We start from the raw sequence: 72,089 nt of genomic DNA, 5'->3' as shown, positions 1-72,089 counted from the left end.
CCATGGAACTAACCACCTTCAGAACTAAATACAAAACTAAGTGCAGGACTACACAAGAAAATTAATTGACCCAGCTACATTGCTCAGGAGTGTGAAAAATCCACACCCCTGAGTGACCTAGTTAAGCTAAATTCCTGTATAGACAGCACTATATATAGCCATCCCGGCCTCTATTTACTACCCTACAGAGACAGGAGAACCCCTCCCATCACTGTAGTATGTGCCTACACTGAAGCACAACAGCGGTGCGTGCAGCTGCAGCACTCCTGTGCCACTGCAGCATTTTAAGTGTAGACGTGGTCTAATTTCTTTGATGTAGCTTTCACTCAAGTCAAAACATCCAGTCACTCCCTCATATATACCATAAGTAGAAACAGGCAAACAAACAAAAATATAAACTAGTAAATATTTGTTTTACAGTTTGGGGTGAAGAGATATAATGCTATTGATATTTATTATTAAATACTTTGGAGGCACTCTGATACTATAGTGATGGGGCTCAAATAAGAACTTAGGTAAATAGCAGAGCTCCAGAAATTGAACATCCATGGTTTCCTTGCCTCTGTGTGAGGTTTTACTACGCAGAGGATGATATACCCTGTAAAGTTTCATTTTGCAGAAATCGTTAGAGCTGGTTGAAATTTTCCATAGAAACTGTTTTTGATGGAAAATTGGGGTTTCAACTAAACACATTTTTTGTGAAAAGTGTCTGCTATCCACAGAAAATTTTGACTCTTAGTTGAAAATCCAGACACCAAAAATGATAGATTTTTTTTTTTTTTTTGCCAAAAACTGAAAAAAAATTATTTTCAGATGCTGCCATGATGCCTCAAGGGAATTGTAGAACTGGTGTCTCATGCCCCTTTCCCCTTTTGGACTAGGTTCCTCTGCTGAACTAAATCTTTCATAAAAAAACGACAGTCTTGTAGCACCTTAAAAACTAACAAATTTCTGAAGGCATAAGCTTTCGTGGGCTGCAACCCACTTCGTCAGATGCATGAAATGGAAATCACAGATATGAGGTATACATAAATATCTGGTTTGGCCAATGTACATGGCAGAGGGGCATTCTCTGGACTGTCACTACGCAAAAGAATAAATGGACACAAATCAGACATAAAAAATGGTAACATGCATAAACCAGTAGGAGAGCACTTCAATCTCCCAGGACACTCTGTAGCTGACTTGAAAGTTGCCATACTTCTACAAAAAAACTTCAAAAACAGACTTTAGTGAGAAACTGCAGAGCTGGAACTCATGTGCAAACTTGATACAATCAGACTGGGTCTGAATAGGGACTTGGAATGGTTCTCTCATTACAAGAAGTAATTGTCACTGTTCACACATTCTCACCTTCTGATCAATGGTTGTGAATAGGCCTCATCTACTCTAAACTGAATTGACTTTGTTAGCACTTGCCCTCCCCATTGTTGTTTCTTACCCTTGGATGTATATGTATATACTTCCTATCTGTGATTTCCATTTCATGCATCTGACGAATTGGGTTGCAGCCCACGAAAGCTTATGCCCGTAGAAATTTGTTAGTCTTTAAGGTGCTACAGGACTCTCGTTGTTTTTGCTGTATACAGACTAATGGCTACCCCTCTGGAATAAATCTTTCATGCTGCACTGCAAGCGTGGAGACTGTGGGCTATCATGGGAGGTTTTACATAGCCACCTTTCTGACATAAACCTTACTCTAGAGAGTTATGGGAAATTCAGATGATCAGTCTGCAATCACAATTGCACAGTCTGTCCAGTACTCCTCTTTGGGTAGTACAATTCTTGATGAAATGATCAGGCAGATGAAAAAATGGGTTGCAGAAAATAATTATGATGGTCACATAGATATGATTAAGCCCATGGTTCCAGTCAATAACTCTGCCTTTCCCAGAAAACTGCACCTTGTTTTCTCAGCGAATTATTCTGAAAGCTCATGTGATGATAATCATTTATGTAGGGAGCTGAGGAGGGAGATTGCAAGAACTGACCTGAAGATTTAGAAAGTAAAAGTGATTCAGGTTTGGTTAATTTTAACATTTAGATGAAGGTTTGAATTGGTAATTTTATCAGAATTGGTTTGTCCATTAATCACTCCATCATCATGGTAAATGCATACCTTTAATGCTCAAAGTTTATAAGCAAGGAAATGAAAATGATTATTAATTATAGTTCTTTGGGCAAACAATAAAAGCATTGGGTGAAATCCTGGCTCCATTGAAGTGACTGGGAAATATGTTATTGATTTCAGTGGGGCCAGCATTTCATCTATTACTGTTGGTCTTTGACTTAAAGAAAAGAGTCTCCTCCAACTATATGAAAAATAGTATATGGCCTCCTTTGAGGATGAATGTTGTATGAGTTCAGGGCAAAGACAACTTGATCACCACTGATACAGCTTTATTTCTATTCTCTATACAGGTAAGTATTAATCTGGGATACAATTAAAATATCTAGCACACTGCATGCTGATGGGTTGATTTGATAGCATAACAAAATAAAGACACCCTTGCAGGGAGATAGACTTGATGAGTTGATGGGTCATATCCTTCTCTACCTTAAATAATTCTGTCATTTTCCATCTACATATGTCCAAAGATAGAATGTGGCTCTTGAGTCATGTCTTCTTGCTTAAACAAGTTTTTACTACTGTTAGCCCCCAAGATCCCATTCAGCAAAAGGAAAGTGAGCTGGACTGCATTCTATTTGCACATATTCTCTATTATTATGATGATGAAAGAGGCAGCAATGACACAATTTGATTTTCAGAAATAAAGGCAGTTGCTCCAGTTTTACTAAACACAGAATTTAGCTTCATATGTTTAATCATAAGTGGCACTTCTGACATTACCACTGGCAAACTCCATCTTCCTTAAGAAAGTGACACAATTTGGAAGACTGATAGTATGATAGTAGGAGGCCAGTAGTAACCAGTATCCATCATGCTTTAGTCATTGGAAGAAAAACGTCATACCTAATTTTTTCTACAAAACACCTCACAATATGGTAAGTATCAGTAATTAAATGCAGGTGCAAAATTCCAGGCATAACTAATAATGCCCACAACTTCACCTATTCAGACCCCAGTTCAGCAACATACTTAAGCGTGTGCTTAACTTTAATCACACTATTTGTCCCATAGAGCTCAATATAGAGCTACTCTTGCATAAAGTTAATAAGCACTTACTCTACCTTGATGTTTCTGGCTTCAGAACCTTAACTATGGATCACTCATGCAGATAGATGCCACTCAAAGTAAGGACGTCAGAATCTGGCCTTAAACGAGTTGTATACATTAAGTGCAATTGCTAGTATAATTTGCTTTACTCTCTGTTTTGTACTTGCATGGACAATTCTGGAAACAAAGTTCAGGTTCAGCTAAAAATCAGGGCTGTCATATCTAATAGTTAAACAAAATGTGTAATTTTTTAAAACACTGAAGGTATTTTAATGCTTATTGTTCCAGACAAAGTAAAATATAAAGTTAGTAGCAACCTCTTATCTGCTACCACAAAGGGATATTTTTTCACCTTCTAGTACCAATTCTTGCTCTGTAGCTAAGGTAGCATTTTGGCTAAGCCTTCTGCATCTCTATTTAATAATGATGTTAATGGTCTGTGCAAACCAACTGCAGTGAGGCTTTACCAGGTTTTATGAGGATGGCAGTAATTGCTAACAATGTTGATTCAGGAAGATTTTATAATTTAAGATAATAATTAGGCATATCTAGCAATGATTCCAATAACAAATAAACCTTTTAATACAAACGTATATGAATCCTGTTAGATCTGGCACTTTTAACTCTCCTGCACCTGTTCTGAAACATTAAATAACTTATCCTTCATATAATCATTTTCTGGTGATGATCTTTTTCCTGGAGTTTGTTAAGGTTGCTGCATAACCACTGAAATATGCACATTGTTGGAACGACACAAATCTTTGTAGAATTTACAGGAATTGTCCTTGTAGCATCTTCCTTGCATATAAACTACGCCACCATCCTGTGACTCTTATTTCCTTGATTGTACATTTTGTCCTGATTTGGGTATTAAGTATTCAGCTGGCCTGGTGCTCAGGAGGCATTTGAGCTGTATTAGTCATATAGTCTCTCTGCAATTTCCAGAGACCGTGACAGGACTTTGTAAATCTATCTAAGCCTCAAAATCTTTCCATTATGTCTTATTTGCAACCAGAAGTACATGAAGCTGAATCTTCCCTAACAATTATTTTTAAAGTATTTAAAATCACTAGGTGTGATGTGTGTGGCATCAGACATGTAATTAAAAAATAAACAAGCATATAAAAAAGCACCTAAAAAGATTTAAATAAAATAATTAAATTTGTTGTTCTCCAAACTGTGATCTGGAATCAACTTTTCTTGATGAGATCTCCCTAATTGCTTCAGTTCAGTGCAAGACACTGTAGTATATGCCTTGGGTGAAATTCTGCTTCTCAGTTACCCAGTAACTCCAAGGCGATGCAGTCTTCTCTTGGTAACTCTGATGAAGAGGGGGAAGTGTGTTCTTGTGATTATAGACACTTCTGCCCCCAGCCTGTCTCTGCTCCCAACCACCCCCCGCCACCTCCACCTCTGCTTCTATCTGTCTCCTGACCCTTCTCCTATCCACTGCCCCTGCCCCTGCCTGCTCCCTTTCAGTAGCTAATATGTTTGTAAAGGAATATAAAGGGGTTTATTATTATTTATTAAATACCAGATTGGGCAAGAACTGCTAGGACATTGGCTATTGGATGAAGGTGTGCTATATAGTAAACTGACTCACTCACTGCTGGTTCCTCTTTCTCCATCTGTAAATGATCTGACATGCTTAGGGATAACTTGGAACCAGCTAACCTAAAGAAATGAAAATAGGAACTACCATGTTGAAGTCTAGGGCCAGTGGAGAGAGTTTTAGCACGCTCCTCTTCTGTCTGCTGTTATTGATCTTTTGTTGTATGGGAATCAGGCCGTGAATATGACTTATGAAGGTGGCAAACATTTTGAACTTTCTTATATTGGCCTGGGATTCAGCCTTCATTGGAACTGAAAGGGCAATTGTTCTGGGGATATGTGTGATTCAAGACAATTTGTTCACAAATTGAAGGAGAGGCGAGTTGTAGAAGCAATAGGGGAAAGTGAGGAGAAAATAAACAAACACTCAAACCAAAACGCCTGTGTTTATTTTGGATAACATTCACGGCTTCAACATATTTTAAATGTATTATAATACCATAGAAGCCTATAGGGTGATGGATACCAGTAAGAATTCTTCTAATAGAACAAGGGATTATATATATATCCTTAAATATGTCTTCTTAACTATTTATAAATTGTGTTAAATCTCTAATCTTGTGAAAATTTGGGATAAAAGGTCTTCTCCAAAGCCCATAAAAGGGTTGATTTCAATGGCTTTGGATCAGACACAAAAATGTAGGGCTTCATAATTGTGGCCATGTTACACACCATGGGAGAACCATTGGAACACGATAATTAAACTTGTGTTCTGTTTTGCACTTAAAGAGGAAGGCCATCCTGGTTTTTGACAAGAAATAAAAGAGTAGATCTGTCCCAATTTTTCAGTACATGATCTCTGAATATAGCGTAGGACTTGTTTTGAGAGCTTAGAGAAAACTGGCTAATTCATTTGAGTTCTAATGTTTGCATTCCGAGTCTCATGGATTTTTGGGAGGCCCTCTAACTTAAACTACAAACTGTAGAAAGCTTGTTTTAAATGTACACAGTGGGCTTTTGGTGGGCTAGCTGGGGCTATGTATTTTGTTATTTAGAATTTATACACCACAGCTGGCCAGCAGGGAACAAGGTTTATGATGACAAGGGTTCTGTGAAGCAGTGGCTGCTGGTTCAGTGAAGACCAGGGGCTCCATGAAACTTCAGGACAATTCTTGTACTAGCTAAACAGTTTCACAGAGAACAGCATCAAAGCAAAACATTAGGAAAACAACAAAACAGAGCAATAGCGACTGTGTGAATGATCCTGTTCTTTCTGAAACTGCAGAGCAGCTCAGGAGCTCCTGCTCTTAGTGAGAAAAAATAATTACCAATGTCAAAAATCCTCGTATAGAAGCAGCTCTTTTTCCTTGTGAAAGGAACCACTGCTGTGTCTGAGGTCCTTTCTTAATTTGTTACCATTATGTGTCACACCAGATTCCTCATGTGCAATGAAGAACATGAAAAAGTTTCATTTTCATCAAGGAAAGCAAAAAGAGTTGGTTTAGCAAAATGTTGATTACTTTAGGGGAGCAGTACAATATTGCCTGGTCTCATATGTCCTCAGTAAGATAACCTCCCCATCCAAAACTGGGGCCTAGCACAGCAGAAAAGAAGTGGGTTTTTTGAGCCCAGCAGCATTACTGTTGTGGTGTAGAGGAAAACTTTTGATAAAGCAGTGGCTGCTTCCACAAAGGAAAGGATCTGCATGAAAGTGGAGACCTGAGCCAGCTGGGCACTTTCACACAAAACAGGATTTTTGTGAAAAAAGCGATCGCTGTTTTAGAACCTTTCTTAATCTAGAATAATTAGGGGAAATTAATACATAAAAACACGGCTGCAGTTGTGTACATAACATACCTAACACAAAATCACCAAAGACAAAGAAAAGTTAATTTTGGATTCTGGATTGGATGGTGGATTTTGTTTTTATATATATATTGTTCCTGACATAAATTGTGGATTAATCCATGTAGTTCCAGGAAATATGGATTTCATACCAGGTGGCCTCAGAGTACACAAGGAATCTTATCCACTTTATTATCCGGAAAACAATCACAGAAATGTAGAGCTACCAGGAACCTTAAGAGGTCATATTGTCCATCCCCCTGTGGTATGACAGGATTACACACCTATGATTGTATTGCCAAAAAGTAGAGAAAAACAAAAGCAAAAAACCTAATGGAATCACCTCTTTTTTATTTTAAATATTCTCCTGTCTTGGCTTTGTCTTTTTTCCTACTTTTCTTTATTTTGTTTTCTTTTCCCAGTCTTCTCTAATCTTGTATGGCCTCCTCACTTTATTTTCTGTCATCTATTCTGGATCTTACCTTTCTTTTCCAGATCTCCTTTCCTCAGCACAATAGCAGGTGGTAAACTTTATGGTCAAGTGATGTGAGGGAGTCCATAAAATGGTCCTGTACAGGGCTGGATTAAGATATAGTGTTGGGCCCCAGTTTTTGAAGTGATGTGATCACATCAGATTCTCAGCTTTCATTTTAAAAAAAGCATTTAGCTCTCAAGGTTGTAAAATAAAGGTTGGAAATGTGAATTGAGTGTAACTGATGCAGTGATGTCTGCCTGAGTCTGCAGACAGCCTGGAATAATAGCTCTGAGAAGTGTGAACTGCCCTCAGCCTCAATGGGTTGTCATGCTGTGTGGAGTGCCTACCCCAGGGCAGACTGTCAAAAACAGAGCGGATATCTCAAACTGATGGTATGTTCTATATTTAGATTTTATCAAACCATTAACAAATGTTAACTGCTGGATCACTATAACAGTCTTACCATGGACTCACAGAGAGTCCCCTTAGACTCCGCAGTCTATCTTGCCACTCAGGCAAACTGGACTTAATTATAAATAATCACTTACGCCAAAAAAAACAACAACCCCACACAATGTTCAGGTTACTTCCAGTTCCAAGAGACAAGACACTTACCCCAGATCATTTGGTATCCTAGATCGTACACCAAAGACAATGCATATAGCCAATCCTGTAATTAATTATATAAAGATTTAGTTACTAGGAAAGAAAAATAAGAGATCCAGAGGGGTAGCTATGTTAGTCTATATATAGCAAAAACAACGAGAGTCCTGTAGCACCTTAAAGACTAACAAATTTCTGCGGGCATTAGCTTTCGTGGGCTGCAACCCACTTCATCAGATGCATGAAATAAGAGAGTTATTTAAAGATTAAAGCAAGCATATGTACAAATGAGTTGCAATCTAAATCCTTAAAGTGACAGAGTTGTACTGATCTGTCAATTCAAAGTCTCTTTTGAGGCAGTCCCAGGAGATAACCTCTGGGGATCTCTGTCTTCAATTTGGTGTCTCTGGCCCTGAGAAAGTTCAAATAACAAAGAAATGGAAAATTTTCCTGTATCTTTATTTTATTTCCTTCATTCAGTCTTCAAGTCCATAGGATGAGCTTTCTTGCGTATAGTATTTCCAAGATGTGATAGGGCCATTAACCAATCCTTTGTATTGCAATGTTCCTTGATGGCCCATCTGATTTTCATAGTTCTTCTGGACAGATGGGGAGAGAAAAACACTTTTCCCATTTGGGTTCACAAGTTTAGAGCAAACATTTTTAGAGTTATACAGCAAAATTTACATATTTCCTTATAGCATGGAATACAGACATTACTAATAAGATTAATGCATGCAACAATTTACAAACGTTTTACAGAATCTAAACATTAAATGCATTCTTATAAGACTAATACTTATTCTGAGCAATAACAACACATGAGTGGACTGGTATGGTCTCCAGTATGAGTTTGTCAGTTCTTTGCTAATGCCTGCAGCCTGTGCAGGAGCTGGCATCTAGCCTGCCAGCATCACAATGTTAACTCCAAGACCCCCTGAGCTTGGGGAGATGGAGGTGGGGTTTGTCAACACTCCATTCAATAGACTGTGTGTATGGCATAAGCAGAAGACTGCAGTGGGCCCAGACCATTCACCCAAGTGGATCCACCCCAGTTGCAGAGATAAGTATAGGTGGGGGACCCAGACTGCTGCTACCCCTGCCTCTCTTGGGATGAGAGAGAGGACCCTTGTCAATGGGAGTGCTCCTGAATTCCCCACTGATGCTAAGATCTCATATAGCAGCATCTGTAAATAATGCTTCTGTGACAGAGTGCAGGCTCACCTACTCACTGCCTGCACTCTGATCACTTGGCAGCTAATTAGTTCCCCACAAGAAGGATCTAATGGATAATGATCTAATCAGGCTAGTGGGGTAGGTGGGGTAAATATTCACTGGCCCCATCAGCCCAGGGCTGATAAATTAGGCACAGGAAGGAAGTGCAAGGAGGGAGGGACAAATAGGGCTAGCTGAGCCTAGTCATACAGAGTCGGGAGACCTCTGTTCCCCTCAGGTCCTGCTGAGAAGGCCTAAAACTCAGCAAAGATTGTAAATTGGTGGGACCACAGGGGACTGTGATGGTATTGGTGAAGGGAAATAGAAATAGAATGTCACTAAGAGCACACCTGCTGGAGTCCGTGTGGTTTCTGCAGGGAAGAGGATGGGGGCAGAGGCAGGCCCGTTACAGCTTGCTATGTTTTGTTGGTTAGAAGACTCCATCCCATCCTGACAAACCATAACCTAGCCTCAATTTTTCATGTCTTCGTTACCTCTCACCTGGACTACAGCAATGCGACATACCTGGGCATGAAACTTGAGCACTTAGGAAATTTCAGCCAGTACAGAATGCTGTAGTGCATCTCCTCAGCAATAATGGCTACCACGAGCACGAGACCTCTCCTTAGTTCCCTATACTGAACTTCCCACCGAACATTGAATCAAGATTTGGGTCTCGCTCCATAACTTCAAGGGGCTCAAAGCCCTGGGCTGAGGGCGTCTAAAACATTGATTAAAGACGATTGTAGTTGACAACTTTGCTCCTGTAGGACAGGGACCCTCTACAATGAGGGTAAAGCTCATCTGTACAGCAGATAGAGTAGTCACTCAATGCAGTGCTGGAAGGTGCTCAGATACTACAACAAGGAGTGTGGTATAAGAACCTATATAGAATGGTGGGAGGAGCTTCTGCCATTCCTTGGAGGAGAGAAAGGGACTCCATTTTGCTGCTACTATCCCTGCCTCTTTGGGAGAAAAGCAGGGGAGGGCCCTACCACCACCACTCCAAGTGGGGGCAAGAGCCATGCCATGGTGGCAGTGCCATTCTGTGGTATGTCTAGGTTCCCAGACTGATTTAATCCAGCCCTGGTACAGCTATGTAATATTTACAGGTTTATAGAACTGTTCCACAGTGTTCTCTGATTGAGCAAACAGGGCCAATATTTTACTTTAAGCCAGAAAATAACACACAGTAAAAAAAAAAAAAAAAAAAAAAAACAGTTTATCCTAAAAAATAAACTACAGTGAAAAAGGACGACTTGATGATGGAGATTCAGCTTGAAACTCTGATTTTTTCAGAATTTAAATCAAACTCTCACCATCACTTTTGCATATTTTACTGTCTGCATCCATTACCATGTACGGTACTTTGGCCATGGCTGCCCATTTCTTGTAGCTGCCAACTGTGATACTGTCCTTTTCTTTGCCTACAGCATGTGGGAGTTTTCTTGAGATGTCACCTCCACTGCATACACAGATCAAAGCTGCATGCCCTTTCTCACCAGTCATGGCCTCACCACAGGCCTGTGGATGAAGAATGTTAGCTTCTGCCTGAGCTGTTGTGCAGCCTCTGATGATGCTGATGATAAGAAAGGCAACAGCTGCTCTGTCTAAGATTGCAAGGATTGTATGGGGTGGTTACAGCTTCAGTATTCCTCATACCACAACTCCAACACAGTAAACATCGTGGCCAGCGTGACAAGTGACGACAACAATCCCTTGCCATAAAATGAGGGATCAGATTGGCTGGCAGTGCTGATATTTGTAGAGATTGAGGTACTATCAAAGATGTGACATGTTAGTTCAATCTGTGGTGGGAAGATTCAGATCTATCAGTCTTTTCCAATCCATCAAATTACACAAAATGCAGCTTTTGACATATTTCCTATAGAAAGCGCACAGGCCTCCAACCCAAAGTAAGGGGTAGTCAAGAGTGTGTGTACATTGGGTGGCAGAGGACATGATACTTGCCAGGCTACAGCAGAGTATTTGTCCATCCAGTGTCCCTCTTCTGACAGTGGCCTCCTCCCTGATGTTTCAGAGATGAAAGATGCTAAATAAATGCTAAGCATCTTTATTTTCCCACAACAGACTTAATCAACTTGTCAATGCTTCTTACTGGCTCATACATCCTTTTTGAGGCCTGCAGGTGATCCCTTTTAGCCCTAACACACGAGGGTTGATGTCTCCTGTGAAACCTGGGTCTAACTTTCTACCTACTGTGGCTGTTTGGTTTACTTCTTAAAATTCTACTAAAGTAATTGGACCAAATCTTGTTCCTGCTGAAGCCAACAGCAAAGCTCCAACTGACTTCAGTAGGACAGGATTTGTCTCTGCCTGTTAATTCTTATAACAGTGAATTAATAGTGAAAGTCTTCCTGCACAGCTGTGCCAATGGCTTTTTAGCCTCAAGTGCAACACATTGTACTGGTTCAGTCTAGGGCCTCCACTGAGCAGCAGTGATATGTGGGCTAGCCAGCTGTCCATGAGGGCCTTGGTGGGTAAGGACTCGCTGCAAGATTGACCCCCCCACACCCAACATCCCTTATACCACCCCATAACAAAGCTCCAGCCCGGCATAGGTATCAACCCCTGTGAAAAGCCTATGCCTGAGTAGAGTCCCACAGAATTCCCCACAGGTGGAAGGGTATGGACAATTTGATCCTTTTGCAGGATCAGGACCTAATTCTTCATTATTAGTGTTTACCTCCTTCCAATATTTACAAGTATTATCATAGGCATCATGCAAACAATTCTGGGTGTAGCACTTACTATCAGAAGTAGTCTTATTGAAGTCATCAAGCAGGACCATTCGCAGTAGATGTCATAAACCCAGTAATGTTTGCACTTACTTGGCACTTAAACAAGTGGACGGATTTAGCTCTTTTAATCTTTCCTCATAAATCAGTCTCTCCAGCCCCATAATCACTTCGGTTGCTCTATTCAATTTATCAATTTCTTTCTGATACAGAGGTGCCCAAACTGAATTTACTATCTCAGATGCAACCTACATGATTAGAAAAGAAATAAGGAATAATAGACCATCATCGGTGCAGAGCAAATAATAAAATAACAGAAGTAGAAAATGACCAGAAATTGAATTAGCAGAATGGGTTCCAGTTTTCCCATAGAGTAGATGCACCCTAGAAGGCTTAAACACTGTTTCATACATTCTTTCAAGCCCCAGTAGCAAAACAGAAGATATATGAATATGCTTCGAAGTATCTCACCTGTTTCAGTTAGTCAAAACATACAGAGTGTAAAGGGTGATTCAGATTTTTGGGCTAGATCCTCTGGTGGTGTATATTGGTGCAGCTTCACTGACTTCAATAAGGCTATGCCAATTTACACCAGCTGAGGATCTGGACCGCCAATCTGATTTGCAGTTGTGTGTCAGACCATTTTTGTGTCATGACTTCTGCATTTTATACCTTTCAGACACCTAGTAAAATAGTAGGGTATTTTTTTAATTAATATTATATTTCTTAATTGCAAAACAAGCCTCCTTAGCCAGGAAATCATTTATCTTACAAAACAGATCATTGGGAAATGTGATTTCAGGGTCAGAGCGTACTTACATTTTCAAGAGGCTGCTATGCCACAAATGCAATAAATATAATACTAACTTGCCATAGTGCACTGCATGCTAATTTCCATATTCACTGTGCAAAAACATCATGGGTCAAAATCCTCTCTGATGTAAATCCATAGTAGTCTGTGGATTTATACTAGAGATTAATTTAGCCCTGTGTTAGACTCACTTCAGTTTAAAAGACATCCATTGCATGGGAAAGAATGAGACATTGAAATTATTATTCTGTTTGCTATTCACTCAGAGAATCAACTATAAAAAGATGAATAAAACATTTACTGCGTTCTCTTCAAAATATAAAGATGTACCGTTTTAGTCATGATGTGTCCATGTGCTATTTCGAATAGGTTTTTTTCTACTTACGTGAGAAATAGCCTGTAAACAGAAAATAGGGCTCAGTGCTATAGAAAGGTAAATCAGAAAAGGAATAGATAAGGGGATATTGACCAGATCTCTAGCCCCACTCCAGTTCCTTTGTCCCGCTCCAACAGTGCAAAGTGACTAGAAAGCTGGCCTAAACAATCAGTTGAGGACCCCTTTTATGAAGGGGTAGTATAGAACCAGTGTAGTCAAGTCTTTCTCTGGCACTCCTGCTTGCTCCCCCACATTGCAGAGGGCAGGGAGGAAGCATGGCCAAAACACCCTGCACTCTGGCCATCCTGGGCTGACAGAATAGCCCCTTGGGGAGCTGTATTACTGACACAAATAGAGCAGTCTTGAGGCTGCTCCAACTTGGGCTGGGGACTGAAACAGGATAGAGGAGGTGGTGTGAAAAGTGGCAGAAAGCCATATATGTCCTCACCCCCTACTCTGTCAGTGCAGCAAGTGCAGTTCTGATCACTTGAGGATTCAGCCCTAAATATTTAAATTGTGTATGTGTCATGAGTCATGGAAAAACCGCTTTTATTTCTGTGTCCATGAAATAAACTGCAGAACCAAGGAATAAACTGCATGTATTTAGCAACTTTGACCTTCTCACCTGCACTTTCACCATTCTCCTGAACTTATTCTGACATTTCAAATATCTTAAAGGCTTTCAAACAGCTGCCATTTTAATAAAAAGAACCTGTCACAGAAATGTTTTCTTCTTTCTTCCCGAACAAGAAATATCCTCCTCACATCCCCATATTACACTGGTGTTGGATTTAGGATGGATAAATGTTAGTTCTGAATCAGTGACAGTTTTAATATACAATATCTGGCAGGCTAGAAATGGTTCCCTTGTTTGGCAAGGATTGGGATCCCTTCTTGTTAGTAGTAACAGACATTTGCTTTCCACTCTGGTGGTTCATGACTGAGATAACATAAAAAGCTATTCCACATCATTTTTAGAGGGTCACATTAGTTTATTAGTACTTTCAGCTGCTCCAAGGCCAGCATATCAATTCATAGAGTTTAAGGCCAGAGGTAACTGTTATGATAATCTATTCTAGGCTGACCTCCTGCATAACACAGGCCATAGAATTCAGGAACTATGGTGGCTTGGCTTTGCAAGAGGAGAGATATAAAGAGTACCAATTAAAACATGTCAAATTAAAAAACTTTTTTCCTAAAATGTGCCCTAAACAAAACACAAAGGTTTATTATTACTATTAATTGTTACTATTATAGTGGTAGCCAGAGGTTCCCGTAGATATTTATGTGCTGAGCAAATACTTGTGAAGACATGGTCTCTGCTCGAAAAGTTTACAAGCTACAGTCCTAATCCTGCAACTTGATCATGGGGTGAACCCCTGCACCAGTGTGGCCCCTCAATGACTTAAATGGGATTCTCCCTGGGTGCAGCTACACTAGTCATTGCAATAATGGAGGCCATAGTGTAGACAGAGGGCAGGCATTTATATAACTTCCATCAGAGCTATCACTAGTAGAGCTACATAGGTGGCAAATAATGGTGCAGTGTAGATGCACCTATATTGCTTAGATTAAGACATGCTCCTGGTCTCAATGGCTCTGTCTACATTAGGAAAACTGAGACCCAAAATTCACTACCAGGGCAGCTCCACCAGTGGTAGCACCAGTGGAGGTTGTAATTTACACAGTGCTCAAGTCTTTTTACTAGTGTCATACAATTAGCATCCTGATGCAGTGGATAGTGGTTCCTGATATGTTCACAACACACACACAGATAAATTAGATTAAGAACATAAATACTCTTGCCAGAAGGTTGCAATTAACACTACTTTATTTTCTTAGAAATTCAGAATAACACACAAGAACCCCAAAACAGAGAGAGACAAAGCAGGCTGCTCCCTAAAACAGAGCCACAGTTCAACCAATCTTATTCTAGGCTGGATGTCTGACTGCTGATAGGCCCAGTTCGCAACCTTTGCTAAAGATCTCACCAGCCTGCATACAGGGCCACAGACCTCCTTCTATTCTTAAAACTTGTCTTACTTGCTATTACGACGCAGTCCTCAATACACCACTGTTCCATACAGAGAACTTGCAGATCCCCCAGGACTTGAAGGAGGGCAGGGAAAACTCAGACAGAGCCCTTTGACTATGACAGCTTTGCTTAGGCTTCCCTTAGCTGCTGTCATTGGGATACCCCTCAAGATGTTTTTTTTAATGCATGTGAGTCATAGCATAGTGATAACATCCTCGGGCTGCAATAACTTTCTGTTGTCTGAGGCGGTGAGTACATCCCACTGGCCCTGCTGAGCACTCTCCTCAGCCATAGCTCCCCCCACCAAGAGGGGGATAGTCCCTTCCTCTTCCTCCCTTCCACACTGGAAATAATGGGACAATGATTGGGCCCTGGGTTTCTAGATGGAAATGCTCTTAGTAAGATGGCACTTTCATTTAATCAGAAAGGTGGTGAGTTTGGTGTTCTGAGCATCAACCCCTGCTGGTTAATCAGGAATGGAGCACAATTCAGCTTCCTGGATCAAACTCACATGAGACTAGTATAAAGAGAGGGAGGTCAGATACAAGTGGCTGCATTAAGAAAACAATATTATAACACCAATAACCATAATATTTTTGGCTTTAACCTTTCTAGTAAAAGGCATACAGCAAATATCATGATGAAGTCAAATATTGTGGCACAGTGAATGTTGATCGTCTAATTCCTTGGAGTGTACAGGGAAAACTAAGGTTTTCATGACAGTGAAATTAAACATGGATCTCCAGCTGCCATGTATTTCAGGAATGGACCAGACTATTTTAGCCTGGACCAGATTCTCTGAACCTGCAAGGTCTGAATCTTTTCCCTCAGCTAGATGGAAGCTGGCTGGAGAGCCTGCTTTTGGGATGGAGGTACTCCAAAACAAAGAATAAAAAATATTGTCTAATATGGGAACAAGAGCAGCAAATCTAAGTTGATCACTTTACTGATCACTATCCCAATGTTTACTTAGGATTTCTCAAGAGCCTTAAGTATTGATATTTTTTTTGAGCCACCGAACACAACACTTTAAATGTGTCTGTTTTTGTAGCTCAGAATTGATTCCTTTCCTGAAGAAATTCACAAGGTCTGTAGGGATCAGAGTACTAAGTGGAAGCATACACTTCCAGCACAAAAGATACTGACTAGGAAAAGAGTCTAAATTGATTCAGATCTGCAGGACAACAGAAGTTTTAAAACAATGCCTGATCCGAATATCATAATCACAGCAAATACCAAAAGGTCATGGCCTCCTTGCACATGGAATCCCACAAGGGCCTTTTGGATACTGAAATGGCCCTTTTGCAAGGTTTCATTGATCATTTTTGCCTCATTGTAAGAAAAACTCTTGGCTGTTTTAGCTACCAAACTGTTGCATCTGGTCAACTTCAGTATAAACACCCTGAAGATGCAAATGTACTCACCCCAGAGGTCCCAGATCTTAAATGTCATAAATGTGGAAAAAAGAAGTCTGAGGGATTCACTGTGTATCTGCCATTATGGCTGTAATTGCATGGGCTTGAGGAGTCACTCTCAGTATTGTAAACAAGGATTCTGCTATGACAAGTAATTCCCCACTTTTTTCTCTCTTGTGCCTGGTCCTTCAAAACATCTTGGCAAATCTTGTCAACCTTGATGAATTCTGTGTGAGAGGCTGCAACATGGCAAGGTGAGGATTTTTAATGGAAAGGTTTTATGCAAGGTGGAATATATCTCCTTGATGCATGACAGTAGCCATCTCATTAATGTAGGCTTTGAGACCGGGAGTCCAAGTGTAATTTGTTCAAATCAAATAAAATGTATTAGTCGTGCCAACATTCACATTGCACATTGCTCAATATCAACCAGATCATGTAATCCATCCCTCTCTTGTTTATTAGGACGTTTCTTGTTGCAGGGCAGCCATGGAAATTAGAAGCTACTTTTAATACAAAGAACACAGTCAGGACAGAAATAATATGATTATCAATATCACATGGCTTATGGCAGAGTGGTCTGCAGGTCTTCAGGAGGAAAAGGAAAGTTGCCTCCTGGAATGTACTTCAAAAGAATTTTATTAAGAAATCAAACATTAGCTCCATCATGAACCTGGATTAGTTCCATAAAGGGTCCCAGGTACTCGTAGGGTGGGAGTGCACAGCTTTTGCTATGTCTTTTACAGAGGAATATTTACTTTTGAGAAAATGGCTGTAAGACATAATGGAACTGACCTGGAGACCTTATTAAAACATATTTCAAATATTTAAAGCTGGATGAACTATTTGAATGCACCGGTTTATTCAACAAATTTAGCACTTTTCTTTGTTTCTGGATTGTTCAGCAACAGCTCATTGTTTTGGCAAATGTGTTCCCTCTTTGTAATGTTCATCAATTAAATAGGTATGCTTGGTAACATTGTGACACTACATAATGTGTTTAATATATTTATTTACTTTTATATACCACCTTTTTTCCTAAAGGATCCCAAAGTACTTTATATCTCAGACCTATAAGGCAGCACAGAAAACTGTAAGCTCTGAGGTGGAAGACAGCAGCCAGCATGAGGACAAATACCCACTATACAAAATGCAGAGGACTGGAGGGTCAGCTTTGGAGAAGACACTGGAGAAAAGCTTACAAAAAGGGCCATAAGCATTATAATGTTCATGAAAGCTCAGGGGACTTAGCAGGTCTGTATGTGTCACATATCCTGCATTCCCTTTTGATGTCATGCTCTCTTGCCTAGGTGACATCGCACATAGCTAGAAAGGGGCATCAAAGGGAAATGGAGGTGGGGTGGGTGTCAGCTCTTTAAGTGCCCGGGTGAATGTAGGTTCATAGTTGCTGTGCATGGACACCCTGTCCTGATCCCTTCCCCCCCGGAAGACAAGGTGAGAGCAGCTGCTCGAGAGCCTCATGCTACCCCTCCACCACCCCCATCTGCACCGGGAGCCCCCGGCGCTCTTGCCCCCTCACCCCTACCCCCAGTCCTCTTCCTGCCACGCGGCCTCCTTGCGCCACGAGGCCCCTAGACCCCCGCGGCTGGTGCTCCCAGGACTGCTCCCCCCTCCCCGCGAGACGCAGACAGCCTGAGCCAGCCCGTGCCGCCGTCGCGCCCACATCCCAGCACGGGGCGGGGGGAGGCCTCAGGCCAGGGGCGCAGCCGGCAGCGGCTGCCGGCCCGCCCCTGGGTGGAACATGGTCTCACCCGTGATGACCTCACCCGGCCCGTGGCACCCCAGCGCCGCCGCAGGGGAGGGAGGCGGGTGTCCCCGTCTTTACGTTCCCCTCCGGGACGGCGGCGGCTTTCCCCCTGCGCGGGTGACTCCCAGTCTCTCCCCGCGAAGGCAGGCTCCGCGGGCGGTTCGGGGCCGGTAGAGGAGCCGCGGCGTTGCTGAGCTGCTCGCTCGCTCCCTCCCTCCCTCAGCGCTCGCAGTAGGGTGGGGGCGGGGCCGCCGCGGGCGGAACTCGTCTTCGCAGCTCCAGCCGGCCGCCCGGGCGGGATTAGCGGGACACGCCGGCGTCAAGATGGCGGCCGCCACGGCGGGCTCACGTGCGCTGGTTGGAGGCTCCGCCGGCGCTCCGGAGGCGGAGGAAAGCGGTGAGGGGCGGATGGCTCCTGACCCTGGGGAGGCGAAGGGGAAGGGAGGGGGTTGGGGCGCTGGCCTGGCCGGGCCGGGCCGGACCGGGCGGTGTGTACAGCTCTGGGCTGGGGGGGGGGCCATCTGCCAGCCGCTGCTCCAGGGCCTCCCTCTCCCGGGCTTCCGTTCCTCGCTGCTGCAGGGGTGCCGACTGTTCCCCTTCCAATCCCGGCTTTTTACCTTCCTCCCCGCCCCCGACCCTCCTCTGTTTGGGCTCCTTGGCCCTCCTTCCCGTGCTCTGATCCTCCCAGGACCGCCTCCTCTCCAGGCTCGCTTTCCTCCGTCCTGGGGAGGAGGGTGGGCAGGTGGCCAGGAAGTGATTTACTGGGCTAGGAGCGTTGCTGGATATTTCCATGCAGAGTAACAGTCGTTAATCTTCCCCATGTGGCGCCCTCCAAGCAGTGGGCTGGGAATAGGCATGGCGGGGGTTCCCAAACTTTCAGATGTGGGGGCCTAGCCCTCAATCTTGCTCTTAAGGTGTGCTGGAGTGGCTGGTCCCATGTCACATGGGAGGCGGAAGCGGTGAGGTCCAGAGGGGGAAGCAGGCCGGTCAAAATGTGTCCAGCCTGCGGGCTGTAGTTTGGGGACCTCTAGTCTAGGGTGACTATATGTCCTGATTTTTAGGGAGAGTCCCGATATTTGGGGCATTGTCTTATATGGGTGCCTGTTATTCTCACTCCCATCCCAATTTTTTGCACTTGCTATTTGGTCACCTCTACCTGTAGTGGAGAGGGCCTGTTGTAGCCTGTAACCAAAGCTCAGGGAAGACCACACGTGGCAGATTAGTGACTTCTTTTCACATGTGGTGCTGCACAGAGTGTGGTGTGAGATCGGGAGCTCAACATTTTTTTTTTGGTTGAGTTCACACGAGGGGCTCATCTCTGTAGCGCTTCGTTGTAGACACTACCTATGCCAATGGGAAGGATCCTCCACTACCTGAAGAGGCAGTAGCAAGGATGAATTCTACACTAGAAAAATTAAGTTAGTGTAAGTACAGGTCTAGATAGGATGCAGATAACATCTGAGACATTGTCTACACTTGAATTTACTTCTTCATAATTTGTGTCGCTTAAGAAAGTGAGTAATTCACACCCCGAGCAACATAAATTATACCGACCTAAGCGCCATGCTAGAGTTTCCCCTGCTGACATAGCTACCACTTCTCATGGGAGGTGAAGTAAATAAGCTGATGGCATAGCTTTCTCTTGTTGGCTTAGAGTGTCTTCACCATAAACTCTATAGCGGCTCAGCTGCACCGCTGTAGTGCTTATAGTATAGATGTAACCTGAGAGCCTACATTCAGGCTTGGTGGTTGCCTTCTTCTGCTATGTGGGCTTTTGTGTGGTCCCTCCCTTATCTTTTCTCCACCTAATTTACCTGGCACTCTAGTAATTCTAGCCTTTGCTGATTCCTGGATGTGTAAACTCCTTTGAGAGAACACTTTTCTGCTCTGAGAACTGCAGTACTTGATAGTGTAAGTATTCTGTGTACTGCTGTTTCTTTCCAGAAAGAAAAGAGAGTCGTAATTTTATTTTTATTTTTTATTGTCAATAAAAATACATGAAGTATCTCCATCTACTGTAGGATCTACAGAAATCCTTTTGAGGCAGGACAGAATACAAAGGTGCACAGAAAAAAACCCAGAATAGATTAGCTCAACACCAATTTACTAATATGCCTTAGCAATGTATGTTTAATCCTCTAGTGATTAACCTAATCCTCTAGTGATTATCTTCATCCTCTAGCATGTTGTTGGCACCATAATTTACCTGATTAATTTCTTCTCTTAAAAATAAGGGCAAGGAAAAAAGTTTTCTTCCAATGAAAAATTGTCTTCTGTTAAGTCTGGGAAGAAGCATCATGTAACGAGATAAAGTGTTCTGTAAATGTAAAGGTAGCCCATGTCAGAACCCTACTCCAGGGTGGTCTTGTTTGTTTGAGAAAGAGAGAGATTTTAAGAGAGGCAAAACTAAATCCTGAGAGAGGGTTTAATTCCTGTTTAAAGTCTGTGCATATGTGGTTACAGGATTAGGACCATGGTTTTGAAATTATGCCAGGATAGAGTTCTTGAAATTTAAGAGAGAGCCCTAAGTACCTCTTTCAATAGAATTCAATTGCTAAAACCAAGCACTCCAATTTAATTTTGTTTGAGCTACCTATGCTTTATCCTACATTTTTAAGAGATGTTTCAAGATGCACACAGTTAATAATCATATGCTTGGTTGCTGAAAGCCTTGTTCATAACCCTGTGGTTGTTGAAAACTTTTGTTCAGTATTCAAAACTTGTCTGGTAAGTAAGACTAGCCTCTTTAGTTACTACTGTTGTCACCGGGTTGTGCGCAGAAATTTAACTGACCCCTTTTGGAGGGACAAGTTCTGTGCCCCTGGCGGAGCTCGCTCTTCATGGCCCTCAGCCCCAGCAGGAGTTCCCTCTTCCTTTCTCTGCAGGAGGCTCACTCTTCCTTACCTCCCTCCTGCCTCAGCTCTGTCAGGAGCTCCTCTTTCTTCCCCCCGCCCTGGCCCCAGCAGGAGCTCACTCCGCTCTCCCGTTACCAGGGTCCCGGACAAGAGGAGTTATTCGGGGGGGGGAGCAGGGTGCCCTTGCTTGGCACCCCTCCCCTCTGTGCATATCCCATCTGTAAATTATTTAAAGAAGAAACTTCACTTAAGTTTTCACAGTACCACATGTGATTTTTAGCTATTCCATTCCCTTTGACAATTTACAATTTCTGTAGTAAAGTCTTTGGCTATGCCTCTACTAAGGAGCCTGTGTCGGCATAGCCTGCTAATGTAGATGCTGAAGGAATTTTTATATCAGTGGAGGAACACCTCCTCCCTGAAAGAGGTTAGCTATGTTGACAGAAGCATTCACCCATTGGCATTGCTGCATCTATGCTGGGGGGGAGGGGGTAGAGGCTGGGGGGCATAGCTGTGTTGGTCAGAGGTGTGGGTTTTTTCCACATCCCTGAATGATGTATCTATGCCGATAAAACTTTTAAGTATAGACCAAGCCTGTAACTTCAGGATTCGGAGCAAAGGGAAATGTCACTGAATCAACAATTCCCAAACTTTATTGATTTGTGTACAATCACCTTAAAAATTGTTTTGAAGTGAATGGATAGAACATCAAGCTCTTTTATACATATCACAGTTTGGAAAACCTTGCAGTAGATCATAGCTCTTTGCACATTCCAGATGCTGAGTCAGACCCTCGCTCAGTGGTGCTTTGTATGTCTCTCTTGCGGTGGAACTGGTGTTTATCTGAAGATAACCTTTGTTCTCAAACTAATCTAAGCAGTGTGTAGTGTTTGGAGTTGAGACTCCAGATATCTGTAAATTAAATTACAAATAGGAAGCTGCAAGGGTAGACCCATTGTTGCTTTTATTTTTTCCTGACTTCACAATCAGCTTGGTTCTGCTTCAATTTGGCTGTTCTAAAACTAGTGCTTTTTAAAGCTATAAGCACTGTTGCTAACCCCAACGTAAAAAACATCCTGAGATTTAAAAAACACTAATACATTTTGGGTTTTTTTTATTTGTCTTCTAGTTTCTGAGCCTTTAGGGCATAGTTTCTCAACCTGTGGTATGCGTACCCCTGGGGAAAAATAGATTGAAGGGAGGCGGGCGGCAGCTGCTGATTTCTGGGGAAGCCGAGCGGCAGCAGCCGTTTCTCACCTGGTCCCAGCTCCCAGCTGGGAGGTGCGTGGCAGCCCCCAGCTTCTGGGGAAGGCGGGCAGCAGACCATGCTTCCCACCCAGTCACAGCTCCCAGCTGGGGGACGGGTGGCAGCCCCCAGCTTCTGGGGATGGCAGGCGGCAGTTCCCAGCTGGGAGGCAGGTGGCAGCCGCTACAGTCCTGAGAAGCTGGGCGGCAGCCACCCGCTTCCCACCCAGTCCCAGCTGGGAAGCGAGGGGCAGCTGCTGGCTCTTGGGGGAGGCGGGCAGCAGCCACCCACATCCTGCCAGGTCCCAGCTCCGAGCTGGGAGGTGGGCGGCAGCCCCCGCTTCCCACCCGGTCACAGCTCCCAGCTGGGAGGCAGGCGGTAGCTGCTAGCTTCTGGGGTATGCAGGCAGCAGCCCCCCACTTCCTGCCGGGTCCCAGCTCCCAGGTGGGAGCCCGGTGGCAGCCTCCTGCATCTTGCAAGCTGGGCTTGCAGCCACCTGCACCCTAGCTCCAAGCCGAGGGATAGCCTCCAGCGCCCCAGCTTGAAAACAGGCAGCAGCTGCCTGCCCACATCTCTGGGTCCCAGCTGGCATGGAAGCCTCTTCTGCCCCAGCTCAGATTGGGTGGCAGTCGTCCACCTTCCGGGCTCACAGGCAGATGGCAGCTGCCTGCAACTTGCCCAGGTGGCAGCCCCCCTCCCTGGCTCAAAGCCCAGTGCCCAGAAAACTTGTCAATTTCACTGTTTTAGCTGAGCAATGAAATTGACAGCTATGACAGCTCCAGATTTCACCAGATATCCTCCTTCCCTGTCTCTCTCTCACCCCTTCCTTCTCTCAAATCCACGGCAAAAAATTTGGCACGACACTTTATATTCCTCAGCATTGGCATGCCTCTCAAAGCCTCCTAGCTTCGGCCAACATCACCTCTAGCTCAGGTACATACTTGAGTTGCGCACCCCTGCCCACACTAGATCTGACATCTGTCATATCACGGCCTTATACACTCAGCCCTTCTGCCAACATATGGCTCACATTATTCTGTAAATATAAAATCCCGTGGAAAATTGAGTGTTGGGGTACTTATTAAAATTTCCAGAAGTTAGGAGGTACTTGCTACTTAAAAGTTTGAGAAACACTGCTTTAGAGTACACTTGGATGATGATTTCAAGCTTTTCTTCATAATCAGGAAGGCCAGAAGATTTTTTTAATAATCACTTGAATCCAGGAGCTGGAACTTTCATCAGATCTCACCAGATTTGTGATCAAGTTGCAAGAATTGGCAACATGAAAGCAGTGTGTAGGACTTCTGAGTTTTGTTCATGATACTGCCACTGACTCACTCTGATCTGCGTTAAATACATTTACATCTCTATCTCAGTTTCCCCATCCATAAGTTTAGGAATGATACTAGTCTAGTTTAGATAATGCTAAGAGATCCTCAGATTAAAGGTCCTGTAGACGGGCAAAGTGAGAGCTGTGCTATCACATGAAAGTCTTGTCTACATGAGAAAGTTGCACTGGTTTAATTAAAGGTGTGATTTTAAACTGATTTAGTTGAACCAGTGCAAAAGGCTGCATGGACACTCTTAAATCCAAATAAATCTCAGCATTGGGGTTTGCACTGATTTAACCACATCGGTTTAAAAACCCATTTAAATTAAACTGGTTCAACCTTGTAGTATAGATGAGGTCTAAAACGAAGTAGAATGCTGAATAATTGGCAAATACTGTGTCTTAGTAGGGAATAGATGACAGCTGTATGACCCCCCACTCACGCATGTCCAAAAACCTGTAGGTGACTCAGGGAAGCAAGGTGTGAAGATGCCTTGGTAACATAAGCACAGTGCAGCTTTTAGAAAGTACTAAATGAGATGGGAGGATGACAGAATAAGCTTCAAAGTGACAGTCTTCTATTTTATCATTGCACTAACTGCAGTACTACCCCTAATAATGTTCTCCTTCCTCCTTTAAAGATGGGCCACGTGGGACATACAGCATCTTGACATGGACACAGAACACTAATGGAATTTGTGTTCTGTGGCATAAATAAATACGCTTCTTGAACACTGCAGTTTTATACAATCCAAATGCTGACTATTCGCAATAGTGTTCATATAAGCGTATCAGGACCAGATTATGATATCCTTACTCATGTTGGATATTACCTTGTACCATGAGAAGTTCCACTGAAGAAAGTGAGATTATTCATGGTGTAAGGTATTCAGTGTGTGCAAATTCTGCAGTTTGGTCTGGGATTACTGAAGGGCAGCATGGTTTTGTGCTTAAATTAAGAGACTGGAACTCAAATCTCTTAGGTTCTGTTCATGGCTCCACCTTGTCTTGCCGGATGATCTTGGACAACTAACTTAACTTACCCATTTGCTGGGCTTGTAAAATTCACTAAGCACTTGACCCGGTCCAAGTAAAACACTATCCCTAGGGAGCAGGGTGGCTGATTCTGACTTGGATAAAATAGATAAATTCTTCAAAATGTTTTTTTCCTCCTGCAGCTAGATATTCTGTACAGTTAACTAAATGTGTGAAGGATTTGCTCTGCATCTGACGAAGTGAGCTAAGTCTCACGAAAGCTTATGCCTACAAAAATTAAATTTTAGTCTTTAAAGTGCCACAGAACTCTCGTTTTTGCTGTATACAGACTAACACAGCTACCCCTCTGGAACTTTTATAAAAAAGTGCCCGTACAAAAATTCCAGTTGCAAGCTTTGTGTGTCTTGGTTCTGACTGTTTTCTTCCTTAGGCATGACCCCTTTTATTGTTGTTCAAATGGAGCATTTTGAGAACCGTATACTTGGGGATGTGATTTGATGGTGGCGATTGTAGGTTGGGCAAATGAGATTAGGAAATGGAGGAGGAAGGTGAAAAGAAAATGCATGCTGGGCCTGGTTTTATGATGCTTCTCCTTGCTGTAGCATCTCTCTATTGTGTGGAAGTAAAATTGTGGTGTTATGGAGGTCTTTAGTCTGGAAGACACATGCTGGAGGTGTCATGAAGTCAATAGTAAAATATCATTAGAGTTTCTCAAAATGATAGATAATTTTCTAACACAAAAAGTATTGGACCAAACAATAAGTAACTGTACTTTGGATCTCAGTGGGGGGAATAAATTACTGGACTGGAAATTGGTGGTTTGTTAGGGACCATTCTGATCATATCCAGATTAAATTCAGTAAAGGCAAACAGAAGACCATCTTAATCAACAATAAATATATTTGCTGTTTCAAAAAGGCTAGTTTCCCAAGGCTGAGGAAAATTGAATGAAATTGACTAGGAGGAAAAATGTAGACAGAAAAATGTGAATGAAAATTGGGAATTCTTTAAGAAATTTTTGTATAGTGCTAGTGAGGAGCCGGTGGTCGTGGTACATGTAGGTACGAGTGACAAAGGGAAGGATAGGAGAGAGGTCCTGGAGGCCAAATGTAGGCTGCTAGGTAAGAGATTGAAGTTCAGGACCTCCATGGTAGCATTCACTGAGTGTTTCCAGTTCCACACGCAGGGCCAGTTAGACAGGCAGAACTGCAGGGTCTCAATGTGTGGATGAGATGATGGTATAGGGAGACGGGGTTTGGATTTATTAGGAACTGGGGAACCATTTGGAAAAGAGTGAGCCTATACAGAAAGGATGGGCTCCACCTAAACCAAAATGGAACCGGATTGCTGGCATGTAAAATTAAAAATGTCATAGAGCAGTTTTTAAACAGGACTGGGTGAAAGCCGACAGGTGCAGAGGAGCTAGTGGTTCAGACAGACACATCCTTTAGGGGAGGATCTATTAATGGAGATTCTCTATATCCTAGTAAGGAGAAGTGGGTGAAGATGATAAAATATAGGTAGGATTTGATACGAAACAGTCAGATGAAAGATTCCCATTCAGTTACATCACATAAGAGCAGACAGCTAAAAAGTGACAGTTTGTTTAAGTGCTTATATACAAATGGTAGAAGTCTAAATACTAAGAAGGATGATTTTGAGTGTCTCATATTAAACGAGGATATTGATATAATAGGCACCCCAGAAACTTGGTGGAATGAGGACAATCAATGGGACACAGTAATACTAAGGCACAAAATATATCGGAAGGACAGAATAGGTCTTACGGTGGGGTGGCAATATGTGAAAGAAAGCATAGTGGCAAATGAAGTAAAAATCTTAAATGAACCAAACTCTGCCACAGAATCTCTATGGATAGTAATTCCGTGCTTGAATAATAAGAATATAACAGTAGGGATATACTACTGGCCACCTGACCAGTATAGTGATAGTGACTGTGAAATACTCAGGGAGATTAGAGAGGCTATAAAAAATAAAAAACTCAATAATGTGGAATTTCAACTACCCCATACTGACTGGGTACATGTCACCTTGGGACGGGATGCAGAGAGAAAGTTTCTTGATGCCTTAAATGATTGCTTCTTGGAGCAGCTAGTCCCAGAACCCACAAGAGGAGAGGCAGTTCTTGATTTAGTCCTAAGTGGGGCACAGGATCTGGTCCAAGAGGTGAATATAGCTGATCTGCTTGGTAGTAGTGCCCATAACATAAAAAAATTTAACAGCCCCACGGTGAGGGGGAGAAGAAACACCAAAGCAGCCCACCATGGTAGCATTTAATTTCAGAAAGGCAAACTACACAAAAAATGAGGAAGTTAGTTAAATAGAAATGAAAAGGTGCCATGCCAAAAGAGAAATTCCTGCAAGCTGCATGGAAACACTTTAAAGACACCATAACAGAGGCTCAATTTAAATGTATACCCCAAATTATAAAACATAGTAAGAGGACCAAAAATGTGCCACTGTGGCTAAACAACAACGTAAAAGAAGTAGTTACAGGCAAAAAGGCATCCTTTAAAAAGTGGAAGTTAAATTGTATTGAGGAAAATAAAAAGGAGCATAAACTCAGCAAATGAAGTGTAAAAATATAATTAGGAAGGCCAAAAAGAATTTGAAGGACAGCTAGCCAAAGACTCAAAAAGTAATAGCAAAAAATGTAAGTACATCCGAAGCAGGAAGCCTGCTAAATAACCAGTGGGATCACTGGACAATCGAGATGTTAAATGAGTACCCATGGAAGATAAAGCCATTGCGATGCAAAGAATTCATTTAGTTTCTCTGGTCTTCACAGCTGAGGATGTGAGGGAGATTCCTAAACCTAAGCCATTCTTTTCAGGTGATCAATCTGAGGAACTGTCTCAGATTGAGGTGTCATTAGAGGAGGTTTTGGAACAAATTGATCAATTAAATAGTAATAAGTCACCAAGACCAGATGGTGTCTACCCAAGAGTTCTGAAGGAACTCAAATATGAAATTGCAGAACTACTAACTGTGGTATGTAACCTATCATTTAAGTTGAATTCTGTACCACATGACTGGAGGGTAGCTAATGTGATGCTAATTTTTTTAAAATACTCCAAAGGTGATCCCGGCAATTACAGGCCCGTAAGTTTAACTTCAGTACCAGGAAAATTGGTTGAAACAGAATAAAGAAAGATAAAGACCAGAATATTAGACACATATATGAACATGATTTGTTGGGGAGGAATCCAAATGGCTTTTGTAATGGAAAATCATGTCTTACCAATCTACTAGAATTCTAGCATGTGGACAAGGGTGATTCAGTAGATATAGTATACTTGGATTTTCAGAAAGCCTTTGACAAGATCCCTCACCAAAGCAAACTAAGCTGTTGTGGGATAAGAGGGAAGGTCCTCTCCGGATCAGAAACTAGTTAAAAGGAAACAAAGATTAGGAATAAATGGTCAGTTTTAAGAATGGAGAGAGGTAAATAGTGGTGTCCCCCAGGGGTCTGTACTGGGGCCAGTACTCTTCAACATGTTTATAAATGATCTGGACAAAGGGGTGGCAAAATGTGCAGATGATACAAAACTACTCAAGATAGTTAAGTCCAAAGAAGACTGTGAAGAGTTACAAAGGGATTTCACAAAACTGGGTGGGTGGGCAACAGAATGGGATGAAATTCAGTGTTGATCAATGCAAAGTAATGCACATTGGAATACATATTCCCAACTATATATATAAAATGATGGGGTCTAAATTAGCTGTTAGCACTACAGAAAGAGATTTTGGCGTCATTGTGGATAGTTCTCTGAAAACATCCATTCAACATGCAGCAGCAGTCAAAAAAGATAATAGAATGTTGGGAATCATTAGGAAAGGGATAGATAATAAAACAGAAAATATTATATTGTCTCTTTATAAATCCATGGTATGCGCACATCTTGAATACTCCACTCAGATCTGGTCATCCCATCTCAAAAAGGATATATTGGAATTAGAAAAGGTAGAGAAAAGGGCAACAAAAATGATTAGGGGTATGGAACAGCTTCCATATGAGGAAAGATTAATAAGACTGGGACTTATCAGCTTAGAGAAGAGATGAATAAGGTGGGATATGATAGAGGTCTACAAAATCATGACTGGTATGGAGAAAGTAAATAAGGAAGTGTTATTTACTCATAAGGCAAGAACTACGGGTCACCAAATGAAATTAATAGGCAGCAAGTTTAAAACGAACAAAAGGAAGTGTTTTTTTCACACAACACACAGTCAACCTATAGAACTCTGCCAGAGGATGTTGTGAAGGCCATGACTATAACAGGGTTAAAAAAAAGAACTAGGTAAGTTCCTGGAGGATAGGTCCAGCAATGGCTATTAGCCAGGATGAGTAGGGATGCAGAATGATGCTCTGAAGTGTCCTTAGCTTCTGTTTGTCAGAAGCTGGAGATTGGTGACAGGGGATGGATCACTTGATGATTACCTGTTCTGTTCATTCCCCTTGAAGCACCTGGCATTGGCCACTGTCAGAAGACAGGCTACTGGGCTAGATGGACCATTGGTCTGACCCAGTATGGCCATTCTTATTTTAAACATTATTATGTATCAGGAAAGAGGAGAACTTTGGCCTAAAGCTCATCTTGTGAAGGCAGCGATCAGAAATAAAAAAGCAGTATATTTACAAATGGAAAAGGGGGGAAATTGATAAGTTAGTATTAATAAGAAGTTATGAAGTGAAGAAAATTGTCAGGGAAGCTAAAGACATCAGGGGAAGATCTATGGCTGGCAGGGCAAAGAACAGTAAGGAGTTTTAAAGTATACTACAAACAAAAGAAATCATAGTAATAGTACAGGCTCATTAATAGATGGAGATGATAAATGGAATGTTCAATAAACATTTTTTTATTTAGATAGACACAGGCTGACATACTCATATCCTATGAGGAGAATGAAGTACTTTCCAGTTCATTAGTAATCTAACAAAGGATGATGATAAACATTTTTTAAATCAGCAAGCCTAAAAGAGCTGGCTAAAGGGATTTCTGCCCTGTTGGCATTAACTTTTAGTATATCTTGGAATACCAGGGAAATTCCAGAAGACTGGAAGATTGTTGGTGATGTCCCTATATTCAAAAAAGGCAAGCAGGATGACCCAGCTAATTTTAGGCCAACTAGCCTGACATCAATCCCAGGCAAAATAATGGAAGAGCTGATATGGGATTCAGTGGATAAAAATTATAGCGTGGGAATATAATTAATGCCAGTTAACGTGATTTTATGAAAAATAGATCTTGTCAGACAAACCTTTCATTCTTTGAGGTGATCACAAGTTTGTTTGTTAAAGGTAATTGTGTAGATGTAATATAGTTTAAATTTTGTAAAGTGTTTGATTTAGTACTGCATGACGTACTGATTAAAAAAATTAGTACTATGCAACATCAATAAAGCATATGTTAAATACATTAAGACCTGGCTAATTCAGATCTCAAAGTACTTGTCGATAGGGCATCATCTTTCAATTGGGGAGTTGTAATGCTTTGGGATTCAACTCAGACTAGGAAGGGATTATGTCACTGCCTTACTTGCAGCTTGGATGCCTTAAATGCTATGCTGCTATGGCTCACAGCCCTGACGCCAAGAGCAAACGTGCAAGTCACACCGGGTATGTCTATACAGCAAAGAAAAACCTGTGCCAGCTGACTCGTGCTCATGGGGCTTGGGCTCTGGGGCTGTTCCATTGCTGTGTGAGTTCTGGGCTCGAGCTGCTACCCGAGTTTTAGGATCCTGTGAGGTGGGAGGGTTCCAGAGCTCAGGCTCCAGCCCAAGCCGGGAAGTCTACGCAACAATGAAACAGCCTCGTGAGCCCAAGTCAACTGACATGGGCCAGCTGCATGTTTCTCCTTGCTCTGTAGACATGCCCACCTTAGGTTCTACTGCCAGATTACTTTTTTCAGTGTGACCCCAATACCTTCCCAATCCCAAATTTCTCAATTGTCTGCTGTGTAGCGTCCAGCCCTCTTGCTGACTATTTACAGGCATTAGGTTTGCCGCTTCCTTAAAGAGACATTAACCAGCAGTTTGTTGCCTTAACTGGGATTAACAAATACTCTATTTTAATCAAAGCATTGAATTGGTTCATAGGAAAAGTAAAACAAGTTTATTAAACAAAAGGTCATGGGTTTAAGTGATATCAGGTATAAGGAGCAAGGAGAGAGAGGTAGAAACAAACAAAAGTAAAAATACACTTCTAAAACTAAAACTGAATTTCAGCGAATAACAATCTTTGCCTAAGTAGGGGTCTCACCTATCCTCTGTTCCCAGAGTTTTCAACCCCTTGGTTGAAGGATCCAACGTTCTGTGATTTCAAGAACTCTGGCCTCTTTAGTTGCTCAAGAAATTGATGTCAAAATGGCCTTTTTCCCCTCCTTACGTCTTCCCAAAGTTCACTGACCCTGCTTCAAGAGGCAGGAACGCTTCCTGGCAGAGCAGTCTCCATTCCTCGCTGAGATTGTTAATTAATCATCTTTCCCTTCTTGCTCTCCTCATGGCTTTGTTTGCCTTGCATAACGTCGTTTTTTTTAGTTGGTCTTTGGTTACATCTTGTTTTATTTACATCAGAGACACATTCCTTTGTCAGGAACAGGTGTGGCTTAAGCACATGCACTGCTTACCAAGTACATTTTAAGAATGTATTTGCAGCACATCTCTATCAAATCCTTTACGGGTTTTACTGTACACACATCATGCAAGAATATTAATGATCAGTGAGTTATTAGTAACGTTAAGATTTTGTCATGGTTAGTTTTAGTAAAAGTCACAGACAGGTTATGGGCAGTAAACAAAAATGCACAGAAGCCTGTGACCTGTCTGACTTCTACTAAAAATTACGGGGCAGGGGTGCTGACTGGACAACTGAAGCCTGAGCTAGGGGAAGGGGAGAGGGGGAATGAGAGCCCGAGCCCCTCTGTGGCGGTGGGCTGGGGTAGGGAGGTCCAGCACTTGCTGCCAAAGTAGCTAAGAGGAGCCTTGGCAACTCAGGGTCCCCTGTGCTGCCCTCAGTGGCTGACAGCTTTGGTCCCATCGCCCTGAAGTGGAAAACGTCATGGAGGTCTCTGAAAGTCATGGAATCTGCGACTTCTGTGACATAAACTTATCCTTACTTATTGGTTTTCCAGTGATTTACCCAAAAGGCAACATGTAATATATATCATGACAACAATATGCCGGCTGATGCAGGGGTGCTCTTAAGATCACAGGTGTTTTAGTGGAGTTCTTCAGGGGTTGGTATTTGGCCTGATGCCATTCAACAATTTCATCAATGATCTGGAAGTAAATATAAAATCAATGCTGATAAAATTTGTGGATGACACAAAGATTGGTATATAGTGATCAAGACAGGACAATGATACTAAATTATCTGAATTGCTGGTCAGCTGGGTCCATTATAGTAATGCAGACCCATGCACGGTCATAGATATAGCAACAGTGAATGCAGGCCATACCTACAGAATGGAGGACTATATCCTGTAAAGTAGTGACTAAGGAAAGGATTTAGGGATAGTGGGCAAGCCACTGAACATGAGCTCCCAGGGCGATGCTGTGGGGGAAAAAGAACTAATGTGATCCCATTACACCCATCTATGGATCTAAGGAAGAGTGGGGAGATTGCTTACCTCTGCATATGGCATTGGTGAGACCTGTACTACAATAGTGTGTCCAGTTTTGGTGTCTACATTTTATAAAGGATGCTGTAAAATTGGAGAGCGTGGAGAAAAGAGCCACAAAAATTATTCTAGGGCTGGAGAAAAGGCCTTACAGTAAGAGACTTAAAGAGCACAGTGTGTTTTAGTTTTTTCAGAAGGAATTTTGAGAATTGTCTTGATTTAGTGTGTAAGTAGGACCCAGTACTTTTTCTCCATGAAGGTAAAGGGTTCTTTAATCTAGCAGGGAAAGGCATAACAAGAACCAGTGGCTGGCAGCTGAAGCCAGACAAATTCTAATTGGAAAGAAGGCATGCATTTTTAACCTTGAGGGTGATTAACTGCTGGAACAAGCCATCAAGGGAAGTGGCTTATTCTCAGTAGCTTGTTATCTTCAAACCAAGACTGGATGACACTCTGCAAGTTGTGCTTTAGCCGAACACAAATTATTGGGATCAATACAGGGAGAAGTGGGTGAAATTCAATTGTCTGTGATATACAAGAGGTCAGATGATCAAATTGTCCCTTTTGGCCTTAAACTTTATGAATCTATGAAACAATGCCCTTTGTACAATAGTGAAATATCATCTCAGTTGTACAGATGGAATTGTACAGATGAAGTACAGAGAGGGATCCTTACTCTTACTAGTAGTGCCTTATTCCTCAAATAGTCTCATTGACTTTATTGAGTTGCTACCCAGCATGAGTGAGGGTATGTCTTCACTTCAAATTTGCTGCCGTCAGATTGATCTATCTGGATCGATTGAGTGGTCAGTGAAAACCCGCTCAATCGATCCGGAAGTCAGCACGTTAAAACCACCCCCTCAAGTGGCGCAGCGCAGAAGAGAAGTTACGAAGTCAATGGGAGTTGCGCAAGCTACTCTACATAGCTTGTGTAACTCCCGTTGACTGCTGCCGAATTAGAAGGTAAGTGTAGATCAGGCCTAAGGGGAACAAGTGACTTGCCCAAGGTCACACAGAAAGTCTTTGACAGAGAGGAATAAGTTTAAGTCCTTCTGAGAGAGTGCCTGAAGCAGCTCTTACCAGAGTCAGTGCAAAATGTGGAGGGGTTGGCTACGCTATGCTATGAAAGATCTCTCCTTGTTCCCAGGTCCACCTTCAACTCTGGTGCTTCTGGGGAGAATTTAAACCCATTAAGGGCAGCCCAGGAGGTTGCCAATAGAACTGCTGCCCACATGCTGTCCTTAAAGGAGGCTTCATCAGCCTGCTTTGGTGGTTGAGGGATGCATGTAGGTGGTGGGAGCTGGTAGGTCTTTCTCTCTCCCCCTCTTTTCATATACTACTGCTGTTTGTTTTCAAAATGCATTACTTGGTAAAAAAGAAAGAAGTAGGTGTTTCTCCATTTGTCTCACGGGAGGCCTGAACATCTCTTTGTGCCATAGGGGCTCAATGTTCTGGCAAAGTTTGAGCAAGTATCTTGGATCCTAGAGTCACAAAACATAGCTCTTCAGATTCCTTCTATCTTCATAGGAAATTGTGCTTTGAGGGACTTTTACTTTAATGTGTCTTGTGCGCTAATCTGAATAAGCTTTGTGTATCTGTGGGTGAATGCCGCATAACCATTAGGTTAATGTGCCAGGTTCTATTTATTTAAACACTAGGTGTCAGTGTTGCAATTTTAATATTTTACCAGAAAAGCTTTTTCTCAGAAATCTGCTGCTTTTAATCATCAAAATGTTCATTAATCCCATAATAAATTATTGAAGCTCTCATCACTCCCACCCCAACTTCTTAAATCATCACTCTGAGGAGCAAATGCTTACACAATGTACTTTCTAATAAATTAATTATAGTGATGTATGCCCCGATGGATGTCGCCTTGAAGAATTAGCTGTAACAGGAAATGGTGCATGGTCCTGAACTCTTGTAACATTTCAGCCTTAGAGGAATTCTCTTAGTGGTAGAGTATTATTAGAAGTAGGGAATTTGACATCTTCCCTCTTTCTTCAGGTTCTGAGTGGAGTTCTGAGCTCCTGGAAGACAGCTTCTCTTCAGAGGGTGAAGTGTTAGATGGTGACGGTGACGATGAGGATGAGGCGACAGTCCATGGCAACATGGCCGAAAATGAAGCAGAATCTCAGGCTGGCCCAAGTGCAGGTTGGGCGGATGCCATGGCCAAAGTGCTTAACAAAAAGATTCCCAAAAGTAAATCCACCATACTGGTTAAAAGTAAAGAGCTGGAGAAAGAAAGAGAGAGAGAAAAACAAGAGAAGCTGGAGAAAAAGAAGCAGGTGAGAAAGAGACAAGTCTATGTATCCCTATGCAGTACTGCCACAATAGCTCTTAGAGGGGTACCTGAGCTGGAGCCCCCTTGGAAGAGATGGGGAAGCTGCTGGTAGAGCATTCTCCCTGAGGACTCCACAACTCAGAGCCGTAACTATAGAACATGTTAGTGTCCAGGGTGAGCAAGCATTTTTGTGTCCTCTATGGTTTTTTGGCCTTCATTTTTCCACCCCTGTGGCTTTGTGCCCTGGGTGGCTGCCCTGCTCATGTCACCCTGGTTATGGCCCTACCTCAACTTCAGGATCCAGTCCCTCATTTGATCTGAAATTACCTGAATCTGCTGACCTTCAGGGCATGCGGAAGGCCTGTCTTTTAGCTCACCGGCTTTTGTGTCACAATAAGGTCTGGTGTATGGCAATGGGAGTATTGTGGTTGGATTTTGCTCTCATCTTTGATTAAGTATTTGTTTTAGTGGGGTGAAAAGCATCTGCTGGTTCAGTTTTCTTAAGACTATTTTTAACATATGGCATAGGTATTGTTTGGAGTGTTACAAATGGAAATAAATGTAAAGTTCCAATGTTTTAGTATTATGGAAGCTAGGAATAAAAAAGCTGTCTTGGGCTAAATTGTGCTGTGACTTACACCACCATTTGACTGCTGGGTGTAAATCAGAGTGGAGCTTGACTACCTGTTTTAGTGGATCACGCTGCCAATTCAGTTTCTTTCCTGATGGCTATTTTTTCATGTTCTGTTTATGGTCATTTTAAATATCCCAAGTTGTATGGGGTTTTAAAATTGTCAAGGTGAAAAACAATTATGCAGCTGATAAAGTAAGTTAGCTGTTTTTCCTATGAAGAATTGTGATAAAAATTTAAAATTGATTTATGTTGGTGTTAAAAGTACAGAATGGAAACACTTTAAATGCGTTGGCCTAACAATAATGTTTTAATGGGATGACCTAGTCAGCTGTCTGGTTAGCCTGGGACATATCATGGTGGCTGCAGCCCACCTTTTGAATACAGAGCACAGCAGTAAGGAATCTAGTCAGTTACTGTTCTCGCTGAGTACCTGGTTTTATCCAATAAATATGTGGGGTGCCACAAATTGGTGGTGGGTGTGAGGCTGTAAACTGATTTATTCACCCCTAGATAAACTTGAAAACAATCTGTTTTTTATTAATCCATGCTGATGGAAGCTAGAATAAGGTAATTCTTTTGAACAAAGGCCAGAGCATGGTAAAAAACGCATAAATTCATAGTAGTCCGCCTGGAATTATAAAGATAAGGACTCTGTAATTTCATGAAAGAGTTTTTGTATAAGGCAGACCTAATGTAAGATCGCTGTGACTAGAACATTGTTAAATTGCTTTAAAAATGCTGCTGCTAACTTGTTCCTGAAGCAGGGGTGGGAAATTAAACTTTCCACTATCATAGTGGAAATAAAATCACTATTTATTGTGGGTGATGGCAGAAAATATGATTAGGTTGGATTTTAAAACAGCGAGTTTCAAAAGAAATCTGAAATGTTCTATATTGCAGCTCTTTTCCAGTGGATACAATGTTCTTCCTCTTTGGTCCAAATTATTTTCTTTATAGCTGTCTTCTTGCTGTGTCATTGTTCATGACAAAATATACAGTAAGTATACTGTATGATCAGTGGAGAACATCAAGTAGTGTAGGTCCAAACACCTTTATTGGTAGGCCCTGCATATTTAAGTTACAAGTCGTGATTTTTTGACTACTGTGCTGTTCATACACTGTGTGATGAACAATATGATTTTGGGGGCAGGTGGGGAGAAGGATTCCTCTTTGAGTAATCCTCTACATTTCTCCTACTTGGCCACCCCCTTGCTGAAAAGGGGTGGGCTGAGGTTCCTACCAGGCTCCATTAATCCTTCCAGGTCAGCCAGAAGAGTTTCTGCAGAGTGATTCTCCAGGGTTTTTTAACTCCCATGGGGACAAGAGGCTGTTTGAGAATCAGTTTGGCATCCTTGCAAGTGACAGTGCAGGCAGCACGATCCAGGACCTGTTGTCCAGCCCCATAAAAGTAACATTTTGAAGTTCCCCTGACCCTCAACCAAACTGAGTCCAAATGATTTATCATCTTTGTCGTTTTACAGAATATCTTATCAAAGTATGCTACATTTTAAAGTGCCTAATGTTTTTCATGTAACAATATTTATAACCCAGCTTGATAAAAAGCGGGAGTGGGAAATGATGTGCAGAGTGAAGCCAGATGTTGCCAAAGACAGAGAAACGGAAAGAAATTTTCAGAGAATTGCCACAAGGTAAGAAAATGTTTTTGTGCTTTTTTAATACAGATATAAAAACATGTGTGGGTAATCTGTTTTCAATCAGATTGAACTCTTAAGTGACTGGTGGGAGCCAAGTGATTTATACCCAGATCAGTCTTGTATAGTATCGAGTTCAACAAAAGATTTCAGAAGTCTTATGAAAACATAAGAATTTAGACAAGAGTATAATATGTTAAGTGGTTGCCCAGCATGAGTGCTGTGCCAGAGCACATCATTTTGTTAATTCTGTACTTAAAAATATATAGATCAATCACACTTCTTTTTATTTCTCTTCAGAAGGTTCACCAAATTCATTTTTCTTGTGGTCAGATTACTGTTTCATGTTACCCTCATGCGGTGCCACATGTCTTTGGCATAATGCAGGGCTGATGTGTTCTCTCTATATTTACTTTTATTTTGCTGAGGTCATTCTGAGGCTCCTTCCCCTTCCCATACTGATAGGTCGGAGTGACAGGAGATAGACATTCTGAGGGGGTGGAGCATTGTCCTGTGGCTGACTCCAGCACTTTGTACCACCCTTCAGTAACTTGATGTGACTTTTGAATAACCTGTTAAGAAGTCTGGCTCCAGTTCAGTGTGGTACTTAAGCATGTGAGTAGCCCCATTGATTTCATTTTGACTATACACGTGCTTAAGTACATTGCTGAACTGGAGCCTATAGTGGTAGATGTCTATCTGGTTTGTAGCAGCAGGTGTGAAGAAGAGTTAAATGCTGGAAGTCTGATGTACATTGTGATTACCTACTCTTTAGCTGTGCTAGAACCTTAAGTCACTGTTTTTGAGTGCAGTAGCTGATGGTCATTTTAGCATCTGCACCGCACGGTGTTGTTTTAGTGTGTGTGAGAGGTGTTTCTGTAATGGCAACCTGTAGTAAAATGCAACATCTTCTATCTCTTTAATCCTAGGGGTGTTGTGCAGTTATTTAATGCAGTCCGGAAGCACCAAAAGAATGTTGATGATAAAGTGAAAGAAGCAGGGAATTCTGATAGGAAACGTGCTAAACTGATATCGTCTGTTTCAAAGAAGGACTTCATCAACATGCTCAGAGGGAATGAAGGAACTAAAAAAGAACAAAGTACTGCTGGGAAGACCTTGAAAAGCAAACAGGTAGGTCTGGTCTTGCCGAATTAACACGAGGGGTTCTCTTAGTGTTGTTGTTTATCCCAGTTTTATTTGATGGTGCATAAATACTTCTGCCCTTTAGCACAGTGGTTCTCCAAGTCTCTGATTTTTGCAGACTTAGAAAGAGAGTGAGCATCTCTGGACCCTTCTCTCCTCCCATCCTAATCTTTAGTTCATTCTGGGGAGCTCAAGGAAGGCTTTGGTGATCCACTGATCATAGTGAGTACATTTTGCTTTAGTGATATGTAAAAGTTGGACTCCTATTTGGTACATAATCAGAGACAACAATAGAAACAATTGGGTTTTAATGGCTTTGTGACTTTATTTGAAGGCTGGACACTCCAGCAGTCTCATACAGTGATAAACTTTCCTAGGATAACATGTGACAAAGTGACCTATTCAATTTATGCATTGACACAGGTAGTCTCTTTGTGCTCCCTTGCATTGAAATGATGATTGAACCTGAAATTGAAGGGCTTTGATACAGATGTGAGGATGATTATTATGGAAAGAGATACTATATTAGCAGATAATAATAAGGGTATTTAGAGACTTTAATAAAGATCAGATGTGGGGGGTTTGTTCACTTGTGTGCATGCTAGCCAGGTTATAGAGTTGGTTAGGATATTTCTCTTTCGAAGAGCTGTCAAACAAAATCACATGGTTATTATAAACAGATACAGGAGTAACACAGAGTTTTTGGACCTGTCAACCCTGGAGCCAATCCTGTGAACCCTTCAAGTATCTAAGGTTTAATAACAAGTTGCTCAGACATTTCTCTTGCTCTCTGAAATTTCAGAAACTGCCCCATTTTTAAGCATAATGGTGTTTGTGTTTGAACTTTATGCTTGGTAGTGGGTGGAATACTTCTCTTGGCCCAGATCCACATGAGCTAACTAAGTACTTTTTTGTGCCAAGAAGAAATACTTTAATCAGTTTGGAGACAACAGTTTGTCATATGTTTTTTGTTTGTGTGCATTTAGGGAGCATGTTGAAACACTCCATGGCATGCAGAGCATTTAGAAATTTCACTCAAGTGTAGTATTAAAGAATTTTTAAAACTCTTTGAATAATAAGAGCAATTTAGCTTGGTGCTGATGTTTTATTTTTCTTAAAATCTGCCTACCTTACTTGATTTCAAATGGCAAAAAAAGCTGGTATAACAGCAATATCCACTAGTGCTGCTCTGGTTAATGGTCTGACAGTATTATAACTCAATTGTCAGGGAAGGTTGTAGTTCACCTGCAAAAATATGGCAAGCTGAAATTGGGCCAATAGTTGAACTATCGAGGTTTTTTTTTTTTTCCTATCAAATTGTGGAGGGGCAGTTTACTTCTAGTGACAGAGCCACAATATGTAAGTTTCAAGTGCCTCATACACTAGAATGACAGATTTTGGAGGAATCTGCGTGGGTGTATTCATTTTCAGGTGCTTTGGAAAATCAAATAGTACTCTTTGGATTCTGAATGGTAGCTTGTAATTTTTCTAGTCTTATATCTGATATCTTTTCCAACAAATTTACAAAGTTTAGGACTTCCTGAAGTTGGGCATGGGGCATGAAATTTAGGTTTTTGCAGCTAGGATTTTGGTCCAAATTTGCCCTTTAATATCAGCCATATCTTCCCTGTAGATACCCCAGCTCTTCTCTTTCCACCATTCTCTTTTGTCACCATGGTCCTCCAGCCAGGACTGAACCAAGCCAGAAACTTTGTTCAAGCTGCTCTTAATCAAGGCTTGTTTTCTCTTGATAACATAGCTCTCCATTTATGTACACTCCCATCCTCTACCTTGATGAGTGAGACGGAGGCAGGTATCTAAACCTAGGTTTTCTTCTTAGTATAACGTAAACATTCTGCCACTGAACAGGAATTGTATCTTTTCTCAAATAACATCTTGCTGTTTGGAGTTTGTGGAACTTTTGGGGGATTTTGTGTTGTATATTGAAAAGAATAGGAGATTTTTAGCTTGTGTGTAAGCTCTGAAGCCAGGTTTTGGTAACAAGTTGCTGTGCTTTTCAGCATTGGAGCATATGGTCTTTACTGTATAAGAAATGTGAATGTGTTTATTTCAACAAAAAGAATATAAAAGATGCCAATCCCACGCTTCAGGCATCCTGCCATCAAGTAGAATACAGTCCATAACAGTAAAAACCCCACCCCACTCACATAAAACAGCTGATCAGCAAAAAGAACATAACAGAACAAAATCTCCCTAGTGAAAGTGAACTTTTCTTAAACCAGTGCAGCAAACAGTGCACTCATGAACTGTCATGTCTTGAGGGGATGCTAATTCTTTTCCTCCCCTCCAATATCCCGGTAGCTGATCTTTGGAGAGGCACTGATGGGAACTTCCAGGGACACATAGTATCTGCTCTTTCCTGTGATTTGATTATAAAGGCACCTTTGTTAACGGCTCCGTACTGTGAACATTTTGGAAACGCATAAAAGGCCACCTGTGGAGCTGGGATTTATTACAGCAGTGTAGGGACCCTTCTAATAGGGTGTGCAGTGTTTCTTCATTACCCATTACAACTTGGTACCTTAGTTAGGGGAGAGATTACTTGTACCTTTCCTAGGACTGTGTTTGTTGTATGTGGTCTTGTATACATGTTTTATATCCCTCAGTGTAAAAATGTTTCAGGGTATTTTAACCTAATACAGCTGTGACCCGTCCGTGCCTAGGGTAGCCACTTGAAAATGCCAAGGTCATGGCAGGCTGTAAAGGGAGAGCAGATTCTCCCAACACTGGTGGGTGACACTGAAGTCAGACTTCCCAACCAGCCACAAACAGTGCTTCTGATTCTCCACACTGGTATCGAGAAGCCAAAATAAAAATATACACAGCCCCCTTTACTGCATTTCAGTCTCTGGCTCCCAATCAGCTACTTGGTCCAGTAAAGAGACCAGTTATTTAAAACTCTAGGCTGTTTACCAAAAAGATTTCTCCTGACCCCAAAAGGTCAGCCACAGTACCAGATCAATATAAGTTTGGATCTTACCCAAAATACCACGCTGCCAGCCAATCCTTTAGTAACTAAAACTAACGGTTTATTATAAAAAGAAACACGCTATAAGAGAAGTGCTAAATAATTAAAGCAATCAGACACATACACACACACTTTCAAATCAATTGTGTGTGTGTGTGTGTGTGTGTGTGTGTGTGTGTGTGTGTGTGTAAAATCAGGTTTCTAATAGAATTGTGGAGTTTGCAGGCTTGTATAGTCCCTCTGGTGTACATCCAGTACCTGGATGGGTCTCAGTCCTTTGTTTCACATCTTCAGTTCAGTTAATAGATGAGTTGATCCAGAGGTGGGTGAAGACAAAATGGATGTGGTGCAGCTGCCTTTTATGTTCTTTGGCCTTTGCCATGCTGCTTGTGGAAATTTACAGGAATAAGATGGAGTCCAGGGTCACATGGGTAAGTCCTAGTGACTCATCAGGTATATCCCTGGCTTCTCCCCCTGGGCCCATTGTACCTGTGAATATCTTTAATGGGCCATTAAGCAGGCAAGTGCTGCAGCCATCCTGCCTGGGGTGTCGCCCGGAAACACAGTACAATATGAAATATAGATAAAACATATCCATGACTTCCAATACACACATAACACATGAACATAAACATTATCATCTTACTTAGCACATTATAGCCTTCCTAACGGTACCTGACATGGAATATCTCACATAAATTATTATGTTTCTGACGTATTGATGTTAAAATATAGAATAAATGCCCCCCAATCCAGTCAGTGTCACACCCCCAACGCGAGATTGGTGTAGGAAGGCATAATCAGAGCTCCTGAATACACCTCAAGGGCTCCCCAATCCAGCCAGTGTCACAACAGCTACAAAAGGAGGATCCATAGATGCTGTTAAATATTTGCTCATACCATTTTAAACTGTAGCCCTTTTTGCAGGTTGTGTGCCCAGATGGGAGTAATTTATTTTTCTGAATTGAAGCCAAGGGCTTTACCTTTCATATCATTAACTGTTTATCAAGGTATTTCTTAATCTTCGCTGATCCAGCTAGCTTGTGTAATATTTTTCCCTATGTTTTTTCCAAGGTACTGTGCACAATACTCGTTTCTGGGCAAGATCATCTGATCCCCCAGCTTATCTGAAAGCCATTCTATGTGGGAAAAGAATATAGTTGTTGAAAAGTACTCCAGTTTTTCTTTTGAGCATTTCTTTTACAGTGAGATGTATTTGGTTTTAAAGTCCTACTAGAACAGGTTTTCAGTACAGTGTGCTGCTTCTCTTCCCCCCCCTCCCCAACTTCCTTCCCTCCCGATCCCACCGAAACAATATACTCTACAGTATCTACAATCTTTTAAAAAAATAAATAGTGCCTGTGAAAAGTGCCATGTTGCCTGTTCTGGAGACAGAAATCCTCTGTGAATCCACAGAACAGGTACAACATAGATAGAGGGGCAGTGCAGGGAAGTGTGCACTGCTTTCTAGATGTGTCTCAACTGTACATTGTAATGACAGTCTCTCGGGGGGAAAAGTAACTTGTCTTTAATGCCCATTCAGTCCTTGGCCTCTGAGATTGACCTGAAGGCAGCCGATTAAAGTAATGAAGTGTCTGTGACATCTATGTCATAAAACTGCCAACAGCTCTTGTAAGACTACAGATTCGTTTCTGAGAGGCCCCCAAACCACCAAGGTGATGATGTTGTTAAGGGACCTGGCCTGGATGAGAAGTGATGATCTGGGAGTGAATGGTAATGGGCTACGGAATCCATATAGTTCCTTCTTAGGAAACTTTATCTTGCTTGCCAAGGTCCTTTAGCTAAAAATGTAAGAAACCCGCTTTGTCTCCAAAGGCTTCTTAAAGCTTACTTTTTAAGGGTATATTTCAGAATGTGGTCATTGAGACACTAATGTGGACTGTCGTGCCTAATTTAATGCAGGCTGAATTAAAATAGGGTCCAACCCATCTTTTGTTAAAGTTCAGTGCAAAAACTTCAATGAGATTTGGATCAGATTCTTGTTAAGTAAGCTACATGCCAGGTGTCCTTAACACATTGTTATGAGCTGCTGATATAAGGGATTTATGCATATTGCTGTTGCCAGGACTAGTTGAGGCTTTCAATACTATTTTAGATTAGTAGAGACTTGTAGTCAGTAAGGTACATCAGTAAGGCATGAAAGCAAGGAAATTCAGAGTTAATGTTCCCAGGGCAACCCCAGTTCTGTCCCTTGAACATGTCAGTTACAAAAGAGTTTTTTCTTATATGATTGCTGAAGAAACATTAGAGTATCTTGAACAAATGATTAAACAATCCATTTGTAAGCACCTAGAAGACAATAGGGTTATAAGGAATAGCCAGCATGGATTTGTCAAGAGCAAATCATGTCAAACTAATTTAATTTCATTCTTTGACAGGGTTACTGTCCTAGTGGATGGGGAAAGCAGTAGATGTGAGATATCTTGATTTTAGCAAGGCTTTTGACACAATCCCATATGATATCTCATAAGCAAACTAGAGAAATGTGGTCTAAATGAAATTACTGTAAGGTGAGTGCACAACTGGTTGAAAGACTACTCAAAGAATTATCAATGGTTTGCTGTCATGCCCTCCCAGTTTATCTAGTGGGATCTTGCAGGTCCTAGGTCCAGTCCTATTAAATATTTTCATTAATGACTTGGATAATGAAGTAGAGAGTATGTTTATAAAATTTGCACATGACACCAGGCTGGGAGGGTTTCAAAGCACTTTGGAGGACAAGATTACAATTCAAAATGACCTTGACAAATTAGAGAACTGGTCTGAAATGACCAAGATGGAAATTCAATAAAGACAAGTGCAAAGTACTACCCGTAGGAAGAAAAAGTCAAATGCACAACTACAAAATAGAGAGTAATTGGCTAAGTGATAGTACTGCTGAAAAGGATCTGGGAGTTATAGTGGGTCACAAATTGAATACGAGTCAACAGTACAATACAGTTGCAAACAAGGCTAATGTTCTTCTTCGAGCAGTGTTCCTATGGGTGCTGCACTGTCGATGTGTCTGCGTCCCTGCACTGCTGATCGGAGATATTCGGGAGCAGCATCCATTTGGCCCACATATCCACTGTTTCTCCTCTTGCTGCACCAGGAGGCTAGCCAGTACATGTGGGTTAACCGTCCTCAGTTTCTTCTCAACTGTCCCTGGCTAGAAACAGAGCCTTTAGCTGTCTGTTAACAGTTCGTTAACTCTCCTTTTCATTTGTTAATCTTTAGCTTTAGAAACCTTTAAGCTTTCTTCTGACTTTTTTTTGGCCACAGCCAAATAAAATAAAAAAGAAGAAAAAAAAGACTTTGTTCTTGTGTTGATCCTACTGGGGGGAGACCCCCCCGGACAAGAGTATGCCCAGCTGTCTGGGCTTCAAAAAGTGTCACACTTGCAGCCAGGCAATCCCCCTTAACTTTTGACTTTGAAGGACAGTGGGTAGTGGACAAGCACTCCCGCCAGTTCACACCAAGATCATCTAACACCCATGCTTCATAGCAGCTGTCAGTGTCCAGTACTGTTGATAGGCAAGGGCCATGGGCACCGAATCGTCAACAGAGAGATGTTCTCTCTGCCAGCAGGAGAAATCCAGGAGAGATCCGAGATCCTGCAAGGACAGAGAGTGGCTCTGGAAACACTCTCTGCAACATTGAGCCCAACCTTCCAGTGGGTCAAATGAGGGATGACAGTGAACTTCCTCAATGCTTAACTTTTCCAGATCAATAGGGTCTTCAGTGGCACCATCTTGGACAGTGGGTCGAAGAAATGGTCCAGGAACTCCTCTCATAATTTGAAAAAAGAAGTGGAGGAACAGGAAGTAGACAGAGAGGAGTAACCCCAAGACCACATCATCATCTTTGCAAGCACAGCAACCCCTAAGCAACCCCAGCATTGGTGGCCCTGACATCTAGTAAGATGGTGTGGCAAACCCCAGCATTGGTGGCCCTGACATGTAAGCGGATGGACAAAAAATATTATGTCTCTGCAAAGGAATCAGAGATCCTGTTCACCCATCCGCTACCCAATTCCATTGAGGTGGATGCTGTGAATTCTCATGGTCAACAGCACCACTCTAGGACAACACCCTATAAGAGAGACTAGAAGTGCCTTGATCTCTTTGGTAGGAAGGCATACTTTTCGGCTACCTTACAGTTTTTCAAATTGCCAACTACCAGGGCGCTCATGGCAAAGTACGACTATATGACTTTATTGGTAAACTGCCGGAGAGCTCCCAGGACTTCTTCAAAGCCATCATCCAGGAAGGCCAGCTGGCAGCAAAAACATCTGTGCAATTGGTCCTTGATGCCACAGACACAGCTGTCAGGGCCATCTCCACAGCTGTGGTGATGAGACAGGCGTTGTGGCTTCACCGCTCTGGATTCCCAAAGAAGGTGCAGACCACAGAGGAATATCTCCCCTTTGAGGGTGTCAAGCTCTTTGCCGAGAAGACCAACAACCCCTTCCACCAGGGCCACTCTCAGGTCCTGGGAATGTACACCCAGGGCAAAAGAGACATTTAGCCCTCAATACCAACAGAGGCTTTATTTGTCCTAACTCCATCACAATGGCAACATGAGCCCCAAAGGAAGGAAGGGAAATTCCCAAAATGGCAGCCTTCGGGCTCCCAGCCCTCAACTCAACAACCCGCCCTCAAGCACCACTTTTGACGGACAGGTCAAGGCACCACGAGACCTCTCCCTACTATCTGTGCCCATGCACCCATTTGGACACCGTTTGGTAGTGTTCCCTAGTGCCTGGGAGCACATAATGTCAGACAGATGGATCCTAGAGATCGTCAGATATGGTTACTCCATCCACTTTACTTCCCTACTCCCTCCACAACACCCTTCCCCATCCATCCCTCTTCAAGGCCCTTCTCATGAGAGTCTACTACTACAAGACAGGAATTGCCTCCTGTAGTTAGGAGCCATAGAACCAGTACCTCAACATCTACGAGGCAAGGGGTTCTACTCTCGTTCCTTCTTAATACCCAAAATGAAGGGATGTTGGAAACCCATCCTGGAACTCAGATCTCTCAAGTTAGTTAAAGCTCAGAAATTCAAGATGGTCACCTTACTGATGATCATTCCATCATTGGAACAAGGAGACTGGTGGATCTGTGGATCACCTCAGTAGGTCCTTCTCTTCTTGCCACAAGTGGTCCCTGCACCTGGAGGTAGTCCCGGTCATCTTCTAAAGGTGGGGAACTCCCCAGGTGAACCTCTTTGTGACCAAGCAGAACAGGAAATGTCATTGTTTCTGCTCCCTGCAAGAGCTAGATAACGGCTCACTTCCCGACACATTCCTCCTGCAGTAGTCAGAAGAGCCTAATGTACGCCTTCCATCGATCCCTCTCATCCACAAAGTCCTCAAAGAGCAAGAGGGACAAAGTGTGGGTCATACTGATTGCTCCAGCACGGCCCCAACAACACTGGTTTGACATGTTGCTGGACCTGGCGGTGGCAGCCCATTTGTCAGTCTTGGACTGTCTGACCTTGATTTCACAGGACCCTGGTTGACTGCTACATCCAAACCTCACCTCACATCTGACAGTGTGTATGCTCCACTCAGGTTCAGAAAGTCCTGCTGAAAAGCAGAAAACCCTCCACTAGAACTACTTATGTCGCGAAGTGGAAACACTTCTCCAGCCAGGCAGCTGAGCGGAACCTGTCCCCGACCTGGATGTCATCGCACTCCATTCTGGAGTACTTATTTTACTTGAAACATCAAGGGCCTGGTGTTATCAGTCAGGGTACACCTGATGACCATCTTGGCCTTTCATCTGCATATCCAGAGCAGATCAGTCTTCTCTCCTGAGATGACAGCCAGATTCCTGAAGAGTTTGGAGAGGCTCTTTCTGCAGGGCAGGGACCCAGTTCCTCCATGGGACTTCAACCTAATTTTGTCCAGACTCGTTGGGCCTCCCTTTGAGCTCATGACATCCTATTCGTTTCTTCACTTGTTGTAGAAAGTTGCTTTTCTGGTGGCTATTACGTCAGTGAGGCGAGTCTCCAAGATCAAGGCTCTAACATCAGAACCTCCCTATACTGTGTTCTATAAAGAAAAAGTTCAGCTGCACTGTCACCCTGCATTTCTACCAAAGGTGCTATCTCAATTTCAGTTCAACCGGGAAATCTTCTTGCCAATCTTTTTTCCAAAGCCTCACAGCTCTAGCGAACAGACACACCTGCACACCAACGACATCCGGTGAGCACTAACTAAGCCCTTCAGGAAATCCACGCAACTCTTCATCACAGTTCATGAGCGAATGAAATGTTTGCCAGTCTCATCACAGGAAATTAGTTAGTGCTCACCGGATGTCGTTGGCAGAGCGGTATTGCAAACAGCACATCTATGAACTCCTGGCCCACCTCCAGAGACATTGCTTGTGAGTCACCTGACATGAAATGAACATGAGAAACCATTTTTTTCTTCTTCGAGTGCTTACTAACCTTCCATAACTGTTGTTCTTCGAGATGTGTTGCTCATGTCCATTCCATGACCCCCCCCCCTCCTTTCCCTTCTGTTAGAGTTTTGGCAAGAAGGAACTGAGAGAGTATGGGGGGCTGTCAGCACCCCTTATACCATCGCATATACATGCACTTCAGAGGGCTCTAGAGCTGGCCCTATGGATACCACTGAGGGAAAAATCTCTGGCACCAGTGCATGTGGCGTACACACACCTGACATGGAATGGACATGAACAACACCTCTTGAAGAATAGTAGTAATGGAAGGTTATTAATCATTTTATCAGTTCTGAGAAGTCAAACCTCACACCAGAGCAATACTTAGAATTCATAGGGGCCGACCTAGGCACACAACATGCCAAAGCCTTCCTACCTCAAGACAGGTTTCTGGTCCTGTTCTCACTTATAGACACAGCTCAGTGCAGCCCTCAAGTGTCAGCCAGAATCTGCCTCCAGCTCTTGGGCCATATGGCGGTAAGCATGGCAGTGATTCCGCACATCAGACTTCACATGTGATACAGCTGTGGTTCAGTTTTGGTTTACAGACTGAACAGAGACTGTCTGGACAAACCCTTGTCACTGCCCACCAAGATCAAGAGCTCCCTGGACTGGTGGAAGAATCCAGCCAACGCATGCAAAGGGATTCCCTCTTTCTCAGGCGCCACCTTCATCGCTTCTTACTACCTACGTATCCCTCATTGGATGAGGTGTGCATTTAAACAGTCTCACAAAGCAAGGCAAATGGTCACCTGCAGAGATATTCTTCCTATCAATTTCCTTGAATTGAGTGTGTTCAGGAACGCCTGCAGTCATTTCCTCCCGCTGATGATAGGATCACATATGAAGGAGTTTTTAAAAGGAGGTTTTAAAAAAAGGTTGGACAAACCTTTGGTCTAAAGTTTCCTTGGTCCTTCTTCAGCGCAGGGGCTGGACATGATGGCCTCTCAGTTCTATGATTCTTTTCATTTGTACTACTCACAGTAAGATGGTCTTAAGTGATAAGAGGTATCCCAGTGTATGTAATGTACAGGGGAGTTGTGTAGAAATACACTTTTTAACAAGCTTATCCATATTCATCAGCCTTATTTTGAATTAGTCAGTGGTCTCTTCAGTGTGATCTTCTGAGTCTCATCTGCTTGCTTTAACTAACAAAACTATACTTTTACTGTCGCTTTTATTACAGACCTGTTGCAATGGTGAAGTGTGAGCAGGACTCTCTCCTGCCTTGTGTATAGTGAACTAAACTATGCTAAATTGTTGTTTTAAAAGCTTCACTGATGACTATACAAATCAGTAAAAAGCACAATTGGATTCTTAGACCAAATTGACTTTCCCATGGTGAACGCTAGAAAAATCACTTTGGCCTCTAAATAGAGTAAATTTGCAATCACATACAAAAAAGTAAAAAACAAGGTTTTCAGCCACCTTTTGGCCATAACTGTACTTCTAAGTTCTTGATATGGAGTTGTACCATGGACCTCAGGAGATGGAAGAGCTTTGCTAACAAAGTTCCCTCCTTGTTTCCCTCTCCCCCCCCCCCCCCCCAAAAAAAAAAAAAAAAAGGCAGAAGAAATGGGTACATTTTATATGAATGCTCCTGGTATTTAGTAGGCAAGTCACAATGGCAGATGATTGTAGGGGCACATTGACCGGGGAGTCTATAAAGCACAAGCTTTATTTTTGTTTGTTTGCCATATCCTGATTTTTGAAAAGTTTTTTTTTTTTTTGGATCCATAAACATGGAAGTTCTGAGCAATAGTTTGCCATTAGTATTTTCTTTTGCTTCTGATAAAGTTAATTTGACTGGTTTTTTTACTGTATTTTGAGAGGAAATACCACAGTAAAGTCTAATACTGCAACATAATAAACCATTGCTTTTGGGGGGAGCACCTACATTTTAGAGTGTTTTAATATTCAGGTAAAGTGACAGTGTGTGCAACTTGTCCAGACAGTGAACATTCCCCTCTAGCCCAATTTACCATGCGGACAACTGCAGCAAAACTGGAGTAATCTGGCACTTCTGCAGTAAAGTGAAAATCTCTCTCACCATCCTAGTCCATATTGGTGGTCCCAGAGTTAAAACACTTGGATTTTCCATATGAATTTTAGTTTTGGTTATTGTAAAAATCCCTTTATTTGTATCTAGCTGCACATATTGTCTTTGATTATTGCTAGACCACCTGCTGGATCATGTTTGAAGTTCACTTACATTTTTAGTCTAGGTTTTGGATTTGATCATGATAGTATGTGATCATGTAATTAAATACTGTATTATAATGCAAGGGGGCTGAATTATGTTTGCCTGTGCAACCTTAATTCTGACATTTCCTAACGTCTGAATGCTTGATTTTGCAACTTCAATGATCTTTTAATGTAGGTTTTCTTTGTATGTAATTTCATAAGGTGTTTTTTTTTTTGTTTTTTTTTTAAACAAACTGAAAAAAACAAGATTCCATCATGTGGGACCATATTGACCCCTGCCTTGGGTTATTGGCAAGGTTGAGATGTTTACAGCCACAGTATGGTTGTCTGATACTTGATCAAATGGAGTAACTGGTAGCAGTAGAAGGCTCTGTTCTTCTGTGTGGACCAACCACTAGACAGGGAGGGAGGCAAATTTTGCCAGTTGGTTTTATAACAAAGGAATGTTGAGACTCAGCATCCTGAGTTTAGTTTGGGGTTCTAGAGGTTACAAACCATTCTGCCCCTGTCCCCACCCCACTTCCGCTAGGTTTTCCCCCCTTCCTGGCTCCTGCTCCTCCCTCCCCTCTGCATTCCAGTCAAGATATTTATTCATCTCCGTGCTGCTTGGGGAGCATTGAGAGTATGAGAGACAGTCTCCTTGCTCTTAGTTCTTATTCCTAACACCAAAATGGCCCTAGCTGCTGGGAGAAAGAATTGGAGGGAAAGTCCTATTTAGCCCCTGCAGCTGTTGGATAGAGCATACTTAGTTTCTCTCTGGGGATGGTGCATGTGCAGTCTGATCTCATGCAAGAGCTGTGATGGATTGGAGCATGCTCATTGAAGACAGACTATTTGGAGTTTTTATCTGTCAGACTTTTTAACAGGTCTCTACTCAGCATGTGCAAACAGATTTTTTTTGAGAGGCTTAAAACTTGGTCGAGTGTGGGTGTATCTTCATGAAAACAGCAAAAGGCACATCTCTGGCATCAGGGTGACACCCCCCCTGTCAAATTACAAGTCCCTGCTCCAAAGCATGGGAGAGTATGAGCATCTTAATGAAGTGATCAGAATTTTTTTATCATGGGCAAAACAACAATTTTCCCTAATCTCATTCTTGTTAATAGCAGAACTGTTTTAGATGAAATTGTGATGTTGGCCTGGGTTGGCCACTCTGAGTTAGCTTTAACACGGCAAAACTGCAAATAATGAGGCAGACAGACCCCTAAATACTGGTAGTTTTCCATAAGATATACCAAGTCAGCAACAAACAGCTTCTGATCACCTCACTGGTGATTCAGAAGATAAAAACACAGTTCCCTTAAAGCCATCCAGCTCTCTGGCTTCTACCCAGACAGCCAAGTCAAATATGATAGGAATTACTGAAAATCTTTACCCATCATATGTAAAAAAGTTCTACCAATCCCAAAGGACTGGACCCATTACTAAACAGATCAGTGAGTAGTTCAGATCATACCCAAATACATGCTTAAAGCCAATGCTTATTAACTAAACTAATATTTATTTAAAAAAAGAAAGAAAAGAGAGAATATTGGTTAAAAGACCATTGTGCATACAGATAAGAATAAAATATATAGGTCAGTTTCAAAATAGAGATAACTGAGTTGCAAAGAAATTACCCAAACAGCTTGAGGGTTATCAGTCCTTATTTAGAGCTTCCTTGTTTTAAATAGTCCATGTGCAGAGTTTATTCACATTTTCCCATAAGAATTAGCAGGGCGATTCCAAGCTGGTGCTGGGATCCCAATCTTGCCATCCAAACTTTACCTGACAAAACTTGGACAGATTTGAGATAAAAAGGATCAGACCAAAGTCTTCTTTTATAGTCTTTTAGCAGGCTATGACAGTCACTTGACAGCAGACATCACAGCAGGTATTCAGTGGGTGCATAATAGGTAATTACTTGTGGCTTTGAAGTAACATCTTCTATTTTCTTTGCACACCTGTAACTAGCTACATTAACATAAGGCAATCGGCAATCTACAACCATTCACAGGTATTTACTACTTAAACTTCAAATGAAGTAAAAAAAAATAGTATTACATTCAAGTTCTATCTAAATGTTAATATCTTCCTTTGATTTTTTGATTGAGGACTTGTCTACTTTCTAAAATAAGTTGACCTAACACAGTTCAACTTATAGCCACTACAGTAATTACTGCAGTGGCTGACGTCCACACACTACCCTGCTTGGATCGGTGGAGTGCGTCCTCACCAGGAGTCCTTCCATCGACCTAAGAGGGGCAGTGTGGGGAGCTGAGAGACCAGGTTTTCAGCTCCCTGCTGGGAGCCCCACAGGCTCCCCTGTTCCCCACTGGGAGGCAGACAGTCAATTTCATGGGATGCCTGGCTCCTGGTGGGGAGCAGGTGGAGAAGCTGCCCAGAGAAGCTGCCCTCTCCTCCTTCACTCTCAGCTGGGAGTCCAGCTGCCCGTGGCTTTTCGCCCCGCTCCCAGCTGGTTATATTATCAGCTCCACCTATAATATAAAAATAAGTATTTGAGAATTACATGCCTTGATATATGTTCATTAGTAATGCAAAGGGAGCACCTTATTTTCCCAGATGTTGCTGCCAAGCTGGTTTTCAGTGAAATTGTGTCTAAAACAGCCACAGGCAGGGGTACATTTGAACAATTTGCGGCATACCTCCTCTTTTGATCTTCTATAAATGCACAATGCACAGACCTTCAAAATGTCTAATCCTGTTAGGACTGCTTTACTGAACTCTAAAACTATGCTCTCCAAAGCTATTTGAATGGGAAATATGTCTTGAAGAACTCAAATTGGATGTCTGGTTGTTTTGTCTGAGGCTTTAATAACCCATGGTGTCATGATTGGCTTAGTTAAAGCTTGTCCTTTTAATTTGGACCCTTTTTTCCCAACATTCCTTGTTTGTTGTGTGGGGTAACAGAAATTTGTTTCTTTGTGGTTAAATCACTGAGATCATGGTTAGTTCTCCAGATTCTTTTTAGGACATTTGACTGTCTTTCTAAATTCCAGTTCTTTCAGTTATGTTTTTTACAGACTTCCTAAACTGTCAAACAGCTCCTTCTCTTCGATTGCATCTTCTGACCATTGGCTAACCTCTGCTAATTGGTAATTAACTTTTTCTGATCACTGTTTATATGCTCTCATCACTGAATCAGTTTAAAGCCAAGGAAATTCAACATATTGGCGCAAACTCTAGCCGTAAGCAAATTTTGAAAGGTTTTGGGGTATGGATTCGGTTTGGGTTAAAAAAACAAAAGCTGAACTGCTTGCATGAAGGATTCATATCTGCAACATTGAGCTGGAAATTTCACAAAAGTAGACTTTCCTTGAGGGGTTTCTGTCTTTGTTGATAGCAGTTCTTGGCAGAACAATGTACATAGAGGAAAATATATATAAACACTTCAGAACCTTTTATAGAAAGATTTCATTCTGGAAATAACTGAAGCTTTTGTAGTTCTTTTGTCTGAACTAGCTTGGTTCGCCCCATCAGAGCGCTGTCTTTCATAGATTATCTTGAGAGCAGTTTCCTCAGCTCTATATTACTTAATTTTTTTCAGTATGATGTATTCTGATTTCTACTTATCATAAAAGAGCATATATATATTATAAATATGACCTCCGGGTGCAGCTACTCTTCGTTTATTTATGTGGGTAAATAGAAGAACTCCGGAATAAAACAGATGGTGGGTCGAACTGGAAGAGCAGTTGGAAGACTGAGCTAAGCATTTTTTTTTATCATCAAAGACCAATTTTTTAATGAGTGTTTCTGAAAGGACACTGACGATTAAAAAAGAAATCACATAACTGAGATCTTTTTAAACTGCTGTTACAGAACACACCAAAGATGTTTTAATTGAAAGATTAGAGAGAAATTAACCTTTTTCCAGTTTGGTTGAGCATTTGACAGCATTGTTTGTATAGTCAGTTTAATTTCCCCCCTAATAGCCAGGTTGCTTCCACCTCTTTGCATGATGAAACACCCACACAAGAAAGAAACTTACCTCCTGGGCCCCCTCATCCCCCCCCCCCCCCCCCAAAAAAAATTGTAAACCCATGAGAATGGGATGGAAGAGTTGAATAATTGGTGAGAACAAAAGGGAGGGAGGATGGTATCTGGGAGTGGTAGCCTGAAACTCAAAAGATCTGCATTAAAATCCTTGTTCTGCTCCAGACTTTCTGTGACACCTTTGAGAAAATCAGTCTCCCTGTGTCTCAGTTCCTTGTTTGTAAAATGGAGATAATCATGGATAATTCCTACTTCATGGGATGTTTTTAGGATAAATATACTAAAGATGTGTGTGGCACTCACATACTGTGTTAAAGGATAGAATAAGCCGGGGACATACTCAGATAAGCGGGTGGTTCGGGGCAAGGTGTAATACCTGGAACTTCTTAGCTTTTTTAAAAAAACTGACTGAATTTCAAAATAACTGCAGTTCCTTTCAAACAAATCAAAGTCCTACACTATCCAGACACTTTTCTTTAAAGGAGACTTGTATGCCTGGGATTAAAAATTACACTGGTCTAAGACTTGCTGTGTTAGCTGCTGGACAACTGCAAAAATAGCACTTCTGTTAAGTGCCAGTTTTAAGGCCCATTATCTCACAAAATACCAGGGCTAGAAATACTTAATTATTTGGAAATCTGGTTGTCTTTGAATTGTGAACCTTGAAAATTTCATGATTTTGATACTCTTACATTTTTTTCTACACTTCAGTTCCAAGCTCATTTTAACAGTTGCCATCTTGAGGATGTAAGAGCTAAAATGAGTACTGTGCACCATCTGAAAAAGTCTCATATTTTTCACTTAACTTGGCATTTCTAATTCCTGAATGTGACGGTATTCATAGAATAGTAGGACTGGAAAGGACCTTGAGAGGTCATCTACTCCAGAGGTTCTCAAACTGGGGGGTAGGCCCCCCTGAGGGGGAGGAGAGCACGGAGTGTATTCTGAGGAGGGGCATGAGAAGCTTCAGGGAAAAAAACTTACTGCACGCATTTTACCCACCACTGTGAATAACTAGCCAACCTGATCCCTCCAGACAGATCAGATCGTCAGCTGGCGCTGTGCATTTGGACGGATTTCTGTTAAGCTTGCATAGCATTATACAAAGTCGTTGCCATCTGTACTTTAATCCGTTTGCTATGATGCGGTGTGCACATTTACTTGCAAGCACTGATCACCAGGGCAGTTTTGCTTTTGCTCTTATTACAGTGGATCGTGGGCTGTGTTTCAATCAATGCCTTGCTGCTTTTCATATTTAGTGAGAGTGGCATGTTGGTTTTTATTTATCAGTATATGTAAATGTGTGGCGGGGGAGGGGCGTAAACTACTTCAGACACACAGAACAGGGGCACGATCAAATAAGTTTGAGAAGTACTGATCTAGTCCTGTCCCCTGCACTTATGGCAAGACTAAGTATTAAAATGCTTTATGATGATAGCAGCAGCATTTTAACATTGGCTGCTTTTATGATGATAGCATAGGACTGAAAGAGGCTGACAAGCGCAGTTGGAAGGGATCTACAGTGATAGTCCAAAAAAGCCTTAATTTGCTGAATTTCAAGACATCCTGCCAAAGCTATGTGTGGGAGGAGGGGCAAATGGGGTTTTGTGTGGAAAAGATTGTACAACTATTGAGGAGTTTCAGAGTTACTCACTAGTAAAGATATTAAAACAATAAATTGGGTGATATTCACTCTAGAAATTCCAATACAGGTATTTTTTAACTCTGGTAGACCAATAATCTCATTTCAGGACCCATTAACTCAAGCATTTGCTCTGATCCAGTGATCAGAAAGGAGGACTTTTTCACTTATTTGATTGTTTTCTCAGGTCTCTTTCTTCATTACCTGAAGTGCCAAAGGAGCTGTCCTTATTTTAGTCTTCATTGACTGATTAAGGTTCATCTAGTTGGATTGACTCTTCTGTGTCTGTTGGTCAGCTTTGATAAGAATGGCAGTTGGTATTTGATTATCATTTGCACAGAGGTTTTAGTGTTTCTTTGGGTCCCCAGCATTAACATTCATATTTATAGTAAAACTCTTCAGACTTAACTTTTTTCCCCCAAAAGTGAATTAATGTGCTATGGGAATTCCCTTTTCAAAAGAGATCTAATTTCTAAGTGATAATTGGACTGTTTCTAACCTAATTGAGCTATGATCATTAAAGCAGTAGCCATTCAAATTTAACAATTAACTTGTGTTCTCAGATTTATGAATTTCAATCAAATTTTTGGTTCTTCTATTAGACCGATTGCTTGCCTTACAATCTGAGCTGCCTTGGGTCTGAAAACTATTTTTATGGTCTGTTTTCACAAATATCTGGCTGAATGTTCAGTATTTTCGCTGCAGAACTGATATGCTTGGTCAGTTCCTGTTGAAGTCAGTGGAAAAACTCCTGTAGACTTCACTGGGAGTTGGATGAGGCCTTCAATCAATGCAGTACTCTCACTTCGGGAGTAAATCCTCAATTTCCAACAGCCACCATTTCTAGCAGTGAATATCTTTGATGTAATGTTTTGATATTTACTTAAAGTTATGAATCTGTCATCTTCATAGGAATGGAAACTACTATGCCCTCTAATAGTGTCTGTCCATGAATTTAAATTACTGTTATTTAAAAAAAAAATCCTTTTGGATTACTTTAATTTCCACTAGTCAAATTCATCACCTTCAAATTGTCTGAAACACTACGGCTTGTGTTTTTTTTTTCAGTTGGATCCAAATAATTCTCTTCTTGACCATGTTCCTGGCTGACTCCCTTTTTCATACAAAACTTGTATCTTATAGTTTCCAGAAATTTCTTGGCACCCAAACCAATCATATCGTGCCTGAATTAGACAATATTTGACAAAATATGACAAAATTCTAATCTGACTCTAGAATGTTTGTTTAGATAAGATTTAACTTTAAAAGTAGTAACACTTCTTATTTGTATAAGAGAGTGGCTAGAAGCCTCAGTTGTGGTCTCAGGACCCCTTTCTACTCAGCAGTGTTGTTTTTAGTATTTTTTTCAGATATATCTTTATACAGCAATCTGTTCATTGGGAGCTCACATGGGGGATGTTGTATGAAGTTGGGGTTCAGTGTTGGTTCTTGAACTCTAATTCTGACCTGATTTTAACTTTTGCAGTCCTGTATCATTTAACCCTATGATGTTTGGATGCACAGTAATTTCATGAGTATTTTACTCTATCTCACAAAGCATTAGTTTCAAATATTAACAGAGAATATGAAATGTGATACATGTTATACCTGTAATGCATCTTAAACACTTATGAAATATCCTATTGCATTTCACTAAATCAGTCTTGTTTTCAGGTGTTTGTGTTGGGTACATGAGATTAATATAAGAAGAGCCTGATTACATTTTGCTAGACAACTTTCAAATGTCTCATGGGCTATTCTGTTTGTAAGCAAAATGGTTTGCCACGGAAGAAAAGAGGATTACAAGAATATTCAACATAAAATGTAATTTAAAGGGGTATCACCAGCTTAAAAATCTTTTTACCCAGTATTGTTACATGTAACACCTAAAGTGACTATAATTGAAAGAGATTGAGAGAACAGCATCTGCCCAGTTTGCTTACCATATATTTTACTAACTTTAGTCAGTTTCAGAATACCTGCTCCTCCTCCTTCCTTTCACAATATCCTCCATTTCTTCATGGCAGCAAGTTTGTGTGGGGTTCTTAAACAGCAATATAGGAGAAAAACATGTTTAATATAGGAAAAGTGATTGTAAATTCACACATTTTCAGGTCATCTATGCTTTGAATGCTTTTTTTAATTGATTAGATTTCATATTGATTATGTTCCTTTTAAAAGTGACCTGTTTTCCAGAACACACGGACCATCTGCATGGTATAATTGAAACCTAAATTTGTTTTTTCCTGGGCAGCCCCTAGTTATAATACTCCCATATCTTTCCCCATTACTTTCAACAGGTGTATGTGAATCTCTTTGCCAACATGTCTGTATGTTGTCTTGCAGCATGTGGTAAAATTCTTCTAGTGGAAAGAATTCCCAGATGGCTGCTATCAGAAATGGAATGCCCCAGACTCGCAAAGCACCAAAACTTCCAGCCAAAAACCAGGCCCCTCCCAACTCTTGTTTTTTATTTTAATGTCTTTTACATCTTGTTATACAAATGCTCTTGAAACTCATCAGATTACTTTTACCAGCTCTTTTTTCCACGTAAATGTCTTAAAATATAAAGGACTTCTGTTGTCTTTTTATAATCAAGTGTTTAGCAACAATATTAGAGCATAAGTTTGCTGTGAATTCCTTTTTTCACTAAAGCCAAGGTAAATGTTCGTTTTAAAAATTTCTGTAATTCAATCCTGGGCTTTATTAGGTTAGTGTGTGTTCAAACCTCTGTGCATGCCAACCCAAAAGTATTCCTTCTTATTCACATCCACCATAGCAATAAACCCAATTGTAGGATGTAGGGTTAGGGGGATTCCTTTACTCAGGTTGCTAAGCTGTGGGTGGTCTTCCAGCTGTGCCCAACATTCAGATAAACATTTGTTGAGCCTCAGATGCCCCTCTGTGTAGTAACTCCAATTCTTTACTCATATAGAAGTTTGAATAGGAACAACTGGAATCCAAATGCTGGAATTCACAGCAATGGTTGTTCACTGGAAATGCCTCTGTAGATTCCATCATACATAAAAGAGACTCCTTGTTAGAGCTGTGAATAAATGAGATTATGTATTGCTCTTAACATCAACAGCATAGATCCATCTTAAAGATTCAGTTACATTTTAATTTAGTGACTCTAATTTGAAGTTCAGGGGAGGTGTGAATGTGTGTGGAAGGACATGCTTATCATTAGGAGTTAGTGTTTGTGAAATTACCCTGCAGCAGAACAGGCACCTGTTGTACAATCGGCATGTTCTACAAGCTTTCACTTTAAAATACTTTTCTAAACAAAACTAATACGAAGTGTGTTGTTCAGAGAATGTAATTTACCCTGTTACAACAATTTTTGTGGGAAGGGAGTGTCTGCGAAAGTTTCCAGATTGAGAGTTCAAGATGCTAACATGACAGAATAACATAAAACCTAGTTTATAAAGTCTTCAGAACAGGGATATTACTTCTGTGTCTGTTCATATGCCATGCATATTTATGGTGCTTTATTATAGATGAAGCTGGTATCAACACCAATATTTTTCCATTATAAGCGTCTGTTTTCAGTTGCTTATTATATTGCCAAATTTTTAACTGCTTGGACTGCAATTTTCCTTACATTTTCTCTTCCTCGAGAGAATTTTTTTAAAGCTTCAGAGACCCAGCTTATATATTTCTGAGAATAAGGTTAGAAAGAGTAGATAGCTTTGGTTAGTTAAGGAATGTTTCCAACTGTTTCTTTGAAGAGCTTTAGCCCGTTAGAGGTTGGGAGCAGGAACTTGAAATTTAGGAGGGAGATTGTTGTCAGGGTCAGAAGTGCCTTTTATTATTTCCATAGAAATCCACCCAGATTTATCCAAGTTATAAGCATCTGAAAATCAGTAGAGCTTGTTTGAAGTTGGCTGCAAAAATCACTGAATAGTCTATCCACATGGGCATACTAGTCTACCCCAGAGTTTGACTTCCAGACAGGAACAGCAGCATCAGCCAGCTCTTTTGTTTATGGGAAAGAGTGCTTGGCCAGCAGTCGAGACTAGACAGTGAATTCTAGGGCTTGTCTACGCTTAAAATGCTACAGTAGCAGCACTTCAGTGTAGATACTACCTATGGTGACAGGAGGGATTCTTCTGTCAACCTAATGCTGTCTACACGGGGACTTTGGTCGGCTTAATTATGCCACTCGGGTGTGGATTTTTTTATACCTCTGAGTCATGTTATGCTTACCTAATTTTCTAGTGTAGACCAGGCTGTAGCCTCAGATCTTCCACTTATTGGTGTTCATAATTCTCTGTACTTTACAACTCCTCGTATTGGGCAAAGTCTCTGATCCCTATCTTGAAAGTCAGGTAGTTCTAATTTTCCCCCATTTTACAGATGGGGTAACTGAGATGCCACACAAGATCACTTTGAGCAGAGCTGGTAATAGAATATGGTCATCACTGTGGCTACCCAATCCTTATCCACTCAGCCACACTTGGCTTTTCAACACAACTGGCCTGAATTTGTATGCTTGGGTGTGCTGTCATTAAGTGATAGAGCCAGGTGTGGATCCCAGTATTTATGATATTCAGCATTCTTCTGCTGTCTAGCAAAATGTCATGTTCACCTCAAGTGACTGGGCCATATCGAGGTTAACAGCCTACTGCTGCTTTCAGTTACTCCTTTAGCTGAAGTGGTAGGGGTCTTTTACTGTGATTTAAAGGTCCTAGGTTCCAACTTCGCTAATGAAAGACCCAAATAAGACGTCAGTATGGTTCCATATAATGGAATTTCCTCCGTTTTCTGGGTTTTTTTATTTTTTAAAAACAAAACTTTAAAATAACCAAAAACAAATCTGTTTTTAAAGGAATATTGAAGCTTGCAAAGTCAAGCACTCAAAAATTAAGAAACACCAGAATTAAGGTTTCCTGTGCAACCTCAGTTTGACCAGTTTTTGCATATGCATTATGATAGTCTTGAATTACATGATCATTATTTGTTCCAGTGGGAGGTCTGCCTCATTCAATGCACAATCTGGACAGTGAATGAGGCAAGGGGTTGTAAAAGCAGAATGTTCTTCTATGGTAAAGGCAACGTGATTCCAGACTCTACCACATACTTCCTATTTGATGTTGCACAAGACTGTCATGCATTGGTACAAGTTAAGATTGCATAAACAACCATAGTACTGACGTTGCCTAACTTTGGAGTGCTTGACATTGCAACCTTAATTTTCTTAAAATATGGGGGAGGGGGCGGGGGTCATGTATTAATTAATACAGCACAGGTAGTGTCAGTGAAGACTTCCCCACACTGCACTGTTGATGTCCCTCCTTCCTGTCCAGGAGCTATTACTCTTAGGATGCAAAAGAGAAGTTCCGGTCTCCTTAGCTATTCAAAATTTTGCTTGTCTTATGGAGCCAACAGGGTGCTCGTCATGATGGCGGTTAGCCTGGAGTGTGTATGTAAATACCAGTTACCAACAAAAGCTTTGCCACAACTAAATACTATTTAAATAATAAGTGCTAATTATTTTTGACTGTCTTGCTAGTTTTATTGCCAGATAGAAAATTATTTGCAAGCTTCTGTCCAGCGCTCATATTCTACCAGGATCCCAGACAGCACGACACTGTGGTCAAGGTGACTCATTCCAGTAGTGGATTCAGAAATGTCAAACATGCCAAACGAGTTTTGTCAATTACATTTCCCAATTATTTCATGGCAGCCAGTGCTTCATATGTTTCAAGCTTTCAGACTGCTGTCTTGAGCATAATAGGTGCAATTGGAGATGCAGTTTGAATTAATTAGGCTTTAAGACAAAAATGTAAGAAAATTTTTCTCTAGACTTAAAGATGTCAAGGAAGGAACTTCTAATATAAACAGGTACAAATAAACATTTATTGTAGGCAAAAGGTAAAGGGAGATTGAATCAAAGTGACAGATAAAAGTCAGTGCAATGTCTGGGTAGTTCATTTTGAGTGTAAAGTGAAGACGGGAGCCCAGCAAATTTGCGGGCGTTTTGCAAACCTGGGAATTATAACCAACATATCTGTTAATGTTCTACACTGACCACATCTTCCAGGAAAGGGTGTCTATGTACTTTATACACACACCCTCATAACTTCCCTGTGAGGTAGGTTGTTGTTTTTGCAGATGGAGACACTGAGGCAGACAGAAGTTAAGTGACTTACCAAGAGTTTCAAAATGAGTTAGTGGAAGACCAGGGATTAGAACCAATGTCTTTATCTGTCATGTGTTCTCACTACAGGAGTCCATTCCTTCCAAGAACTATACTTTTGCTGATATTGTCTCATCCTACAAGGTTTAGAATCTTTCCTTTATTCCTCCTTTTAAAAATACTTTATCCGTTGAGCTACTGTGCTCTCCTCATTCACTTAAACTTAGTTTCTGGCACACTAGTTATTCTAATCTCATTTGCCAAGAGCGAGTTACATAGCACATATTGGTACAAGCAATAAAAGCAACAACTAAAAGCAGAGAGGAATGCTCAGTTGTAAACTCCAGATTTACTTCATCACAAGTATACAGATCCCTGCGGTGGTGGCATTTGGCTTTCACAGAACTGGTTACTGCACTACAGGTCCCAAGGACTGCGTGCCATCAAATTAGATTCCAAAGCTACATTGCTGTGTTGTGCTGTACAAAATGACATCCATTCATGATTACAGCTCCTATTCTATAGCACCCTGATTTTTTTTGTTTTTCAAGACTTGGCTGACAGATTCATCTCAACCTGCTCTGGTGCAGCTCATTTTGGGTGTGTCTTCACAGCAGAGTTAGATCAGGTGATCCACACTCTGGGCTGGTTTACACTGAATTTATGTCAGTATAGCTGTGTCCCTCGGGTGTGAAAAATCCACATCTGGGAGACATATCTATGCTGACCTAACCCCAGGGATTGACAGTGCTAGGTCAACAGAAGAATTCTTCCATCAATTTAGCTACTGCCTCTCAGGGTGGTGGATTAAATATGCTGATGGGAGAACCCTTCCTGTTGGTTTAGGAAGTGTTTACAGTGAAACGCTACAGTGGTTCAGCTACCGTGCTGCAGCTGTGCTGCCGTAGCAGTTTAAGTGTAGACATACCCTCAGGTGGAGCATCCTCATTGCAAAGCCTACCCAGGTGCAAAACCTACACCTAGTAGTGTGCTCACGTATGAGAGGCTTTAGGAAGGAGGGAAAGATGTGGAAGGGGTTGTCTTTTTTTGCAGTTTTTGCAGACTAGGACAGGGTTAGTCTGGGTGCTCAAGAAGTCATCCCAATGCACTAAGAACTGCTTAATTTAGCTTGTTCCCAGCCTAGTGTTGGTTGCCCACATTTATTGTTCTCAATGCTTCAAGCCAGTGTGAACATTTATCTTGTTTGCATGTCCAATATCTTTTATAATGTGCCCATGTTGTGCCGGCAAGTAAGTTTCCAAGAGATGCTGTGGTTTAGATTGCCTTTATCAACTAATTCATGCAATACTTCTGAATATTACTGGTGAGAATATAACAAGCCACCTCCTGAAATGTTCTCCAGCCTCTTCATCTTTTAAAGTGAAGAAATTAGCCATAGGGCCCCAGTTGAAACTGTGGAAGAAAGCAAAATAATTTGAACATCACTAGGAAACAGCGACTCTTCAAACATACTAAATATACAAATTGTTCTAGTCCTTTGAATGTCATAATTTGTTTGAGGAACAGTTTGCTCATTAAAGAGCTAAGGGTTTCACTCTTGCCTTTCCAAAACAATCCTTTTATGTAGTACTATACGCTAATGTTTACATACAGTTTTTGTTTTCATTTGGGGAGGTTCAGAGGGGACTTCAATACCGTAGTAAAATCTGGAAGATGTGGAGGAACAGCTGAGCGAAAGCTCAAAGCAATGGTGGAATGAAAGCTGGTTTATTTGACAAGTGCCAAGAATCTGTTTGTTTTTGTTTAGATGAAACTAGATTATGGTATTAAAAACGCAAAGACATGAACATTCTTGCATAGATAAAGCATGTGGTGAAATGAAACTTGAACTAACTGCTAATTATACACATGGATTTACTGCACATTTTCCTAGGACTTCATTTTGTTTGTGTGATATTACAACAGAAAGTAGGTCAGGTCTGTATTTTCTTCATTCTCAGTTCATTTTGACCCCTTTGCTTTTTCCTTCCTGCAGTGGAAGTTTCCCCATCATTATGTGGGATGAAAATGGCTTTTCTCCTAATAGTAAACCACCTGAAAGTAAATGTTCATTTTCCAGGTTGAGACCTGCTGCTGCTTTCCAACTCTTTAATTAACGTTTGTGCAAGTCTCTCATCAAACTTTGCATGTAATTCATTTGCACAAGAGATGGTAGCTTTACTGAAGTTCAGCATCTAGTTTTTGTTGAAGTCCAGTTTTCACTCAGGTGTTGCTGCTCAGTTGGCTGAGCCAAAAGGAGGTCCACTGGCTTCCTGAAGGTCAGATGATATTGGATTTGAACCCAGCACTTTCTTGATTCCTAGCTCATTGCTGTAACCCCCTAGAACTTGCTGCTGCTGTTGCCTCTTATCCTTTATCTTTTTTAATGCGTCGTGTATTAAAATGCAGTAATTAGTTTGGAATCTTTTTCTGTTGCATTTTTCTTTAGCAAAAGCAGCTTATTGGGGGGGAAAAGCTGGATTTTTTTCAGTCGTGTATTTAGAGATTTACTTCAGTGCTACATCCAGACTGTGGTGATAGTTAAATGGGTTTAGCAAAGAAAGGTTTGTGTGGGTTTCTTTAATCATTTTAGCCTCTCTTCCCTGACCAGGTAGATGATGAGATATAGGACAGCTGGGGCCCAGTCAAGCCCCAAATTATCTCAGTAGCAATTGTCTTTTTAAACTGTTCTTGCGTTTTCTGGCTGTTGGCCAAAGGGACAACAAACTGTCTTATGGGCAGAAGCTTTTCTGCAAGCAGCTGTAGAGGAGCCCCTTTTGCACACAGACAAAAGAGACTCCTGGTAAGGTACATGAGGCTTTTTTACCTGGAGTTCATTGAGAATTGTAGCCTGGAACAAACATTTGGGAAATATCCACATTAGCCTTTTACCAACAAGTTAACTACTTTGAGTTAATTGGAAATCATTAAGACAAGATGAAAAAGTTTAGTGTAGACAAACTCTGCATAGGTGGACTTCAGGCATGGTCTACACACCATTTTTGTATTAGTATAACTGTTTCAGTTAAGAAGATGATTCTTTTATTGATATAGTTATACCAGTACAACCCCTAGTTATACTGGTATAAAGGGGCCTCTTCCCCTTTCCATATGGGAATAATATATACTGATAACTGAGTCCAGGCTGTAGGGGAAAGTGGGTGCTACCAATTCTATACTGCATTACTGTGACACGTCTTGTGTGTAGCCAAGCCCTCTGTGGAGTTAATCAAATTCTCTTGATGCCAGTTGCTATCAGTGGGTGGAATCAGAGAGACTGCTGTTGCTAATTCCATTGCAGCTGGAGATGGGAGAACCAACTACTTCTTGGAATAGGAAGTAGTGGAAACAGCTGTGAAGCCCACGAAACCCACAAGGAGTCTATGAGCAGCAGCTGCAGAGGGTACTTTTTCCTAGACTGGACCTTTGGAAACTATTTTGAGGAGGAACGTGTAAAAGAATAAAATACCTAGTCTTGTGAGAGGCATCTTTTTAATACAAATGCTGGACAAGTTGTAATTCTAGATGAATTCTGGTTTTTGACACCCATTAGCTTAAAGATCTTGCTCTTGCTTGGCCAGTCAGATTTGTATTCACATAATTTATATTTATTATGCAATAACTGCTTTCTTTTTTTGTATGTTTGCTTTTTACCAACTGACCTGAGTTCTCCAATCTCCTTTTCCCAGAGCACTAAATCCATGTAATCTCAGTTTGTTCTCTCTCTGAGATCGCATGAAAGTAGGTTTACATGTACTGTGTTCTGTCCTCTAATGTATGTCATTTAAAAATGCAGTGGGAAAAAGGAAAGGCATGCATAAATGTGAAGAGACTAATTTCTTAAAATTTTCTGTGTGCAGTAGTCAGAGCAACAACTGTCAAGATGTTTATCTCATAGTATTCTCATTTCAATTAACGCTTTGTGACAAGCGTTTGTTAATGAGGTAGTATTAATCCTGATGGATCCCAAAGCACGTTACAGCAATGTTATATGTATGCACTGTGCATACCGTACAGTATCACAGAAGTGCTTCTGGGGTGACAGTCTACTAGTCAGTGACAGCGCATGTGGGGCGAGAATATTTTTGACCTGGGAGAGCAGAGAAAACACCTACTTTTTCTGTTTCTGTATATACAATCTTATTTCAAAAACCCTTCGGTGGTAAACTGCATTTTATTCCGTTCATCTACCTTGGAAAGGTAAAGCAGATATTGAGCCATGTCGTTCCTCGAAATATTTCACATCAGAAGGTTAGATCACTAAACTACCACTCCAGAACATGGAACAGTTTTGAGTATTTATCTTCAATAATAGTATAACTACAAATTTTTCCTGATAAACTGTGTTTCTTAATTATTTCCACAGGGTGGTGCTGTTGCACTATCTGTGTATTAGCACTTAATCTTTGGAGATCTGCAACCTAGCAATACATTAAATGATAAGATCAAACCAAACTCTTTGTCAGCCCTTTTTATTTACCCCCATGCCTTTAAATATTGCCTCAGTTAATCCATTTTCATGCAGAAGCAAATTTGGAATCAGGGTGCTGTTGGCTTGCTGACCAGAGATCAAATTTCTGTTTCTTTCAGAAGCATCTTTGCACCATATGACAGGCCCAGGTAGTGAGGCAATAATAACCCACATAAAGGGGATTTGGTTCACAAATCGCAAAATATGTTAAATTTGTTTTTTACGGAGCCTTTATTAAATCCATATTTGTGTTGCAGAAATGTGCCAAAACATGTTCTAATGAAGCAGCACCTGGGGGTTAATAAATGATATCATGAGTCCATCTTGATTGCCAAAAATGATTTTAATAAAGGAAGCCATGCCCAGGGTTGATTGTGTTTAGTCCATGAAAAATAATTGTTTTGTTTCCATATTTCTTTTGTTTTGTCAAGTCTTTTATAATTCTCTTGCATGCTTATATGCACTGAAAGCAAATCAAGTCAGCCCTCAGTTTGTCTGTGGGTTTTTTTGCATTTACTGTAAAAGTGGGTTTTGGGAGATCAGAATTCTTTAAACAGTCTAATTTGCACATTCACCTTTTCTGTTTTTGTTTTCCCCCACTCAGGGTGCAGTGAAATCTGATGAAGGGCCAGCATGGAACATACTCCGTGATGATTTCATGATGGGAGCATCTATGAAAGACTGGGATAAAGAGAGTGACAGGGAAAACAACACTGGACAAGATGATGATGATGGACTAAGGCAGGATAGTGAAAGTGACTGATGGATCAAACCAAAGAACATTCAAGATAAAATGTTAGTTTACTTGGATAAAAAACTACATTCCGTGAATGCACAGATTTCGGGATTGTAGAGATGCTTTTTTTTAAGGAAAGCAAAGACTTTCTTAGGTTTGGGTGTGGTTTCTTTCCTCATCAGCTTCAAACTTTTATTTACCAAAACTTCACTCCCTATACTGAAATACTGAAATATTTTCCAAAACATGTATAATTTTCAACATATTTCCAAAACATTTTGTACAGTCAAAATAGTGGCACCTGCCCAATGAAAGATATGTTTTGCCAAGGTCATTAAAAGTGAATACATTAGTCATGGCTATAGACATATTATTGTGCCTACATTTCCAAATCTATATTGCACCTTGAAAAGGTGTTAGCAATTCATAATTGAAATGGCTTACAATAAACACCGAAATGCTGGCACCTTGTAAAGTTATTGGTCTCTTGTAGAGTCTGCATTACTTTGGCAAAGAAAGGTTTTCTAGACAATAAAGACAAGTAACCATTAATATCATAGTTCTGGTCTCTGAATGTTGATTTGATGGGAGACAGCCATGGAAACTTAATTAAAAAAAAAAGAAAAAGAAACTGAGCCTAAAGCCTTTATATTTCCCCTTTATATTTTTTGCAAGTCTTAAGTTGATTGCAGTACAAGACTGATAGGTGAGGAAAGGGGCTCTCACCCTTTTATACAATAAATAAAACTTCAGGGAGCGATGTTGAGATTCCGATATTCCATATTTAGAAAGGAACGTCACCTGGAAGGTCCATGGCATAATTTCTGTGACAGCTGTAAGGCTTGATTAATTATTAGTTTTATAAAATACTGTCTGTGTACATGCCATTGAATTGTGTCAAGCAAGAGTCACTGCTCTGAATTGCTTTTAGTATGGGGATTGGATTCTCAGCTGGTGTAAATAGTCATAGCTCTGTTGGCATCATTGGGGCTAACCAATTTACCCCAGCTGGTAATCCAGTCCTTAAGGTAGAATGGGTATAATATGTATACATGTAAAGAAGAGATGGTTGTGTGGATAAAGGAGAAAAGTAGGAACCAGGGGACTGAATTCTCTCTCTCCTCATCCCACACCCTCCATTGGCTTGCTGTGAGATTTTGTGTGGGTCATTACCTTAGTTCCCCAATTATAAAATGAAGATAATATTTCATGGGTTTTAAGGTATAATTCATTGATATTTGTAAACCACTTTTAAGATGACCTGGAAGGTGTTACAAAACTGTCAAGTATTCTTGGGTCTGCTGCTATGGATTTCTCATGCACAGAGCCATCTTTGTATCTTCTTATATGCAGGGCATTAAGGAGTGCCTTCACTAATTTAAAAAATACTCTAAGTATTCCCCTCTTCAGCATCTAGGTGAAATTATAAAGGACCTCATTGATGTGATAGAAATAAACTATAAATGTTAAATTGGACCAATGGTTATAAATTTCTTAAATAAGATGAGTGGAAGGATTTGTGTATAGCATGTAAATATAATATACATATATAATTCATAAAACCTACCCCTACCAACTGGCAGTAATTCAGTTCATTATACTGCAACTTGTTCATGCATCTGGTATATATTGTAGCATACTTCTTCGAGGAAACCTCAAGGCTAACAGCAGAAATGTTTACGTTTTTAAGCTGGTTTGAGTGTTAAGTGTATTAGATATCTAAGAAGACGTTGGCTTGTGGCCTGATGATTATTATCACAAATGAAGGCATATACCCAAAATATAAAGTAGCAAAACCACAAAAGTTTGATGTACATTTATCCCAACTTCTGAGGGTTTGACATCTGCATAGTTATTAAACTGGTAGAATTGGCATCTCATTAGTGCAATGTAAACAACTATTTTTAAATAAGGTAATGTAGTTTGTATCTTATGAAGTACCATTAGAGTCTTGCATCACATTTGTTGGTTTCTGCTGAGTTTAATTACTTTGAATAAAATGTACATGAGCAGCCTTAAATCTATAACTTTACTGAACAAAGACTTGATGATACTGATTTGAATTTTCTCTGTTCTTTGTTCTTAAGGCCAGGTACTGACTTGTATCCAACATGTAAGTCCTGTTTGATATCAGCAGTATCTGGCTCTGACCAGTGCCTCATTGAGATCAACTATTTTAAAAAGATGACTTTTCCTACCAGAAAGTTGCTTGAGAAACTACAGAATATTTTGAAATGACTAAATTTTATAAAATTATTTTTGTCAAATATTTCCATAATCTTTAAGTTTTCAGAACTTGTTTGTATGCAGTTAGGTTTTTGCAGTAAAGTTGTAAGTGACCAAAGCATTGAATTACCATTTGTAAATAAGTCTTTTTAAGAAGAGCATGATAGAGAGATTATACATAAAAGATAATATGTCTTAAGAGCTATCATATTAGATCGCACATCAGCACCTGCGGGGAGTGTGTGTGTGTGTGTGTGTGTGTAGGCAGGCCACATGTATTACCTTTCAATTCCCTTAATACTCAACTCTGACCTTTTTTATATACTACTTCACAGACTGCTTAACCTTTAACCCTATAAAGCATCCTTGCTTTTCCTTTGGATTGCATACAATATGCTGGTGAATAACTAAAATCTAAGTCCGAGCCCTGATTGTTTTAGGTTAATCTTAAATCGGTGCTTTATCTGGAATGAAATATACAAAGGGTCAGCACATCCATGCACTGTTTGAATTGCTGTGTTATCAACAGTGTTATACTGGAAGTGCATAGCTTCTAGTGAAGTATGTGTATGTGAGCTTCAGTCCTGCAATTTCCCTGGTCAATAGATTTTTTTGGAAAAAAATATGTTTGGAGGGCATGCAAATATTTGAATGCTTCATCAAAAACAAATCTGTTCCAAGTGTGCCACCCATCACCACCTTCTCCTCCATCCAAAGTAATTCGGAAATTTATTTCAATAGAAACGGTCCACTTAGATTCACCCAGCTGCCTTCTACCTTCTCTGCACCAGAACTATTTCTATATACACAAATTCTACCTTATAACTTGATACTGTGGCTAAGTCCCAGCTGAGGATTGAAATGTGTGGTAAAAGTAGATTCCTGTTGTATAGGGGCAACTCTGACTTCCTTTCTGGATAGGGGAAGGATGATCAGAACCGTGGGCTCAGTAGGTACTCAACACTTCTGGAATAGTGTGCAAGAGACAGAATTAGAACCTAGGTCTACTGACTCCCAGTCCTACCCCTTTCCCACAGGACCATCAAGCCTGCCCTCCCTAGCAGTGTGTACTCTTCCTCAACTACCACAGAGAGAGCAGAAATTTGTTCTCAAGCTCAGTCTCCTGCTCCTATGAGCATCCCGGCTTCAGAAGAGCTGTGCTCCCTGAGGGGAGGAGTTCACGATCCTGCTTACCTTTCTATGGTGTCTTTTTACATCCATATAAATGAAGACACCTAGGACTGGTTTGAGGTGTGCAAGGCCCCAAGTAGGTTCCATAGTATGCATATCTGGGGAGAGATTCTTTGCTGTGTGGATTGCAGACAATACATTTTCAGGGTGGAGGGGTCAGTTCACCTTAATCTATTTGTTAATTGTGCAATTCTGTGATCTTCAATCTGAAGGGAGACTGTGCAATTCTTAATTCGAATATTTCTGAAGTATTTCCTTCACCATAATCTTGCCTGGGATGGGCAGGAGATAGTGTTATTAATTAATTAAATGTTTCTGATTATTGCCTGGAATATTTGTGCCTCAAACTGCATAGTGAATTTTAGTTTGCATATGTCTTACAAAGTCATTTATTTACATGAGAAGTAATTCCTTTTTTGTATGCGATGTAGATGTGAATTCCATGTAAAACGTAGTCGTTAAATTTATCAGAAAAGTGCAGGATAGGGTTTAGAGCAAGGCATTTAGGGTCCAGGAATTCTAGCTTTTATTCCCAACTCCGCCACTAATTATGTGACTGCAGTTTAGAGACAAGAGTGTCCCCAATTCTGCTAGCAGTACCACATGAGCAGATCCCTACACCTGTGCAGAGCTTATTCCATGGTCAGGGCCTTAATGAATATTTCTGAAGTGCCTTTAGATTCAAGGATATAAGACACTATGTAACTACAAGATGTTAATAACATTCAAAAAGTGTGCCTGGGTATGCTTTCTATAATACATTTTTTAAGACTGAATGAAATATTCAGTAACACCCTGTTAATCTCTGTGCTATTTTTTATTTCACAGACACATGACTGAATATTTCTTTATAAAACATGTGATTTCAGAAAATTCCTTTAGACTAGTAGCTTGCAAGTGGCGCTATTGATTAGCGTCATATCACAGAAGGATCATGCTAATGCTAGTGACTTAGAACTATAGGGTCTGATTCTCAGTTACATACAGGCCTTTTTACAGTGCCAGAACAGTGTGTCAGATCCATGGAGTGTAAATATACATCCAGTAAGAATATTTTAAAACAGGCAACAGTGAAGTAATACGTAGAAATTCAGTCTTGGAGCTTTTGGTAGCGAAGGCCCCAGTTCTTGCAAGGCATCCGTATCTCCCATTGCAACACCTTGCAGGATCATGGCAAACCTGCCAACTCCACACTTGTTTGTCATCTCCACATCAGCTCATCAGAATTATAGCCTGTATCACACTGTTACTTTTCTGTGATCTTATTTAATTGCCTGGGGATTTTTTTGTTTTTAATTTTTTGGTGCCAAAATGGAGGAATAAAAAAAAATTAAATTAAATTAAGTGAAATGTATTTTAGTATGTGTAGAACATTCCTCACTGGATTTTAACCATTTTAAGATTGACTTTTTTTATTTGATCTATCTACTGGTTATGGCCTTTTAAATTCAATTCCTTTTAAAGTTTGCTTTTTCTATGAGGTAAAAGAGGATCAACTGTCATTATTACATGCATAAAGCTAATGGCTTGTTGCTGGTAGATACATAGCACCTGCAGTCTTATTGGTTTCTGTGGGGGTTGAAGCATTCTGAAGGATTGGGTACAATGGACATAATCTAGACTAATTCCAAGAGACAAATTGTTTTCCTTTATAGGGTCACAGAACTAAATTTTTGTACACCTGTACTGTGCCATACCCAATCCAAGGGTTGATTTGTATCCTTTCTATACCTGCTGCTAGCATAAAGTACTGGTAGATGGGCTCCAGGGTTTGTGGTAAGAGTGGCCAGTATTATCCAGGGGGGAGGGGAGAGATTAGTCATGGTAAATTGATAGCAAACCTGGTTTTGGGAATTTCCTTGTGCTTGTCTGTAGTAGCACTGTCCTTCCTGCAGGTTGAATTTTGGCAGCAGGGTATATGATTCTGGCTAGCTTCCTGAGAATAAAAACTATAGACTAGCCCTCTGAGACTTGAACACACAACCTGTCTGAGCTGCTGGTGATCAGTCGTCCAAGCGTAGAACCATGACATGATTCAGCCTGCCAGTAATCTTCCCTGATGATTATAGCCTTGTGACAGATGAGCTATAGCCTGAGCTCTGGAAATGATGCCCCAGGTGATGCAGGCAAAGTCACTTCACCTTTCTGCCTTAATTTCCCCCAGCTGTAGCATACAGTTAATATTTGGCCCTGTTTGTAAAGTA

General features: G+C 41.1%; 1 protein-coding gene across 1 annotated transcript; it reads left to right on the top strand.

The window, feature by feature from the left end:
* Positions 1-18,019: 18,019 nt before the first annotated feature.
* RRP15 (ribosomal RNA processing 15 homolog) lies at positions 18,020-68,811 on the top strand. Its single transcript, XM_067564946.1, has 5 exons — positions 18,020-18,428; positions 34,109-34,389; positions 36,571-36,668; positions 37,601-37,802; positions 66,337-68,811. The coding sequence occupies exons 1-5, from the start codon at positions 18,356-18,358 to the stop codon at positions 66,493-66,495; spliced, it is 813 nt and encodes a 270-aa protein (XP_067421047.1). The 5' UTR covers positions 18,020-18,355; the 3' UTR covers positions 66,496-68,811.
* The last annotated feature ends 3,278 nt before the right edge of the window (positions 68,812-72,089 follow it).

The sequence above is a fragment of the Emydura macquarii genome, unplaced genomic scaffold, assembly GCF_026122565.2.
Source record: "Emydura macquarii macquarii isolate MOO-44397 ecotype Brisbane River unplaced genomic scaffold, CSIRO-AGI_Emac_v2 contig_2676, whole genome shotgun sequence".
Lineage (NCBI taxonomy): Eukaryota > Metazoa > Chordata > Testudines > Chelidae > Emydura > Emydura macquarii.
The sequence above is the reverse complement of the archived record's forward strand: the minus strand, read 5'-3'. Positions and strand labels throughout refer to the sequence as shown.

Bases quoted from the DNA above. Each gene is read 5' to 3' on its own strand.
- RRP15 (XM_067564946.1), top strand. From the start codon at position 18,356: ATGGCGGCCGCCACGGCGGGCTCACGTGCGCTGGTTGGAGGCTCCGCC. The intron at 18,429-34,108 runs GTGAGGGGCGGA...CTCTTTCTTCAG, and splicing joins TCCGGAGGCGGAGGAAAGCG to GTTCTGAGTGGAGTTCTGAG. The intron at 37,803-66,336 runs GTAGGTCTGGTC...TCCCCCACTCAG, and splicing joins AGACCTTGAAAAGCAAACAG to GGTGCAGTGAAATCTGATGA.